General features: G+C 36.8%; 6 protein-coding genes across 8 annotated transcripts; 3 read left to right on the top strand and 3 right to left on the bottom strand.

The window, feature by feature from the left end:
• Positions 1-12,647: 12,647 nt before the first annotated feature.
• On the top strand, positions 12,648-13,079 carry LOC108327271 (uncharacterized mitochondrial protein AtMg00240-like). Its single transcript, XM_017560995.1, has one exon. It carries the CDS (start codon positions 12,648-12,650, stop codon positions 13,077-13,079), a length of 432 nt encoding a protein of 143 aa, XP_017416484.1.
• A 1,976-nt stretch (positions 13,080-15,055) lies between these two features.
• Positions 15,056-19,117, top strand: LOC108343312 (glutamate receptor 2.7). The gene is made up of 5 exons (XM_017581513.2): positions 15,056-15,645; positions 15,880-17,153; positions 17,418-17,724; positions 17,826-18,223; positions 18,434-19,117. The coding sequence occupies exons 1-5, from the start codon at positions 15,360-15,362 to the stop codon at positions 18,857-18,859; spliced, it is 2,691 nt and encodes an 896-aa protein (XP_017437002.1). The 5' UTR covers positions 15,056-15,359; the 3' UTR covers positions 18,860-19,117.
• A 75-nt stretch (positions 19,118-19,192) lies between these two features.
• On the bottom strand, positions 19,193-40,714 carry LOC108343317 (apoptosis inhibitor 5-like protein API5). Of its 2 annotated transcripts, none has more exons than XM_052873332.1 (17): positions 40,537-40,714; positions 40,281-40,376; positions 40,015-40,176; positions 39,446-39,545; positions 39,295-39,360; positions 38,294-38,391; positions 38,140-38,214; positions 37,892-38,041; positions 37,641-37,706; positions 37,491-37,556; positions 36,408-36,518; positions 35,823-35,912; positions 35,637-35,743; positions 20,465-20,579; positions 20,317-20,382; positions 20,131-20,231; positions 19,193-19,719 (listed from the first exon to the last, which is right to left on the bottom strand). In XM_052873332.1, exons 2-17 carry the CDS (start codon positions 40,365-40,367, stop codon positions 19,506-19,508), a joined length of 1,674 nt encoding a protein of 557 aa, XP_052729292.1. In that variant the 5' UTR covers positions 40,368-40,376; positions 40,537-40,714; the 3' UTR covers positions 19,193-19,505. The 2 variants fall into 2 exon arrangements, with proteins under 2 accessions (XP_052729292.1, XP_017437015.1); XM_017581526.2 differs by having other exon boundaries at positions 19,193-19,704.
• A 2,648-nt stretch (positions 40,715-43,362) lies between these two features.
• LOC128194631 (uncharacterized) lies at positions 43,363-44,993 on the bottom strand. The gene is made up of 2 exons (XM_052870175.1): positions 44,440-44,993; positions 43,363-43,634 (listed from the first exon to the last, which is right to left on the bottom strand). The coding sequence occupies exons 1-2, from the start codon at positions 44,822-44,824 to the stop codon at positions 43,459-43,461; spliced, it is 561 nt and encodes a 186-aa protein (XP_052726135.1). The 5' UTR covers positions 44,825-44,993; the 3' UTR covers positions 43,363-43,458.
• Positions 44,994-52,031: 7,038 nt separating this feature from the next.
• Positions 52,032-56,366, top strand: LOC108323889 (peroxidase 19). Its single transcript, XM_017556702.2, has 3 exons — positions 52,032-52,467; positions 52,741-52,941; positions 55,650-56,366. The coding sequence occupies exons 1-3, from the start codon at positions 52,204-52,206 to the stop codon at positions 56,226-56,228; spliced, it is 1,044 nt and encodes a 347-aa protein (XP_017412191.1). The 5' UTR covers positions 52,032-52,203; the 3' UTR covers positions 56,229-56,366.
• A 255-nt stretch (positions 56,367-56,621) lies between these two features.
• Positions 56,622-69,588, bottom strand: LOC108323888 (negative regulator of systemic acquired resistance SNI1). Of its 2 annotated transcripts, XM_017556701.2 has the most exons (15): positions 69,406-69,588; positions 69,073-69,139; positions 68,841-68,934; positions 68,671-68,739; positions 68,491-68,574; positions 64,807-64,878; positions 64,141-64,210; positions 64,015-64,064; positions 58,957-59,172; positions 58,799-58,869; positions 58,607-58,676; positions 58,283-58,348; positions 58,006-58,158; positions 57,265-57,398; positions 56,622-56,980 (listed from the first exon to the last, which is right to left on the bottom strand). In XM_017556701.2, exons 1-15 carry the CDS (start codon positions 69,518-69,520, stop codon positions 56,908-56,910), a joined length of 1,404 nt encoding a protein of 467 aa, XP_017412190.1. In that variant the 5' UTR covers positions 69,521-69,588; the 3' UTR covers positions 56,622-56,907. The 2 variants fall into 2 exon arrangements, with proteins under 2 accessions (XP_017412190.1, XP_052725818.1); XM_052869858.1 differs by lacking the exon at positions 58,006-58,158.
• Positions 69,589-71,358: the final 1,770 nt, after the last annotated feature.

The following is a 71,358-nucleotide window of genomic DNA, read 5'->3' as shown; positions in this document are numbered from 1 at the left end:
GCTGATTTACATCGAATGTGACTATTCCTCCCTTCTTGCTCTTGAGGTCTTGAAACATAGACTTTTGACTCGTCATGTGTCGCGAGCATTCACTATCCAGGTACCATGACTGGATTTTTTTGTGATCATCAAGAAAATCTGCAAGAGAGATGATTTTGGTTTTAGGTACCGATATTGCTTTGGGTCCTGCTTTGTTAGTTTGATTCATTTTTCTTCTTCCAGAAGCTAGATGATGGAAGCAACTCCACACTTCATGTTAGAGCAGCAACGCATAACATAATCAAGCAACGAAATGGAGAAATGAGTGATGTTTATGGTGCACGCCAAGTGTTTGATGAAAGGTTCAATGGAGGTTTGGTGAATGTGTTAGGTTTCTTGTTAAGACTCCGACAAGTGTACTGAATCGTATCAAGTAATATAAAATGGTAAGACCAAGAATCGTATCCCAAAGGACTCACGACCTAAACAGTTATGTGATTTCTTTATTAAATAAGACTTGAAAACAAACTCTTTTAGGTTTAGAATGCAAATACTGAAAAGTAGATATGCATGCAATTTCATCAATTGAACAAAAATGCAAAGACGAACGGGTTTGATATTATGGAATGAATATGTTGTTGGGGTTAGATTTCACCTAGTTTACTCTCATGCATATATGAATTCTACTTCTTCATTAATGTTAATGCCACTATCTAAAATACTTAAAACCTGATTCCTCAATGAAGAAAGCCTATCCTTAACTATTAGTTCATATGATTCATAGTATTCCTAATAATTAATTCTGAAGAACAAAAACTTAAGACAACCAGAACTCATACCCCCATTCCTGAGAAATACTGCTTCTAGGAATAATTCTCCAGATCATGAATTGTAAGATACCTTCCGGTACTCATGCAAATCATACATCATGCTAAAGAATGAGTTAAACGAAGCAAGTATTACGCAAAGAAAAATTACCCTAACAATTAATGAAGTAAAGCATATATAATCAAGAATCAATTCAATACATGAGAGTTTAAGAGGTTACATCTTTCCCAACAACAAATGAGGTTTAGTTTCCCATTATCATGGAGAAACTAGATGAACAATGAAAGAATGAGAGAATGAAAGAGATAGAAAAACCCTAGAAAGAGAAGAGGAGACTCCCGCATCCCCAAATCTGTCCCTAAGGAGTGAAAAGTGTGTTTCTGTGCTCAAGCCATCAAAAGATACAATCCCTAGGATGTGCAAGTCCTTAAATAGAACATAAAAATACCAGAAAATAAGTCCAAGCTCACGTCGTCGACGCTCAGCAGCACTTTTGGCGCTTAGCGGTAGTTGCGGCACTCAAATGACGCATGACCGTTCGCTAGTGTGGACACATTAAGAATGCCAAATTTTTATTTATTCGCATGAAACAACCTTTATGACTAGAAACTAGCTTGGAATCATGCTTTTGCTTATGTTTTTTGAAATAAGAGAATTAGACAGGTTTTATGCTTAATTTCCTTGTTTTTGCAGGTTTTTGAGATGAATTTGATGAAACAAGTGAAGTGGGACAGGGATGAAATCAGAAAAGAACACAAAAAGGGAAAAAGAAGAGAATCTGCAAGTACCGCTCAGCGCCAATTACCGCTGAGCAGCACTTTCAAGGACCCGTTGGCACCATTGAGGGGTAAAAATGCAACTGAGGGGCAGAATAGAAGACGCACTATTGCAGCTGAGCGCCACTTTTATGGGCTTGGACCTACTTTTCTGTAATTTTTAGAATAATATATAAGGTTTTAGTTAACCTAGGTCAGTCGTCTTTGGCTAGGACGAAGCAGAAACACACTTTTTCACCCCTTGGAGGAGGATTTTGGATACTACAACTCCTTTCTCACCTTTCTAGGGTTCTACCTTTTCACTCTTTTATTGTATTGTATCTAGTTTTACCATGAATATGGTGAACTAAACTTTTATTGTTGTTGGGGAATCAATGTAGTCCTTTTGAAACTCTCACGTATGGAATTTGTTCTTCAAAATCTTCTTTAAGATACATGCTTTCTTTCATTAATTGTTAGGGTTTTTCCTCTTTGCTCAAACCATGCATTGTTTAACTCATTCGATGTCATGATCATTGATTTTGTCGATATGGACACATACTGGGAAATCTAGATCTGGGGAATCTCTCCCAATAGTAGTATAAACCTAGACATAGGAGTATGATGGTTGGTTGCCGTTAAGCTTTTGTTCACTATAATGCATGATTAATTGCTAGGGAGACAAGACATTGTAAACTAGTGATTATGATTAGGCTTTCTTCGCCGAGACATCGGGTTTAAGGTAATTTAGAAAGTGACATTAACAATTAATGAAGAAAGAAGAATTCCTGAATACATGAGAGTGGATAAGGATGAAATTGATAAACCCCAACAACATAATCATCCCCATATTTCAATTCACGTGTTTTGTTTCTTCTTGCCATTGATCAATCCATGCATACATATTTACTTTTGAGTATTTGCATTTAAATCTTAATCAATCAGTTTTACAAGTCTTAGCTAATCAATAAACCACACATTGTTTAGGCCGTGAGTCCTTTGGGAGAACGATACTTGGTCTTACCAGGTTTATTACTTGATACGATTCGGTTACACTTGCCGAGGGTCTAACAAGTTCTTGACTCCGTTTTCGGGGATTAAAGATTTGTTCATCAATAACTCAACACTAGCCCTCCCGCCATCCACTCCTAAACGCTCCACAATTGCGCATCTACTTTCTTTAAAATCTACTTCCTCTAGATAACATAGTTGGTCTAAAAGTGGGAGTTGCAACAAGGATGACACATCATCTAAAGTAAGGGACATCTCACCCACGGGAGATGGAAACTGCTGGTCTCGAAATGAAATCTCTCTACAAATGCCAACAGTAGACCCCTATCAATGTAGTCATATGAGATGCCCACCAGAGACATCAGACCAGAACCATTAACGATGTCTCTAAGGCCCTCGTGGCAGGATCCTAATCTGTTTAATTTCTTCCCACGGGAGAACAACTTCATCTCTTCCCGCTCCTAAACAATAATATTTAATATAAAAATTATTTCAAGAAACAATAATCATTAAAGTTAAAGTTTTGCACTTAACCGACCTTACCATAATGCATAAGCAACATGGTGAATGTAATGTGTCAATACTGAAGCGTCTATTGGACCTCCAGGAAATCCACCTTTAGCAACATCCTCACGCTCCTCCTCCTACTGAATATTGTGCTCCTCAAATGCAAGATCCTCAACTACATCCTCCTGAAACCTCACATCTCCATGGTCCTCAACATGAACATCAGACTCATCTGCTCCACATCTTCTGCGAGAAGAAGCAATAGGTCTCCTCCTCTCACGCTGTGAGGAACTCTCTCCGTGATGTGAAGATGAACCTCCTCCAATACGAGCCATATCTATTTTTATTAACAAGATTACCAAAAAAAATAACCAATTCAGTTAATTATATAATTAAAAAAAATAATTACAATATTTATATAAATAACACCCTTTGTTATGCAACATCGTCGCTCCTATATTGGTGTTGTATTTTGATTTCTAACACCATGGCTCCCTCACTTAACTCTTTGTTTTGATTTCTAACACCACCCAATGCCAAGTTGCATAATCTTCCTTATCTTTCTTTGTTTTCTTCTCCCATAATCCAACTTACGTACACCACTTCCCAAAATACATGTTAACCCTCCACAACATCAAATGACTTTAACCAATACATGCCTCATATCATCTTCCTAGGTTTGAAAATGCTCCACCACCCTCACTCTTCTTTATATCAATGACCCATGCATCAATTCCACTTCTCTTCTCATTTCATGAAACCACTCCCTTCCTTTTAGGTACATTCCAAATACTCTTTTCTTCCTCCTAACTTCCTTCTCTTTTCCTTACCGTAAAACCAATTACTTATACCTTTTTCATATATCTATTCTACTTTAATGCCTTCAGTCATCAAAAACCAACCCTCAATCACTTTTCTTAAATCACAAGCCCTCACTCGTCCACCATAAGTTCTAAAAAACCATTCTAAATCACACGCATTCACCAAAAAAAACTCCTCCCTTTTCTCTGCTTAACTCAACCACAAAACACTCACTTTTTCCTCTCATGCATCACCAACATTAGAGTTAGAGTGTTATTTATATAAATAAGATGTTATTATGCTACTAAACAACTGAACAACAGATTCAAATATACCACAACATACTAATATGGAGTATAGGTCATGTACAATTTAGGTTGGAAAGAGACAGAGGAAAACATACGGGAAAGGTCGAAGAAGAAAATAGATAGCATACACAGAGGACAAACAGAGGAGGTCAAAGACAAATCTTCCTTTGGTCGGATATGCAAATCTGATTCAGCCTAAACCAAAAAAGGAAGACCGATGTAGTCTGAATTGGATATGCAAATCCGATTCATCCCCCTCCGCCTTTGCATATCCCACCAAACGCAGATCATACCACTGTAACAACTTCTAATCATCTACACTACTATATCTACAACACAGTATCAAAATAAATATGGCACAATCCACCAACCTTTGGCCACCAGCGAGAAGAAGCGAGAAGTTGTGTTGTCTGTGTGCCCTGGAAGCAATGGAAGAACACGAACTTGTGGAAGTAGTGGTGGCGTGGTATGTGTGTGTGCCGCCTGGAGTGTGTGTCCAACCAGTGAAAGAAGACGAAGAAGAGGAATTATGTTGTGTGTGTGCTCGACTGAAATGAGATGCGAAAATTGTGCTTGAAAAATGAAATGCGAGGATTTTTTCGAAAATGAGAAAGAGTGAAAGTGAGATAGGGAGCTTTGAAAGCACCATGAAGAATAAAAATTGACCAGTGCAGAGAATCTTTGACCATTTAAATAATTTAAATATTAATAACGTTTTAAGTAGGGATAAAGCTGACATTTTAAAAATATTTGGAGGTGCAGTATGAAATGTTTAAAGGTGCAGGGTGAAACCTTCAACAATATATTTTTAAAAAATAAAACATTAGGGAGGGCCTAGCCCATTCAAGTAACAAAATATTCTAAACAAGAAAACTTTAGCAAGGCTTAGCCCACTATGCTACTAATATTCTTTTAAAAATAAAATGTTAATGTGTCCACACTAGCTAATGTAGGGTGAGTTTGATAGTTGTTTCGTGCAAATAAATAAAAATTTGGCATTCTTGGTGAAAGTTGTCATATTGGGCCTGTAAAAGGAAGCTCGACCCACTTCTTTAGTTTTATTATTTTCTCGGTTTTACTTTCTCTATTTTACTTTCTCTACACATTTTATTCATTCTTTTTGCTTCTTCTATGTAATTCTCGAGACTCAAAAAGAGGTTTTCCCTACATCTATACACTGTTCAGTTTTACTTTTTCTGCGAGTAAGTTTTTTACCCTCTCCTCCTTTCTTCTTCTTCATCAATGATTTGCATCTTCTTCATCATGAATCTCTTTGCTTTTACCTTCATTATGAATCACTTTAACAACTGCATATATCATTCTTTTTTATCCTATTCCGGACATCACCAAGGTCTTCTCCTTTGTGGCTCAGTAAGAAAGACATTTATCTTCTGAAAATCTGGTTGTTGTGACCAAGATTCAAGATAACAATAATTCTAATAATGCTACCGCTTGCACCGCTTCAGCATCTTCCATCGCTTGCAGTTATTGTGGCATATATGTGCATAGTGAATCCATTTGTTATCGAAAAAATGGTTTCCCTAATCAAGACAAAATTTCCAGAAACATTGAGACTAGCAGAAGACATTGCATTCATTGCAACAAAAGTGGTCATACCGTGGAAGTTTGCTATAAAAAGCATGGGTACCCTCCAGGACATAAACTCTACAACAAGAACACTAAAATTCATCATACCTTTGTTCAAGAAGACAATGGAAATACCAAAGATAGCAATTTTGACAATATTGAACTCATTCGTCTTACACCACAACAGTTTCAAGTTCCGGCTAATCTCTTAAAAACCGACAATCTTTATGACTCCTCTACTTCGGCCCAAGTTTAATACATCGGTTCTCTTTCAGCAAACCAATCCTTTTTATGTAATATCAGTCCTACTCTTACCTCTAAGTCTTTTCAAAACAAATGGATTCTCGATTCTAGAGCTACAGACCATATAAGTGTTTCTTTACAAAAATTTTCTTCTTATAAAAGAATTATACCTGTTTCAGTAGGAATTTTGTGGGACCGAGAAACTAACCTGTTCCGACGTGTCTTCCTCCCAAAAGCTGGGATTGCCTGAGCTGCTTGTCTTTCTTCTGTTTGAGTCATTCGGTTGACTTCCGTCTTGGCCGATCGGTTCCCTTCGTGCTCCAGGGGGGAGGTACCTGCAAAAGATACTTCGACGCTCAAGTTAGGCATGAATTTGAAGAACCTTGGTTCTTAGTTGAGTATTTAGTGAAGGGTTATCACTATTGAATGTTTGGGTCTCATGAAGTGTGAGTTGAACGTACCTGGCTTGTGGCCTGGCTCTCTATTTATAAGTTGTCTTATGGATCTTAAGCTGACATAAGCCCAATAAAATATAAATAGAATAAGATATAAACGGATTACCTAAAAATCTAGTTGGTTGTTTATAATCTGCTTATCAATATCTTTAATTAGATATTCATGATTATTTTATCATCTACTAGACTATTGGCCCAATAACTTAAACGCTGGCCCAATTGCGGCTCAATCTATGACCTGGTTTACTGTAACGGATGAACCGAACGGTCCTGAGTGGATGGACCGAACGGTCCCAAATGTTAACCATTCGGTCTCCACTATGTACGATACATTATGCCCCCCAAGTCTGAGTTAAGCGTTCGGCTTTAGCCGTGGTTAACTATAGGACTTATGAGTTTGAGGGAGATTGTTTTTAGTCATTGCTCGTTGCTGCCAAAATGGTGGACTTTATAACTTATCTTTTGAACTTTTCAATAGGCCAAGCGGCTTATGATGAGAGTTTTTTTAGAACTTGTTTTTCTTTTCTGAAGAAAAATAACGATCGAATTTGAAGTGTCAAAAGAATGTAAATAATTAGACTAACCCATTTTATAAGGTTGAATGGCCAAGCGTGCGAGAATGCTTTATTGAAGACGCTCAGTTGAGAATGATTGTTCCTCAGCTCTTGGTGTTCGACCTAGGAGTTCCTGAAGAACTTCCTAATGAAAGGAATTTACCTCTCGGCTTTGTGACTTTGACCTAGGAGTTCTTCTTAGGGAATGGGCTTTACCGTTTGGCTTTGCACTAGGAGTTCCTAGATAACTTCCTAGGGAGAGGCTTTACCTCTCAGCCAAGAGGGATTTACAGCTCGGTCTTTGACTTCAACTTTCTAGCGAGAGGGATTTACCTCTTGCTCTTTGGCATCAACTTTTTAGTTCACGGAGAACGTTCTTCACCACTCGGTTTTTCAGTGTAGGAGTTCGTTTTGGAACTTCCTAGTGGACGAGAGTGTCAATCCTTGGGAAAGTTCAACACCGCTTGGTTTAAGACGAGAGTGAGAGTTCACGGAGAACACTCCTCACCGCTCGATTTTTCAGCATAGGAGTTTGTTTTGGAACTTCCTAGTGGACGAGAGTGTCAGTCCTTGGGGACGTCCATCACCGCTCGGTTTAGGACGAGAGTGAGAGTTCACAGAGAATGTTCCTCACCGCTCAGTTTTTCAATGTAGGAGTTCGTTTCGGAACTTCCTAGTGGACGAAAGTGTCAGTCCTCGGGGACGTCCAACATCGCTCGGTTTAGGACGAGAGTGAGCGTTCATGGAGAGCGTTCCTCACCGCTCGATTTAGGACCAGAGGTTCTCGGAGAGCGTTTCGTAGGTTTTGTTGACGCCAGTGATGGCTTACTTCTGAGAGGGATTTACCTCTTCGGTCTTATGGTTGACGAAAGGGATTTACCTCTCGGCCAAGAGGGATTTGTCTCTCGGTCTTTTCTTCAACGAGAGGGATTTACCTCTCGACTGAGAGGGATTTACCTCTCGGTCTTTTCTTCAACGAGAGGGATTTACCTCTCGGTCTTCGACCTAGGAATTCCTGGAGAATTTCCTAATGGACATGAGGGATTTACCCCTCGGTTCTTGCACTCCTCTTTGCCGAGTGGTCTGCATGGTCCTATCACCTACACTGTGAAGTCGAACGGCTGAATACCAGTGAGGCTAAATGGCCAAACTGTTGCACGATTGAACACTTGATGCCAAATTTGGCTAAGTGGTGAGTGCATTATTGGATCCTTAATAAATCTTGAACAATATTAAAATATTGAATTAAGATATTTAAATTAAATTAAATAATAAAATGAATCTATATCAAAACAATTATCTGTAAAGCCGTAGAAGCTTGTTGACGTTGATGGTGAGACAACATCCTTGTCAAGTTCCTTGTGGTTCTAAGGGATGCCCCTCGGCCCCAAGTGGGCGCCAAAATGTTATTTCTAGACTTAATTTTGATCTTAAAGACAATCTTTATGACTTAGAAACTAGCTTGTAATCATGTTTTTGCTTATGTTTTGAAAATAAGAGAGTTGGATGGGTTTTATGCTTCATTTTCCTTGTTTTTGCAGGTTTTAAGATGAATTGAATGGAAGAAGTGAAGTAGCCATAAGTTGGAGTCAGAAAAGGAAGAATAAATGCATAAAAGAAGAGTCGTAAGTACCGCTCAGCGAAAATTACCGCTGAGCAGCACTTTGAAGTCTCATTGTCACCGTTGAGGGGCAAAACTGTAGTTGAGCGTCAAATGGAAGAATCGCATTTACCGCTAAGCGGCAATTACCACTGAGTGCCATTTTAATGGGCCTTGGGCCACTTTTTTGTAATCTTTAGGAGTCTATATAAGGTTTTAGTCGACCTAGGGTTGGTATCTTTTGCCAGAACGAAGCAAAATCACACTTTCTTCACCCCTTGGAGGAGGATTTTGGATGCTCAAGCTCCGCTCTTCAAATTTTAGGGTTCAATCTTTCATTCTTTCATTATTGTTCATCTAGTTTCACCATGATTATGGTGAACTAAACCTTCATTATTGTTGGGGAATCAATGTAATCCTTTGAAACTCTCATGTATTGAATTGGTTCTTTAATTCATATGTTTTCTTTCATTGATTGTTAGGGTTTTTCTTCTATACTCTATGCATGCTTTGTTTAACTCATTCAATTGCATGATCATTGATTTTATTTGTATGGACACATATAGATAAATCTAGATATGAAGAAATTCTCCCAATAGTAATATTGCCTAGACATAGGGATAAGAGGATTAGTTGCCTTTAAGTTTCTGTGCGAATGTAATGCATGAATATTTGCTAGGGAGACAAGACATTGTAAACTAGTGATTAGGAGTAGGCTTTTCTTCACTAAGACATTGGGTTTAAGGTAAATTAGAAAGTGGCATTAACATTAATGAAGAAGATGAATTCTTGAATACATGAGAGTGGATAGGATGAATTGAAAACCCCTAACAACATCATCATTCCATATATTTCAATCACGCTTTGCTTCTTTTGTTCAATTGATCAATACATGCATTCATATTTACTTTCTAGTATTTGCATTTAAATCTATGAGAATTCGTTCACAAGTCTAATTTAATCAACAAATCACATAACTGTTTAGGTCGTGAGTCCTTTGGGAAACGATACTTGGTCTTACCATTTATTATTAATTGATACGATTCGGTTACACTTGTCAAGGGTTAACACCCCCGGCCCCACGGTGGGCGCCAAAATGTTTCAGTAGGAATTTTGTGGGACCGAGAAACTAACCTGTTATGGCGCGTCTTCCTTCCTTCCAAAAGTTGGGATCGCCTGAGCTGCTTGCCTTTCTTCTATCTGAGTCGTTCGGTTAACTTTCGTCTTGGCCAATCGGTTGCCTTCGTGCTCTAGGGGGGAGGTACGTGCAAAAGATACTCTGACGCTCAAGTTAAGCGTGAATTTGAATCACTATTGAATGTTTAGGTATCATGAAGTGTGAGTTGAACGTACCTGACTTGTGGCCCTGGCTCTCTATTTATAAGTTGTCTTATGGACCTTAAGCTGACATAAGCCCAATAAAATATAAACAGAATAAGATATAAACAGATTATCTAAAAATCTGGTTGGTTGTTTATAACCTGCTTATCAATATCTTTAATTAGATATTCTTGATTATTTTATCATCTGTTGGACCATTGGCCCAATAACTTAAACATTGGTCCAATTGCGGCCCAATCTTTGACCTGGTTGACTGTAGCGGATGAACCGAACGGTCCTGAGTGGATGGACCGAACGGTGCCAAATATTAACCGTTCGGTCTCCCCTAGGTACGATACAAAACCTATTCAAATTGCTTTACCCAATGGTACTATTGTCTATTCTGAGTATTCTGGAACTATTAACCTTAACTATAACATCCAACTATTTGATGTTCTTTATGTCCCACAATTCTCTTTTAACCTTATCTCAATATCAAAATTGACCTATCCTAATAATTGTGAACTAACGTTTTCTTTACTTGGCTATATTATATAGGACATTTAGACCAAAAAGAGGATTTCTATAGTTAAACTCACTAGTGGTCTATATGTTTCAGATTTTTCTTCAAATATGCCTAGTGTCAGTTTTGCTAACAATATTGTAAATGATATTGGCCTATGGCATCTAAGATTAGGACATCCTTCTGATATCAGATTGCATAGTCTCAAACTTAAATATCCTTTCATTGTTCATCATCCTACATACATATGTGACACTTGCCATCGTGTTAAAAAAATTACCTTTTCATGATACCAACTCAAACACTGAACATTTTTTATCTAATTCATGTTGATATATGGGGCCCTTGTAATGTTCTTTCCATGTGTGGTTTTATGTATATTTTGACTATTGTGGATGATTTCTCTCTATACACTTGGTTGATACCCATGCCTAATAAATTTGTTGTTAGAAAAACCATCATTGATTTTATTACAAATATAGAAAACCAGTTTTCAACCACCATAAAAACCATTCGTACTGATAATGGAATTGAGTTTTCCATGCATAATTTCTTTTCTCTTAAAGGTATTAACCATCAAACCACTTGTAATGAAACCCCTCAACAAAATGGTATTGTTGAGTGAAAACACCAACATTTGTTAAATTTCACTCATTCACTCCTATTTCAACCTAATTTACCTACTATTTTCTGGTGCTTTGCTACTGAATATGCTACCTTACTGATAAACTGCATGCCTACTCCTTTACTTAACAATGCTACTCCTTATGAAAAATTAAATGGAAAACTTTATGATATATCTACTTTATGTGTGTTTGGTTATCTTTGTTATGTCTCCACCTTAACTACTAAAAGGAAGAAACTTGATGCAAGGGTTGTCCCTGGTGTATTTCTTGGCTTCAAACAACATACAAAAGGTTATCAGTTTCTTAATTTACAAAATCATAAGATAGATATTTCTTGTAATGTGTTGTTTCATGAAGATTGCTTTCCATATACTTCCTCTCACAATAATATTCATGACTCTAACTCTCTTTCTCTACCTATTCCTCACAATTATAATCATGATTATGATAATGTTAACTTTCCTAATAATCGTATTCTTATGCCAATTCCCAATGATCTTGTCACCAACACTAATGAGGACAACATGGACGTCCAACATACTGATCCTGATCTGCCTATTGTCTCTAGTGATGATGTCACCAATGTTCATGAACATAATGATATTATCAGACGTTCAACCCGATCCAAACGTCCTCTTGCATACCTCACGAATTTCCAAACTCACAACATCACTAAATATCCTATTACTAATTTTATTTCTTAGAACAAGCTTTCTTCTTATTTCAGGCACACCATTCTATCTATTTCCTCTACAACTTAACCTCGCACTTACAAGGAAGTGTCTAAAATACCTCGGTGGACCCAAGTCATGCATGATGAACTCAAAGCTTCAGAAGACAATAAAACTTAGATCATTGTTGACCTTCCTCTAGGAAAAACTAATATTGGATGTTGTTGGATATACAAAATAAAACACAAGTCTGATGGGTCCATTGACAAATTCAAAGTTTGCCTTGTTGTTGAGGGCTACACTCAGCTTGAAGGCCTTGACTACCTTGAAACTTTTGCACCTGTTGCCAAATTAACTATTTTGCGTCTTCTCCTTACCATTGTTGCCTCTAACAAATGGATCTTAAAGCAACTTGATGTCAACAATGCATTTTTGCATGGTGACTTACATGAAGAAGTCTATATGCAACCTCCTCCTAGCTTTCCTATTCACAAGCCAAATCAAGTGTGCAACCTTCAAAGATCTCTATACGGGTTGAAACAAGTTGGCCGACAATGATAGGACAAACTTTCTACTTTTCTTTTGTCAAATAATTACATACGTTCAAATGTTGATCACTCTCTTTTTTTGAAACATGATACTTGTCATACTACCGCCATCTTAATCTACATGGATGACATTGTTCTTAATCTACATTGTCATACTTGTCATACTTCTCTTGAAAATCTCTTCCACATCAAAAATTTGGGTGATCTCACTTACTTTCTTGGTTTGGAAGTCACTCGGAATAGTTCTAGCATTCACCTCAGTCAATGAAAATACACCCATGATCTCCTTACAGAAGTTGGAATGCTTAATTGTGCCCTTATACCCACACCTATGGCACATTCCTCTTGGTTAACCAGTCAAGGAGACCTCCTCAATGATGAAGATGCCTCATCCTATCGTAGACTCATCAGACGCCTTATATATCTCACCAACACCAGACCCGACATCAGTTTTTCTATCAACAATCTCAGCCAATTTGTCTCTACTCCTTCCACCCTACACCAACAAGTTGCCAATCGCATCCTTCGTTATCTAAAAGGTAGTCTTGGTAATGGCATCTTCCTCCAAAACAATAGCATCAATAAACTCAAAGCTTATAGTGATTCTGACTCGACTATCAGTCCTGAATCCCGCAAATCTATTACTGGTTATTCCATCTACTTCAGTAATTTCGTCATCTCTTGGAAATCCAAAAGGCAACAAACAATCTCTAGAAGTTCTTCTAAAGCTCAATATTGGGCTCTTGTGAACTACAATGGTTGACTTACATCCTTCAAGACCTTTGCATATATTGTTCAACCTGCTATTGTCTATTGTGACAATCGCTCAACTATTCAGATTGCCACCAATCAGGTGTTCCATGAACGCACCAAACATATAGAGATATACTGCCACATTATAAGGGACAAGATCAACAAGGGTCTCTTAAAGTTGCTTCCTACTCAACAAATGAGCAAGTTGTTGACCTCTTCACCAAATCTCTCGCTCTGGATATGACTAATATCTATTCGCAGCTTCAAGGGGTGAAAGTTGTCATATTGGGCTTGTAAAAGGAAGCCCAACCCACTTCTTTAGTTTTATTATTTTCTCTATTTTACTTTCTCTCCACATTTTATTCACTTTTTGCTTCTTCTTTGTAACTCTCGAGACTCAAAAAGGGGTTTTCCTGCATCTCTACACTGTTCATTTATACCTTTTTTTCGAGTTTCTGACCATCTCCTTCCTTTCTTCTTCTCCATCAATGATTTGCATATTTTTCATGAATCTCTTTGCTTTTACCTTGATTATGCATCACTTTAACAAGTGCATGTACCATTCTAATACATGGACTGCATATATCATTTTAATACATGGTTGTGAATATGTATTATATATATTTAAATCTTAAATAGATATAAATTAAAATCTCAGTAATATCACCCAGGTTCGTTTGAATTTGATAATCCTATTTAGCGTTGTTTAACTCCACACATTCACCAATAGCGTCATCTTAATCCTTATTAAGATATTTTTTAAACTACTTCTAATTTTAGTATCACCCATAAATATCTAAATATGTTCATAAAGATTGCTGAATGTTCAAACATCTATTGCATTGGGTATTTGGAGCAGCATTTGATAGGTTCTAATTGACGGGCAACACTACCTGCACTCTTCCACTGTCAAGGATCTTTTTCTAGCATTCTTTTTTTCAACAAAACTTAAATTCAAAATCTTAGTAATCTAGTTTAGTACTCCAACAAATTAATGTTGAAATATCTTGTTTTTATATAAACCACAAATATTTGTTCAGCTCCGATAAAATCTGTCAATTGATACATATTCTCATTCTTTTTTCTATTTTTCAATTTTTATAAATGAATTTTGAACTTTTTTATTTGAATTTTGAACGGGTCTATGCGTAAATTAGAACAGGTAATCAATAATATGTAAGAGTCTAGACCCTATAAAAGTCTGAAATTTACGAAAGTGCAGAGCAATTTGCAAAATATTTTCCATCGTCCTGTTCAATTTTTTTGTTTCGTATCGTCAAGAATATATTATTGGTTTCCACGCCCTTGTTTCCACCTTGTAAACACAAGTTGGTCCGAAGTAACGTGGACCTAAAGCAAATTTTAAAACTGAGTACTTCTTAAAATATGCATATTAAAACTAATATAAAATTTATGTTTTGAACTTCTAGAAAACAAAAATACATATTGCATCATAATTTAAGTTTTCTGTAGCCAGATAATTAATTTAACTTAACAATTAAATCAATCTATTTTATTCATATAATATTTTATTGTATGAAGTTTTGAATTATTCACTTTTAAAACAGTAACTACTGCCTTTAATTGCTAACAACATTTTATTAGTAATCCATCCATTGTTTTAAAAAGCGTAGTCTTCTTTTTTATATAATTATGTTAGCAAGTATTTTCCATTATTCAAATGGCCACTGTTGCTATGTTTTTTCACTTATTATCATAGTTGTGCTATTAAAAAGACATATAGAGGATTGAAAAGAAGAAGAATGAAATTAGACAAGACCGCTTCAATACTATTTTATCACAATCTGAGAATATTTGCAAGGCTCATGATAGATTCTTCAAGTTTACCATTAAAAATGCTTAACAATAAAAAGATTTTGTATATTTCAATCAAGATATGAACCTTTAAGATTATTTTTAATATTAAAAATTCAATTAAATAAATAAATAGAAGAATTACTAATTATAAAGGGAAAAAATCTTCACTTTAAATATTATTTTTAGCTGATGAATAATATTTATTTATTACAAAATACTAAGGCATGGAATCGACGCGTGTATACTTTCGCTCTTCTTCACACCCAATTTTGTCTGTAAGTGTGTCTAGTCAAAACTGCATAATTGACCAAATCAAATTCAATGGAAGAATCTTGGGGCCTTGTCCAGAGCTATATATTTTCCCTTTACATTGCAACTTTTTTCACAAGTCTACTCTTATATTGCATTGCATGAAACTGAGATTGCACACAAAAATTGGCAACAAATGATTGATATTACTAATTGAAGCAAAATGAATTTCCCATCAAAAAATTCTCTAGCACTCCCATCAATTTGGCTCTCCTATTTTTTACTCCTTTCCTTTGTTCTCATTACATGTTGCCAAGTTGAGGCTACAGATGGAGACAGTAAAGTCATATCTGTAGGTGCAGTAATTGATGTTAACTCCCGCATTGGGAAAGAACAGCTTGTAGCTATGGAACTTGCAGCTCAAAGTTATAATACCACTTCTAATACCTACAAGCTTCTTCTTCAATTTCAGCTACCCACCAAGGATCCCTTCATACCCACTTCCCTTGGTTAGTAATTTTTAGTCATTTGCTAGATCAAAGTTTCAAGCTGTTTTTGGTTTGGATATGAATTCTTATGTGTTTTTAATGTTCTTGTCAACTTAGGATTAGAGTTTCATCTAATTAATCCGTATACCATTCACATTAAAAGGTTACATGAGAGTTATCTGAGTTCTATTTAATCCTTTTGGTTTTAACCATGCCTAGTATGTGAAGTATTGAATGTGAACTTGTTTGTTGCAGCTAGAAGAATGATTAAAACGCAGAAGATGCAAGTGATTATAGGGATGCAGACGTGGACAGAAGCAGCTTCAGTGGCTGAATTAGGACGCAAATCTCAAGTTCCTGTCCTATCCTTTGCAGCTCCTTCCATAAGCCCATCATTGATGCCAATTCGCTGGCCTTCCTTGGTAAGAATGGCTCACAATGGCACTGCATATGCAAAATGTGTTGCAGATATGGTGCATGCTTTTAGTTGGCAGAGAGTAGTAGTGATTTATGAAGATGGAGACTATGAGATGCTAACACTGCTATCAGAGACCCTCCAAGACGTTGGTTCACTGATCGAGTATCGTTTGGCTCTTCCATCTCCTTCTTATCTTTCTAATCCTAGAGAATTCATTCGCCGAGAGTTAATCAAGGTGATTGAAAATACACAGTCTAGGGTGTTCATTGTTCTGCAATCATCATTAGAAATGGTGATTCATTTGTTCAGAGAAGCTTCAGAAATGGGACTTGTGGATGGAGAATCAGCTTGGATAATACCAGAGAGCACAACTAATTTGCTTGATTCTGTCAACAAGTCTGCTATTTCCTACATGCAAGGAGCTTTAGGAATCAAGACCTACTACTCTGAACGTAGCAGTGAATATCAAAATTTTGAGGCTCGGTTCAGGAAATCTTTTCGTGCCAGGTATCCTGAGGAGGATAACAGCAACCCGGGATTCTACGCTCTGCAAGCACATGATAGCATTAAAATTGTTGCACAAGCAATAGATAAAATGGCGAGTGGCAGAAAGAGTCTGCTAAGAGAAATACTTTCTAGCAATTTCGTTGGCTTAAGTGGAGAAATTCGATTCGAAGAAGCGCAACTCTTGCAGAATCCCACTTTCAGGATTGTTAATGTAGATACAAAGAGTTACAGAGAGTTAGACTTTTGGACTCCAGAAGGTGGGTTCATGAGTAGCCTTCCTACAGAACAAGGTTCAGAGAGTGTTTCTAGGAACACAGAAAGTTTAAGTGGCATTGTAATATGGCCAGGGAAACTAACAAGAATTCCAAAGGGCTGGAATCTGCCTACTAAACAAAAACCAATGAGAATAGCGATTCCCGGAAGAACCTCCTTTTCCAAGTTTGTCAAGGTTGATCATGACAAGCTTACAAATTCATCTAAATACTCCGGATTCTGCATTGAAATTTTTGAGAAGGCGTTACCCCTATTGGGATATGACCTGCCATATGACTTCCATCCCGTGAATGTAACCTATCCTGATCTGGTTCAACTGGTCTATAACAAGGTAAAACCTTATTACTCATTCTACTCTTCCCCTTATTTCTTGTATATATGGTTAAATATGCTTGTGTTTTTACCACTTCACACACCTATACGAACATGTTCCTTTACAGTTAGAAAAATTAATAGATGAGTTAATAAAACCTTTACTTGTCCTAAATGCAACGTTGGTTCTTGTTAATTTTGAATTTTAGCTACTCCCTTTTCTTGCTTGACTAACCTAATACTTATATGTTTGTCATGTGATTGAAAAATGATGAAACTTAAGACTTATGATGCTGTTGTTGGAGACGTGACGATATTAGAAGAAAGATTGCGATATGTAGATTTTACGGTGCCATATGCAGAATCGGGGTTGTCGATGATAGTTACGGAGAAGTCGGAAGATTCGACATGGATGTTTATGAAGCCCTTCACCTGGCAAATGTGGGTGGCAACTGGTGCCTTGTTGCTGTACACAATGGTAGTTGTTTGGTGCCTGGAGCGGAAACCCAATCCAGAGTTTCATGGCAATTTGAAAAGCCAGATCAGCACTGCGCTTATGTTTACCTTCTCCTCTCTATTTTTCGCTCATAGTAAGTATCATCCTCATACTTCAATTAAAAACAATGATCAACTTTAGTTTGGGAAAGATGTGTAAAGGACGAGAAATACTGATCAATGGTTAATGTTGCAGGGGAGAAAATTTATAGTGACTTAACTCGAGTAGTTATGGTATCATGGCTGTTTCTAGTTTTGATTCTTAACTCAAGCTACACTGCTAGTCTTTCTTCCATGCTCACAGTTCAACGACTGCGACCAAATGTGACTGATATTGAGTTTCTGAAGAAGAACAATATGAAAATTGGTTGTGACGGTGACTCGTTTGTCAAGACATACCTAGAGGAAGTCGAAGGCTTCAAGCCAGAGAACATCGTACACATTAATAATGAATATAGTTATGATGGTGCATTCAAAAATAACTCAATAGCAGCTGCTTTTCTCGAACTACCCTATGAAAAAGTATATATGAGTAAATATTGCAAGGGATACTCTGCCTTTGTACCTACCACCAAATTCGGAGGTCTGGGATTTGTAAGTCACCCTAGATTTTCCTCTAATAACTACGATATATGTTAACTAACTGTTTTCTATATATAAAATATAAACATTCCTTCAGCCCTGGACACCATAGAAAAACTTAAAAAGAACTCGAACTTTGCGGATTAGTGTGCCTTGTAGCTTTAACAGAAGTGGTCAATATGTTTCGCTAATTCTTTAAAAATCTCTTCAATGTTGACGCAGATGTTCCCGAAAGCCTCCCCAGTGGCCAGAGACTTTTCCAGAGCTATACTGAGGCTCTTAGAGCAGGGAGACATAAAGAAGTTAGAAGACAAATGGTTGAACTCTGCAGATGAGTGCTCAAACAATTCGACCTCCAAGAGTTCAGAAAGTTTGACGCTTGGAAGTTTCTGGGTTCTGTACGTGATTTCTGGTGCCACTTCTACTATTTGTTTTCTACTCTACACCATCCAGTCGCGGAAATCCAGTCACACATCCCAAGATGAGGCAGAAGAACGTAACGGCAACCTTAGTGATGAAAGCCGATGGAAAAGGATATTTGTTATAGCCAGGCAGATCTACACCAGAAAGCATGCACCACTTACACACATGCACCACTTACACACGACCGTCAGCAGGCTATGGCTCCACAATTACCAGATATCATAATGGTGTCTTCCCCACCAACGGTTGCTATTCACAACTCTTGATCATCTACATATAAGCTGTTTTCACCTAATTATAGATTTAGGAAGGTAACTTAAGAATTAAGGTATACTCAGTATTTCAAAACTGACCGATTTTCATTATCCTGCTTCTGTACCTTAGTCATTGACCTTTTTAAGGATTCTAAGTATAACAATACCATTATTGAACTTCAGAATAACAGCTAAATGAACCTTGAAAATTGATTATTGTAATGGGTAGGAAAAGAATGCATTAAGATTAACTGGAACTGATAAGGACACCTGTACAAAGAATCTAGATCATTAAATTTCTGACTGCTTCAAAGGAGTAACATACGGTCTTCATATGATTGCACTCGTCATTAAATTACATGCATACATACCAAGGAACATATGTTCCGGCAGTTGGTCCTCATCTGATGCTTGCAACTAATCGATTCGAAAATGATCAATAACTCAGAATTCTACATAAACAACCTTTGTAAAAAGTACGACTACATTAAAATTTCACGTCCTCTATAATCAAAACTTCCTCTGAGAAAGAATTTTAGTACATTAACAACAGGTCCTATTCGTATTCTGGTACAGTCTCGAGAAATCTGATACTTTCTACATCACATGCAACGAAGTTACCGATATCCTCCTCTTCCTCTTCCTCGACCACCCCAGCCCCGGCCTCTGCCCCTCATACCCCCTCTCCCACCAGCAGATAATCCTTCCAGTGCTCTATTGACAAGTTGATTTTGCAAACCACCACCACCTCCTCCTCGACCTTTCTTTGATGCAATATTGTTGGATCCGTTAGCAGCATTAGCAGGCCGTTTTGCTCTGCGGAAGTTTAAACTAAACTATTAGTTTAGCAATTTCAATTACCACTGTTGTCCAAACGCCCAGTGCAAATTATATCTTTGAAAAAAAAATGATTTCATTCCATGAACAGTCAATTAGGCCAAAGATTAACACTTTCAAGAGAATAATGAAACAAATTATTCACTCTCAATGGAAAAAGAACAAAGTACTGTTTTTAGATTGGATAAATTTTGTTTAAATGCTTTATGATATAACTAATATAACTTTTCAGAGACTACTTTTTGTTGGCATCTTGAAAATATACTAAAGCAGTCCTTCTATTAGGTGTCGCTCTATTTCCACAGAAAATTTATATTTTAAAAATTAAGTACTTCAATTTTATTTAAAAAGAACAAATAAACAAGCTATAAATGATCTTTTAGAGAAAAAGAAATAATAACATACCCAGCAGCTGGCGCATTGGACGATGCAGTTTTTGTTGCTTCTTTCCAAGAAAGATTGATTCTCTTATCTCCAATAAAGGAAGGCACTTTGGTACGCAATGGCTGAACACACAAACCAAAGACAGTGAATCACAAATAATTTGATAACCTGTTTGGTCAAGTAAAAAAAGGGTAGCATCCCTCTAACCTTCGTCATTGTCAAAATGTTATTACAGGTCCGTAACCCAGTTGTGGCATTCTGCTTTTTAGTTTTCTACATAATCATGTAAAAATGTAAGCATGACATGTCAATAAGAGAAGTCAAGACAAAGAACCATCAAACAAGTAGAACGCACAATTTTTTCCTTTTCTTCATCAGTTTTAGCACCTGCCATAGATTTGTTGTTTTCATCCATTCCTTGAGTTAACTTCTTGATTGTAGCCCGGGTGAACTCCTCAACATTATTCAATCTAATTAAAGAAAATAAACAAAAAATGTGACTGAGGAAAACAAAACGAAAAATTTAATCCTACAGACAGGTAATACAAGAAGTCCACAGGAAAATGAAATAGTTGCAACCAGTCAAATCAAGTACTTCAGCCCTTACCAAACGGATTTGGGTTTTTATATGTTCACGATTAACTGGAGAAGTCATGTTAAAAAAAAATTAACCACTCATTGTCTTTATTACTTACCCACAGTTGAAATAAAGCTAACCAACTCATAATCCCACTAAAAGAGACACATGTTTTCCCATTTAGCTTTAATTGGTTTTATTTTAATGATTAGATTTAGTAACAAATGGTTAATAAATATTCAAATGGACGCTGCTGTTAATTTTAAACAGCGGAGAATCCAATCCTTCCCAAACTACTGTATTTCCAAGATTCAGGAGAAGTAAGATCCATATTACAATGACAGTGATAGGTTTCTGGGCATGAAACCTATCTAACTTCAAGCACACACAGACAAGAACTCAAACGGCAAAAAGAATGGGTTTCTGTATTGCTATTCAAACAAAAGTACACATATAGCAACTGCCAGGGAGCCTAATCCCCCCTCCACAGGACAAATGTTCCTGTCTTTACAAAAGAATTCAAAAGCTAACCCCAAACAAAAGTACGCTCTATTTATATGAGCTTATTCCCACCCGTCCTAACTGTTAACAGTTAGGCTTCTAACAAACTCCCCAGTTTCCCTCCTAACTCTCCTAACTCTTCCTTCTCTTTTCATAAACCTTCCATACTCTATCATTACCCGCCACCCTATCATCAACCTTGTCCACAAGGTTGAAGGATGGAAATTGGTCTTGAATGGTGCCTACGTCTTCCCATGTAGCCCCCTCTCTTCCCCTTGCTGCCATTCAATTAGCACATGCTCTCCAGTTTCTTGTCCTTGTACTTCCTGTCACCGGTCCAGGATTCTAAGAGGCTAAAATGTCGGCCCCTCAGCTTGCAAATCATCTAGTAATTCCTTCTGTTGTAATTTGAGATAATATCTTTAGAATCTTCCTAATTAGAGGAAATAGATACATAATCTTTTATTTTATTTTATTTTCCTAGTTTTCCTAGTTTTCCTATTTCTCTTTTTAGGAGAATTAGATTATTCCAAATAGAGGGTATGAGAATGTATTTTCATGATTGAGAATAATAAAATAAGTCTTATTTTCAACTTGGTACCAGAGCTCCTAATCTTGGGGCTCCATTCCGCTGCAACAGTCGCACCACCACCGTTGTCCGACCACCGCCGCTACCGCCGTCGTTGGTTGGGGTTGTTGATAGGGCAGAAAGGTGCGGCCAACATCGGCGATCACAACGCCGAAAGTCGCTCCGTGAGAGGAGCCGCCACGCGCCGCCACCATCTTCGGCGCGTGTAGCCCACGCGCCCACCTCCGGCGAGACCCACTCGCTGCCGCCGCCACAGACAGGGTCGTCGGAGCCTCCTGCGTCTATTCCTAGGGTCGATGACGACTTGTTTGGGCTATATTTGAGTAGATCTAAGTTTTAAGTTCTGACCCTTTTTCTTTTTCTCGGTGTGACCCACTCGCCACCGCCGCCACAGAGAAGTCGCCAGAGCCTCTTTAGTTTGTTCCTAGGGTTGGTGACAACCCGTTTGACCTATATTTGAGTAGATCTGAGTTTGAAGGTTTTGTTCCTTTTCTAGGGTACGGGATGTCTGAAGTAAAAAGTATTCCTTTGGGAGTACCTAATGACCTACCAAATATAGGAAGTACCTATTGGTTGGATGGTCAGAATTACTTACAATGGAGCCAATTTATTCGAAGGGTTCTCAAGGGTCGTTCAAAACTTGATCACATAGATGGAGGAGGACCAGGACCAGATGCACTCATTTTTCAATTTGGGACAATGAAGATTCATTAATTATGAATTGGATGTGGCAATCCATGATTCCTGAGATAAAGAGAAAGTATATGTTTCATTCTTCTGCAAAAGAAATATGGGATGATTTACAGAGTCGTCGCATTTTTATCACCATGGATGTCACCTTTCATGAAACTCAATCCTATTATGTCAGTCCACCAATTCAGGGGGAGAAAACACTTGAAGTGGATGAACTCTCCTTGTCATTACCATGTTTGTCTTTGCAGGATGCCCAAGACCTGAGCAATAAAGCTACCATTGTCCACAATGAGGAAGAAGAGGAAGAAGATAGAGATTTTTTGGCAAAAAATATGAAAGAGGAAAACAACCCACTTCAACTCTCGAGCAAGAAAAATTGCTCATGTGCTACAGCCTCCACTGTCGTTTATAGCTCATGTGCTACAACCTCCACTGTCGTCTCCCCCGGTATAAACCGAGTGAGTGTAGGGGGTGCTCTCCCATACACTATCTCAAACGGGCTACACTTCGACGCCCCCTGGTAACTGGTATTATACCAGTATTTTGCCCAGGGAAGAACTGCGCTCCAACTCCAGGATGATAAGCAGTGCTCATTTGCAACTGCGTTCCTTGCAACCTGAAAAGCTCCTCCCAAAATAAACTCAAGAATAATGGATCACGGTCGCTCACTATCGAAACTGGCACCCCATGCAGCCTCACCACCTCCTTAGCAAACATTTCTGCCATTGTTCAAGCGGTATACGATGTTTTAAGGGAATGAAATGTCCGTATTTACTCAAACGATCAACCACTACTAGCACAGCATCCTCGCGATTTGGGAAGCTTGACTATAAAATCCATGCTCACCTCTTCCTAAACAGCTTGTGGTATGGGCAAAGGTTGTAGCAATCCTTGTGGGGAGGATGCCAAATACTTGTGTTGTTGACAAACCAAACAGCGAGCCACAAAATCCGGGACAGACTTCTTCATCCCTACCCAGTACAGGGACTGCACTACCTTGTGATACGTTCTGTAGACACCCGAGTGTCCTCCCGTATTCGTCGTGTGGAACTCGACTATGAGCTTGGGAATCCAAGTTGAGGTAGCAGACAGCACCAGTCTGCCCTTGTAGTGCAGTCGATCGTTTTCCATAATGAGAGCAGGGTGTGAGTCAGAATCAGTTTTCCTCTCTTTCTTACTGAACCCACACTCTCTAAACCTCCCTGTCATCCTTGAGTATTTCGATTGGGTTCGGATCTCCTCTTTTGTTATGCCCCCAAGATGGTTGATTCTTGGCCACATTCCAGCTTCCAGTCTTGGTACTGCGATGCGCCTCCTCCACATCTCTTGCAATCCGCATAGCAGCCATCAATTCTTGAGGATCATGAGGTCGAACTTGGGTCCTGATGTCCTCTTGTAAACCGGCGAGGAAATACCCTAATAATTGTTCCTCCGAAACCCCCTTCGTTTGACCCACCAACACTTTGAAATCCTGGACGTACTCGTCCACCGTCCTTGCCTGCTTAATGGTGCCCTTGTTCCTGCCTCCAAACCTTATTACCATTGCTTCCTTCAAGCCTTCCCAAGAAAGGTTCTTGGCTTTTGCCTTCCAAAACCGAAACCAATATTCAGCGCTACAATCCATACTAATGTAGGCTAAACGCACCTTCTCTTGCTTCGTCACTCCTTGTATCTCAAAGAATTTTTCGGCTCAATTAATCCAATTCAACGAGTCGAGCCCTTCAAAGATGGGTAAATCCACACTCTCTTCCTCTAACTGGGTTGCCCTTCGCCGCGTTCGACTTCTCTCCCTTTGTCAGCTCCTTCTCTCCTGCCCCTATGATTCTCGTTGACGGACATTTGGCTCCCCTCCAAATTTCCCTCTTGATTTCTGGTTCGTCGTCCCAGGATTCACATTAGTTCTTGTAAATCTTCACACATCGCTGCCGTCTCCGCCTTTAACCTGCCTATCGCAATCTGCATGGCCTCCATCTTCCCCTCAACAACATTCAACCGCCCTTCTACTCTGCCTTCCAACGCGCTCAATTTTCCCTCCATAATGTCTCTCTTCCAAACGATCTGACAGGTCCAACCAATTGATAGGTTTCTGAGCATGAAAACTATCTAACTTCAAGCACACACACAAACAAGAACTCAATCAGCAAAAAGAATGGGTTTTTGTATTGCTATTCAAACAAAAGTACACATATAGCAACTGTCGAGGAGCCTAATCCCCCTCCATAGGACAAATGTTCCTGTCTTTACAAAAGAATTCAAAAGCAAACCCCAAATAAAAGTACATAAGCTCTATTTATATAAGCTTACTTGAGAATTAAACTGTAAAATAATTCTAGAGGTCTTGATTGATCCCTCTCACAATCTTCTATTTATAAGAATCAATTGATACAAAAGTACATGATAAATAGTGTAACCCTAGACACAATATAATCATGATAAATAGGATAACCCTAGACACAATATAATCATGATAAATAGGGTAACCCTTAACACAATATAAGGATGATAAAATAGGATAAATATCCTAACACTCTCCCTCAAGCTGAAGCATACAAATTGTATGTACCAAGCTTGGAACAAATAAACTCAATCCGAGGACCCCTTAATGACTTGGTCAATACATCTGCGAGTTGATCGTTTGACCCAATAAACTCAGTACATATTTCTTCAGTCAACACCTTTTCACGAACAAAATGACAATCAATTTCTATATGTTTAGTCCTCGTGAAACACTGGATTTGATGCAATGTGGAGAGCAGCTTGATTGTCGCAATACATCTTCATAGTATGGATGTCACAAAATTTAACCTCTTGAAGGAATTGTTTCACCCATATAAGTTCACATGTTAGTGATGCCATTGCCCTATACTCGGCTTTCGCGGTTCATCTAGCTACTACATTTTGTTTCTTACTTTTCCATGAAATAATGTTTCCTTCCAGAAAAACACAATATCCTGTAGTAGACTGTCTATCAATAGGTGAACCTGCCCAATCTGCATCAAAATACCCAGAGACCTGAATGCTTTTTTTATCTTCATATAACAATCCTTGCCCGAGAGCCTTCTTTACATACCTTAGAATGCAAATGGGAGCATTCCAATGGTCAACACATGGAGCCTGCATGAACTGACTAACCACTCCAACTGCAAAGGATAGATTTGGCCTTGTAATAGTGAGATAAATCAGTTTTCCAACCAGCCTCCTATACCTCTCTGGATCGGAGAATAATTCACCTTCTTTTGTCCTTAATTTCTGGTTTGGGTCCATGAGATTGTCTACCGATCTATAATCAATCATGCTTGTTTCTTGTAATATATCAAGAGCATACTTCCTCTGGGAGATTACAACTCCATCTCTTGATTGTGTTACTTCAATGCCTAAGAAGTATTTGAGACTTCCAAAATCCTTGGTTTGAAAATGTCTACACAAGTACTCTTTTAGTTGAGATATTCCAACAACATCATTTCCTGTAATGACAATATCATCAACATATACTATTAAGTAAACACATTTCCTGAGAGAAGAATGACAGGAAAAAACTGAATGGTCTACTTCACTACGTTTTAGCCCAAATTTTTGAACAATGGAGCTAAACTTTCCAAACCAAGCACGTGGGGATTGCTTGAGGCCATATAGAGATCGATGCAATTTGCATACCATACCAGACTCCCCCTGAGCAACAAACCCAGGAGGTTGCTCCATATAAACTTCTTCCTCAAGATCACCATGTAGGAAGGCATCCTTGATATCCAATTGATGAAGTGGCCAATGACGAATGGCTACCATGGCAAAGAAGAGGCGAATAGTAGTCATCTTGGCTACAGGAGAGAAAGTGTCACAATAATCAAGACCATAAACCTGAGTGTAACCTTTTGAAACAAGCCGAGCTTTGAGCCGATCAAATTCACCATCAGAGCCGACTTTAACTGCATACATCCATCGACAACCAACCGCCTTTTTGCCTGAGGGAAGAGGCACCAGCTCCCAAGTATTACTGTGGTCAAGAGCCTACATTTCTGCAATCATAGTTTGTCGCCATCCAGGATGATCAAGTGTTTCTTTCACATTCTTGGGTATAACAACATAGGACACTGAGGATAAAAGAGAAAAATAAGAGGGTGACAATCGATGATAGCTTAGAAAATTATAAATGGGATGAGGGTTTCGAGTGGAACGAGTACCTTTTCTGAGGGCAATAGGCCATGCTGAATCATTTTCACCAGGAGGCGCGGGAGGATGTGACGAGGGAGAACAATATGAAGAAGGAGATTCACCATTGTCTTGGGGAGGTGGACTATCCATTGGGGCCCTATGTGGGATGATCTGATCTCAGTATGTGGAGAAACGGGTATAGAAGGATTGTGATCAAGACTTGGAATGACAGAGACAGTGGAGCTATTTGACTCAGCCATTGGAATAGAAAGGACCTGCTGGAGGATAGAAACATCCTGAACAGATGGAGAGAAGTAAAGAGTCTGTTCAAAGAATGTGACATTGGCCGACATGTAATACTTTTGAGTTTCAGGAGAGTAACACCGATATCCTTTTTGAAGTCGAGAATAGCCTAAGAAGACACATTTGAGAGCGCGAGCGGAGAGTTTGTCTAGACCTGGAGACATGTCATGAACAAAACATACACAGCTAAACACTTGGGGAGATTTATGAAAGAGAGGAACATTAGGAAACAAAATGGAGAAAGGGACTTTATTATCAAGAGAGGAGGAGGGCATCCTATTAATAAGATAACATGCAGTTAAGATGGCATCCCCCAGTGATGGACAAGAATATGGGCACCAAGCAAAAGGGTACGAGCAGTTTCAACCAAGTGTCTATTTTTGCGTTCTGTTATACCATTTTGCTGCGGTGTATGAGGACAAGAAGACTGATGTAAGATACCATGGGAACTCAAGATGGCAGAAAAGGAGGATGAGAAATACTCATTTGCATTATCACTTCTTAATATTTTGATTACTTCACCAAATTGATTCTTGATTTCATTCAAAAAAGATGTAAAGATAGCTAACAATTCAGAACGATTTTTCATAAGATAAACCCAAGTACATCTTGAATATTCATCAATAAAGGTAACAAAATATCTAAAACCAAATGAGGAGATACAACTAGGTCCCCATATATCAGAATGGATGATGGAAAAACTAGAATTACATATTGATTGAGACCTTTTAGGAAATGAAGATCTAACATGTTTTCCTAATTGACATGACTCACATTCTAAGGTTTGGAGACCACTAAGTTCAGGACACATCTTTTTTAATTTGGACAAATGAGGATGGCCAAGTCGATCATGTAGCACTTTAGGATTAGGAGCAGCAACACAGGACACCCTTGGACGAGATCCAAAATGGTATAATCCGCCAGCTTCATATCCTTCTCCAATCTGTCTCCTCGAACCACGCTCCTGTATAACAAAAGATTTATGATCAAAGGTTATTGAACAATTTAACATTTTGGTCAACTGGCTTAGGGAAATTAAATTAAAAGGACAATTAGGGACAAAAAGGACTGAGTTGAGATTGAGGGAGGGAGACAAAGAAACATGGCCGACTCCTTTGGAGAAAGTTTTAGAACCATTTGCAAGGGTTATGAAATGAGGTTTTTCTCGAAAGGAAATAGATGAGAACAAAGAGGTATTACCAGAAATGTGATCAGAAGCACCTGAGTCAATTACCCATGAATTTTGACCATCCATAGATTGAGAAACGCAGGCTGTTGATGTACTGGGAGATTGAGATGGTTGTGCCAAGCTGTTAGACTTTAACCTTAAATACTCTTGATATTCATCCTCAGAAAACATAGAAGTGGAAGTTTCCGTCTTCGAAGTGGAAGTTTCAGTCTACGAAATATTGGCAGTTTTGGAAGGGAAACCATGTAAGGAGTAGCAATTCTATTGAGTATGACCCATCCTTTTACAGTATGTGCATTGAGGATGTCCCCGACCTCCTCGTCCTCCTCCTCTAGCGCCACGTCCTCCTTTTCCTCGTGTGGCAACCATGACAGATGGTTCCACTAGTTCATGTGCTTCTTGAGTTTGAGGTATCGGGACATGCAGAAGGCAAGTGGTCAATGTTTCCATAAAGGGGACCTAATGACTAGTTAGAAGTTGATCTCTAAGATTATCAAAATCGGGATGTAGGGCACGAAGGATCAACACCATGTAAAATTTGTCTAGTTTCTTTTCTATATCCTCTAATGGATCCACTTCCAAAAACATCCTAAGTTCTTCGACAGCAGATTGGGCTTCAGCCATGAAAGACACCATATCATGGTCTGCCATTTTAAGAGATGCAAGCTTGTTCGTAGTGTCATAGAGACGTTGAATATCGTTGGCATAAATGCTTTGGGCTTTCTTCCAAAAGGAGTGACAAGTTTTGAAAGCCCTCAAAGATACAAGAAGTTTGGGTTCCACTAATTGCCATAACAGGGCACACAACTGGAAATCTGCTTGTTTCCACTGATCAACTTTTTCAGTAGGCACATGGCTTCCATCTCGCTCAAGGTGGTCATAATGCCCTTGGCCAAGGAACCACATTTCAACGGCAGACCATGATAGATAATTTTTTCCATTTAGCTTCTCGGAGGTAATTGATGGACTTTCGGAGAAAGAAAGAGTACTGCCAGACGCCATTTCTGAAGAAGACGAATAGTACCAGCGAGGAACAAGAAAACCCTAAGGGTTTAGACAAACGGAACTGTGACAGCGATGGACGACGGTGGCCGACGACGGCGGACGGTGGCCAGACGATGGCCGACGACAACGGACGGTGGCCAGACGGTGGCCGGCGACGGGCAGCGGCGGACGGTGGCGAGCGACGACGGACTGTGGCGTCAGATAGATATTACGAGACAGAAACCAAAGCGGGATCGACCCGCTCTGATACTAACTTGAGAATTAAACTGTAAAATAATTCTAGAGGGCTTGATTGATCCCTCTCACAATCTTCTATTTATAAGAATAAATTGATACAAAAGTACATGATAAATAGGGTAACCCTAGACACAATATAATCATGATAAATAGGGTAACCCTTAACACAATATAATGATGATAAAATAGGATAAATATCCTAACAAGCTTATTCCCGCCCCTCCTAACTATTAAAACAGTTACGCTTCTAACAAACTCCCAAGTTTCCCACCTAACTCTACTAACTCTTCCTTCTCCTTCCAGACGGGTTTTCATTTCTTGATCAAGCGAGATTTTGCAACAAACATACACATCAGAAATTTGTTTATAGTTTATACTGAAGATCGGCATATAGCCTCATAATGATAAAAAACAGAAATTATAATGAATTTGAGAGTGTATTCTCAGCATATAGCCTCATAATGATAAAAAACAAAGAAATTATAATGAATTTGAGAGTGTATTCCCCACTTAGGTTTTCATATTTATAGTAGTTTGAGATACATCATATACAATGAATGAGACAGAAAATAAGAGAATTCTAGAAGATGCTCCTAGGAACTAGGTCTGGCAAAAAGCATGCTCTTAGGAACTAGGTCCAACACAAAGCACCTTACAATAAATCCTATTGAAGACTATTTGTTCTAACTCTTCCTCAAATTGGAGCATACAAATTGTATGTACAAGCTAGAAATAAATAAATTCAACCCAAGAACCTCTCAAAAATTTTGTTAATACATCTAAGTTGATTATTTGAGCTAACAAACTCCATTCAGATTTCCTTGGACAACAACTTTTCTCAAATAAAACGACAATCACAACTTTTCTCACAAAATAACAATCAATTTCAATATGTATAGTTATGTATAGTCTTCTCAAGTGTTATCGAAAGTCAGCAACAACAATGCCATGGTGGAAATTGGTGGTGATTCTGGTGCTTGTCACCACAACATGGTGATGCAGGTTTTTCATGGTGGCCCATGGCGGTTGCCTTTTAGATAACAAGTAGTGGATGTGAAATGGCCATGGCAGAAAAGGCAGAGAAGGAAACCCTATTGAGGCAGCAGCAGCAGCATGATGGAGAAGAAGACTCTTCAGCTGGGCAACAACGCTTGTGAAAAAACCCTAGTTTAAGCACAAGAGATTTGTTCTCTTTATAGTATGTTCTATTTGGTTTAAAGCCCAAATAACAACTTATATAGAAATTGGGCCGTTTATGCATAATAAAATTTATATTTAACCTAATATTCAAATAACACCTAAACTTCTCCTTCAGCCTACTGCTCCTTGCACCACTCACCACCACACACCGCCATCAACCGTCGCAGTTGTTGTTACATGTCTGTTTTTATTTTTTGTCAAGTGGCACCTACATTCTTTAATTCTTTTCTTTTCTTCTTCTTCACTTCCATTTTTTATTTTCTAGACACAATATCATTACTTTTGTATAAAAATTTTATTTTTGTATTTTTTTTAATGCATATATTATATTTCCGTTGTCTGAATGTTTCCACTATAACCCGTTATGATTTCCATTAGGACTTTTGTGGTCTCCAATATTTTGTTATCCAACATCAATAACATCAGTCCTTTCATGGAACATTGGATTGGAAGCAATGTGGAAGATATCACAATGCATCTTTATAGGTTGAATGATCAGGCAACAACACTTTGCTTCTTGCTTTTTCAAGAAACAACATTTCCTCCAAGCAACACACAATATCTCTAAGAGCATCTATCCATAAGAGAACTAACCCAATCAACATCACAATAGCCAACAACGAGAATATTCATCAATAAAAGTGACATAATAACAAAACCCAAAGGAAGTAACTCAACTAGAACCCCAAACATCAAAATGAATTATAGAAAAGACAGAATTGCAACTTGTTTCAGTTCTTTTCAAAAAAGACCAAACATGTTTTCCTAATTGACATGACTCACATTTAGAGGTAGTTCCTTCGAAAAAGACCGAACATGTTCAAAAACTGCAGTTTACACAAAATTACTGTGCATCCAAATGAAACCCCCAACAGCTTTTACCCCTTATACTTAGCACCATAGTGCATGTTTGAAAGATCTCCCAGCTACCAAACAGGTAAAATACAATCAGTTTTCAGAAGCTGAAATGCGAATAGGTTCACTTTCCATATCTACATAACAACATTGTTCCCTAAACTTAGAATTACTAGGACTTTATTTTAGTTGGGGGCTTTCATTGGTCTATCACTAGTAAGTGCTACCGTAAGCCTTCATCAAGACCTGTAGCATGTGCTATCTTTGGAATTAGAAACTGATAGCTTTGATAAAGTTTAAAAAAGAAGGAAAAAAGAAGGTAGTTAGTACATAATTACATAACTGTAACAGACTATTATAAATAGTCTTATTAGGAGGTGAGCAGGCAGTTTTAGAGTATTTTGTAAAGGGAAAAGTTAGGAGAGACAGATTCTCTCGAAAGACCTTGAAAATTTTACATGGTTGTTCCCCTGTTCTTACCACATTGGTAGAACAATGTTGTTTGATTTCTTAAACATCCTGTGTTGCAGCTCTTCTCTTCCCCCTAAAGTATTACATGACCGATTTGGCCATCCTCACTTGTCAAAGTTAAAAAAGATGTGTCCTGAACTTAGTGGTCTTCAGACTTTAGAATGTGAGTCTTGTCAACTAGGAAAACATGTTAGATCTATCTTTCCTAAAAGGTCTCAACCAATGTGTAATTCTAGTTTTTCTATTATTCATTCTGATGTCTGGGACCTAGTCGCGTCGCTTCTTTTGGTTTTAGGTATTTTGTTACATTTACTAATGAGTATTCTAGATGTACTTGGGTTTATCTAATGAAAGATCGCTCTGAATTGTTACCCATCTTCACATTTTTTCTGAATGAAATCAAGAACCAATTTGGTCAAGTAATTAAAATCTTAAGAAGTGATAATGCTAAAGAGTATTTCTCCTCCACTTTTTCTGCAATCCTTAGCTCCCATGGTATTTTGCATCAGTCCACTTGTCCTCATACACCCCAACAAAATGGTATAGCCGAAAGAAAAAATAGAAACTTGGTTGAAACTACTCGTACCCTTTTGCTTGGTGCCCATATTCCTGTTCATCATTGGGAGATGTCATCTTAACTGCATGTTTTCTTATTAATAGGATGCCCTCCTCCTCTATCAATAATAAAGTCCCTTTCTCCATTCTCTTTCCCAATGATCCTCTCTTTCACACCCCTCCTCGAGTTTTAGGTTGTGTATGTTTTGTTCACAACATGTCTCCGGGGCTAGACAAGCTCTCCACTCGTGCGATCAAATGCGTCTTTTTAGGCTATTCTCGGCTTCAAAAAGGGTATCGGTGTTACTCTCCTAAAACCAAGAAGTACTACATGTCTGCCAATGTTACATTCTTTGAACAAACACCTTTCTTCTCTCCATTTGTTCAAGATGTCATATCCTCCAACAGGTCCTTCCTCTTCTAGTGGTTGAGTCCAATATTTCCAATGTCTCAGTCAATCCAAGTCATGCTCAAGGTCATCCCGAACCTTCCCCTCCACATATTGATATCTTCCGACACAGTACCCCGATGGGTAGTCCTCTTCCAAAAAACGGTCGATCTCCTCCTTTAGATTCTTCTCCCTCACTGCCTCCTGTCACGCCTCCTAGTGAAGATGATTCTAGTTGGCCCATTGCTCTCAGAAAAGGTACTCGTTCCACTCGAAACCCTCACCCCATTTATAATTTTCTTAGCTATCACAGATTGTCGCCCTCCTTTTATTCCCTTTTATCCTCAGTGTCTTCTATGGTTATACCCAAAAATGTGAAAGAAGCACTCGATCATCCTGGATGGCGACAAGCCATGATTGCAGAAATGCAGGCTCTTGACCACAATAATACTTGGGAGCTTGTGCCACTTCCCCCGGGCAAAAAGGTTGTTGGTTGTCAATGGGTATATGCAGTTAAAGTCAGCCCTAATGGTGACATTGATAGGCTAAAAGCCCGGCTAGTTGCAAAAGGATACACTCAGGTTTATGGCCTTGATTATTGTTACAACTTTTCTCCCGTGGCCAAGATGACTATCATTCGTCTTTTCTTCGCAATGGCAGTCATTCGTCATTGGCCACTTCATCAATTGGATATCAAAAATGCCTTTCTCCATGGTGATCTTGAGGAAGAAGTTTATATGGAGCAACCTCCTGGGTTTGTTGCTCAGGGGGAGTCTGGTATGGTTTGCAAATTGCACTGATCTCTATATGGGCTCAAGCAATCACCACGTGCTTGGTTTGAAAAATTCAGCTCCATTGTTCAAAAATTTGGGCTAAAACGTAGTGAAGCAGATCATTCAGTCTTTTATTATCATTCGTCTCTCGGGAAATGTGTTTACTTAATAGTATATGTTGATGATATAGTCATTACAGGAAATGATACTACTGGAATATCTCAATTGAAGGAGTACTTGTGTAGACATTTCCAAACCAAGGATCTTGGAAGCCTCAAATACTTCTTAGGCATTGAAGTAGCTCAGTCAAAAGATGGAGTTGTAATTTCCCAAAGGAAGTATGCTCTGGATATTTTGCAAGAAACAGGCATGATTGATTGTAGACCGGTTGACAGTCCTATGGACCCAAATCAAAAATTAACAGCAGAAGGTGCGTTATTCTCCGACCCGGAGAGATATAGGAGGCTAGTTGGAAAACTAATCTATCTCACTATTACAAGGCCGGATCTATCTTTTGCAGTTGAAGTGGTTAGTCAGTTCATGCAAGCTCCATGTGTTGGCCAATGGAATGCTATCATTCGCATTCTAAGGTATGTGAAAAAAGCTCCCGGGCAAGGGCTGTTATATGAAGAAAAAGGAAGCCTTAGGTATCAGGATATTATGATGCCGATTGGGCAGGTTCTCCTATTGATAGACGATCTACTACTGGATATTGTGTTTTCCTTGGAGGAAACATTATCTCATGGAAAAGTAAGAAACATAATGTAGTGGCTCGATCAACCGTTGAAGCTGAATATAGGGCAATGGCGTCACTAACATGTGAACTTATATGGGTGAAGCAGTTCCTTCAAGAGCTTAGCTTCTGTGACATCCAGAGTATGAAGATGTATTGTGATAACCAAGCTGCTCTTCACATTGCATCAAATCCAATGTTTCACGAGAGAACTAAACATATAGAAATTGATTGTCATTTTGTTCGGGAAAAGTTATTGTCAAAAGAAATATGTACCGAGTTTGTTGGATCAAATGACCAACTCGCATATGTGTTGACTAAGTCATTAAGGGGACCTCGGATTGAGTTTATTTGTTCCAAGCTTGGTACATACAATCTGTATGCTCCAACTTGAGGGGGAGGGTTAGAATAATTACTGTTACATATCATCATTAAGGCTAGTCTGCTAGACCAGTAATGATTTGTACCTAGTTCTGTACCTAGAGGTCTAGTGCAGACTCTTGGTGTTCCATGTACTCTTGTGTTTTCCTTATATATAGAAGATAACAAGAGGGATCTGTTAAGCCCTCAAGAATATATTTTATCAGTTTTAATCTCAAGTGGAAACATGTTTCAGATATTGAGAATAGTTGGGAATATGTTGCCTGCATTCATAAAGAATTTCCAGACTTTCACCTTGAGAACAAGTTGAATCTTCATGAAGGGGGTATTGAAAGGTTTGATACAGTTTACAAAATAAGGAAAAAAGAAGGTAGTTAGTACAGTTGTAATTACATAACTGTGTTAGGATATTTACCCTATTTATCATGATTATATTGTGTCTAGAGTTACCCTTAAATTATTATATTGTGTCTAGGGTTAGACTAATTATCATGTACTCTTGTATCAATTTATTCTTATAAATAGAAAATTATGAAAAGGATCAATCAAGCCCTCTAGAATTATTTTACAGTTTAATTCTCAAGTCAGACTATTATAAATAGTCTTATTAGGAGGTGAGGAGGCAGTTTTGGAGTACTTTGTAAAGGGAAAAGTTAGGAGAGATAGGTCCTCTCGAAAGCCCTTGAAAATTGTATATGGTTGTTCCTGTTCTTACCACATTGGTAGAACAGTGTTGTTTGGTTTCTTAATAAACATCCAAGAATCTGTCTTGGAGTTCTCTTGTAAAGTCTGGGTACCAGCCAGAAACCCCCTCATAAATTCTTTTGTAATACTTGCATATATGACTTGACCAAATTATATTAAAATTATAAAACCAAAGAATAGGTGAATAGTTGACAACATAATTTTACCAAAAGAAAGCTGATACCTTTCAGTAAAATCATTATAATGCTCAGAAAAGTCCTCTCCGAGCCTATCAGATGGCTGGCCAGTAACAATTTTGTATCCGCATAAACTATTTGTTGCATTAGGAACCTGCATCACCAACTTCAATTTAGCAACATATATAACTAACTATTCACAGCATTAGCTTGGACAAGGCAAGGTAAACCACCTTATGAGCTAGGTGATGAAATGTGTACAATAAGCACTCAACATAGGTAAAGTTCATCTCCTCTCCAGTTTTCTTCCAAGTCATATATTTCTGAAAAAATACAAACCAAGAAGCTTAATGGAAACAGTGACAGTAGAAGATATTGGTCATTTTAATTTAAATAGAATATTAAATATATTGATATAGTAATCCTTGACAGATTGCATTTAATTTGATCTAATTTCCAAAGATCATACGCAGCAGTAACTACATCACACTTTCAATTTAAATTTGCGTCAATCAACATATTGCTCAAAATATACTGAACAGAGCTGAAATTATATGAATAACATTATAAATTTATAACAACAAATATAAAAGATAGATGAAGTCTTAATAATAGTTACTCAAGACAAAAAATGGATTTAAAACAAAAAACATGTTAGCCACATCAAAAGCACACTTTTGTTAATCTACAATGAGCTTGGAAATAAATGCATAAACTAAAACCAAAAAAAGAAATCAATATTGACATGTCAGAAAACATACTTCTATATACAACAAATTAAAAGTGCTAACTTGGACAATTTTCAACAACAGGTGTACCTTTAACAACTGAACAATAGAAGGAAGCATTTGGCGTGAATCTTGTGGAGTTGTATAAGGGGAAAATTCTGCAAGGCTTCTGAGTAAATCTACTTTCCGTTCTCCGGGAAGCTGACAAGGAATAAATTAATTCACGCAAATAAGTTTCTTAAAAATCAAAAGAAAACTTCAATTGAAGAAAACTATTAACATGATACCAAAAGGATTTCGCTAATCAAAAACATTCACCAGCTAATACAAGATCTAGAAAGGTAACCAGTAAGACTACCAAAGATAAGATTCCTTAATTATATTTTATCTGAGAAAGTCAAACAAATTAATATTCCACAGGTGACCAGTTAAGATTTTTCTTTGTAATCTAGAAACCTGCACTGTCACTAGTCCAACAAAATAGAATTTAGATATTTGTAAGGTATGAAACCATGGTATATACTTTCAGAATTGATTCCAATACAGAGAGAGTAGAAAGGGCACTCACTATCTTGTTGAAAATCTCAATACATCTAACCTTTATCAAGGCTCTTTAAGGACACTTTTTTTTCAACTTTTTAGATGACCATCCTTAATCCCACACCCACAAACATAGGAAAGGGACCCACTTATTTCACAAGTCTCGATTTAATAACGTGCTCAAAGGAATTAAACTAGCTGCTTGTTTAAAAAGTTTCATTAAATAGATTAAGTAAACAAAATTTCATATACTTAAAAATTATTTGATATTATCAATTTATTGTAACATACAATATAATTCAAAATAAAACTATGGCATGGCTATAAGATTCGATTCTCGTGCATGTTCAACTACCTAAAAGACATCCTTAACAACAAAATTATATAACGTATTTTAACAGTTACATCAGTACATTTGTATAAAAAGTTATAGAATAAACTATCAATTTATGGCTACAACCAACGGCATAAAGTATTAAGGCAAGAGGCAGAATTATTAAACATTCTTATTAAAAATAATAAAACATTCTTATTAAACAAGTCTAACAAAGCAAAAGGAAAAATATTAATCGAGTTGAATAAATAATATGAATACATTCTTATTCTTCCAAACTAAATTATCTGAAGTAATACCTGGTCAAAAACAGGTATTATATATTTGTTTATGTAGTTCAGAAATTTGCTGCTTGATGCACCCCTCTACAAGAAAAAGAAAATAATACTGTTGAATAAAAGACTGACAAAACAATATGAGGAACATTAATCAGTATAAATAGTCCTTACCACAACAAACGGAAGTGCCATATGAAGGCATGATATCAACCTGTCAATATGATCTGCATCTGAAACCTGAAAATTTCCATTTTAATAAACCGTTATATGAGACCTTAAAAACGAAATACATTACCTTAACTTCTACCAGCAGTAAAGCCTAAAATCAAGAGATCATTTTACTAAAACATAACAGATTCTTTTAACATATAAAATGACTGTATTTGTGCATTCAACTGGGTAAAAAGAAGAGTAATAATCACATTGAATTGTGCATCTAAGTCAGCTTGCCCTTCAATGATTCCAATAAGCTCTTTCATCCGTTCTGCTGGAGCCTTTTCACCAAATAGGCTCAAACTCTTCAGGAAATCCATAAACATTCGAAATTCTATGCCAGTGACATCTTCTAAACTCTGCAATTAAATTAACCTCAACTTATATCAACACTGCTTAAGTTACACAAATTAAACACTAATAGATCATCAACTGAAATCATAAAAACAATGAATACTTTTTTTATGAGATCAGTTATGTGTCTTTCCATTTCCTCCTGGGGCTTCAACAATTCAGCTTTGATAGGGAAAACCTATAATTGACATATTTAGCGCTCAGTATTCCCTTCCATGTTAAAAAAGGTCTCATTAATCAAACATTTGTCTGCTTACCTTGTCTCTGACAAAGTTTATAACTTTCTCACGGATAACATCATCAGTACTTGGCTCTTCAACACTGCCAATGTGCTTGAACAAAGCCGTCAAAGAAGCTGCATTGAAAACTAAACTATAAGGAGACAACAGAAAGGCAGCACTAATTATAAATGTCAAATGTCAACAATCAGGAAAGCATATATGTCATAACTGTCAAAAGATTGAGCTCTCACAAGCAAAAAGTTTGTGCAAGTACGTCATTCAAAGAAATTAGCCCAATTCTGCACCATCAGTTTGGAATACAACAGTTATACAGAATCGTTGGACTTCCACAATTAACCTTTCAATTACAAACTTCTAAAGTTCTATTACCAACAATATGCCAGTAAAAAAGAAACATTAACCATAATTTCAAATTCAGCAAATTATTCAGGGCATGCTAACATCAATAGGATACCACCCATGCGTAAACCAAATGTTCAGAAAAAGTATTTCTTAATGCACATCTTATGCCCACTGAATATGTATTATAGATAAGACGGGTGTCAGAATTGTATGTATTTTTTCTGCTTATATGGATGATATTGATCGGTAATATTCAGATTACAACGAAAAGAATAAAGATCAAACTGCATATACCATTAATCTAAAATAAGGTTACAATATAAGGAGATTGAGATATAAAGTTCTTGAGTTGAAGTTCATTCAGTTTACAATCATTCTGAAGATAGGTAACATACTCTGATACATGACAAAATACAACAAGCAATTAAGCACACGTCAATCATCATACTAATGCAACACCCAAAATTATAAATTGTTTTACTTTAGCATTTATAGACTCAGGTTCCTTAGCAAAATTTAAACTATTAAGAGTGTGTTTGGAACTCAGTGGAGCTCATCGAAATGCCAATCAATCAAGTCCCATTCTCTCTATATTTGCTGCTCTGGAAAGTGGTATTTTCTAGTACCAAGGCTGCAAATGTGTTTCCTAACAAGGTAAAGATATATCACGGTACCTTTGACATCCTGCCTCAACAATGACATCAGAGCCTTATGCACAGCATCACGCTCCACAAATTCTTCTACAAGAATGAAATAAGAGAAAACATGCTACAGTAAATCATGGCTATGTTCTCAACCGCAAAACCTACAAAGAGCCCAACTTACCAGAGCCAAGAATTTGCACAAGTATATCAACCATCTTCCCTATATTCTCAGGTGTATCCTTACAGAAAAGAGGCAGTCCTCTAATTGCTTGTACACGAACCTGTGAAGCAACAGAAAAACACCAAACAGTGGAAAGAAACCTCAGCACATACATAGTTCACTAGTAGAAATCCAGAGAGAAAACAGAACCACCAAGATACAGTAAAGCAGAAGACTTCTTTTCTCCATTACCAATGTTTGGTTTAAATCTAATAAATATCATTGTTTCCCTTTAGATGTATCCTCCACTAACTATCTTCGCTCCAACTAACCTTAATTAATTTAGCCCGTTGAACCAACACAATCATGACTCAGAAGCCTTGGCAGTTCAACCGCTAGTCTAGTTTTAAAACCATCGCTAGACTTGGAGAGAAGTAGCATAGCAACATAATATTAATGACAGTGGGGACAAAACCTCCCTTGATTTTCTTCCATTTTGAACAGGACGCCATTTCTTAGTCACCACCACACACTCACTGATGTAGAATAACAAATTCTATGATATATAACGAAAGGAGAAAAATACGTACCCCGAGTTCTTCAGCCTCGACCAAATCAAGATGGGCATCAAGAGCGGGGCCAGAAAGGTCAGGAAAGAACTTGTAGAACTTGGGAATGAGCTGCGCAGCCAGCTGTTTCGCCTTCACACTCGTCTTCGCCGCATCAATGATCCCTTGGTAATCCTGCACATTCTGCGAACACCACAAAACAATCCAAAACCCTAATTGTAAGCTCGAACATCGGAATCCAAAACCCTAAACCGAGAAAAGTAAGAATCGAAAAGCAAATTCCGAACCTGAGACTTATCCTTGGCATTGTTGAGCTGCTCCCCGTATTCGTATAGCTTCTCGATGTAAGCAGCCTCTTCGGCAGGATCAGTCATCGGAAGGCTCTGCAAATTGCGGCAGCGATTTGGAGATTGCGATTGCAACGGCAATTGGGATTAAAAAAACAAAATCAAGAATAACATGAAACAAAAAAGGGAAAAACAAAAGAGGGTTTTGTGCAGTGTTATGTTAAGGGTTGAAATACCGAGAAAGACAGTAACTAACCCGAAGAGTGAAGTGAAGAGTGTTGCTGAGTAGGAATGGTTCAGTGGGTAAGGTCAAGTAGCTCTTCGATGGGACGAGTGACCCTTAACCGTCCTGCACACACAAACACAACGCAGTTTCTTTCCACTATAAAACTGCAGTGTCTCTTCTCTTCTCTTATCTCTGCCATCGAAAAACTCTACCTCTGTATATACTGCACAAGACGACACGTCGTTTCGCAAAGGTACCTTCATCAAACGTTGAGAATTTGCTAAATATGTAAATTACGAATTTAATTTTATTTTATATTTACTTAAGTGGGATAAATTTTTTGAAAAAAGAGTGTCTCACGTCACACGACTATTACTTTATAAAGACTAAATAAAAGGCCTAATTGAATTAGGACTTTAGTTATTTTTCTTAAAAGAAAAGTAATGTCATAACAAAATATTCAATTTATTTTTCTTTGTGAAATGCTTTTAATTTTAAAATTTTGTACAATATTGCTATTTATCTTACTACTTGTTCAACTCGTGAATCCTATCACAATTGGGCCGTAGTTGAGTCAGCGATTGCGTGACTTATACTAAGAGTAATGTGTTGATGAGCAAATAAGTAATTAGGTCAGCGCTTAAGTTATTATTGGACTAATAGTCCAACAGAGGATAAAGTAATCAAAGATATATGATTAAATATATTGATCAAATATTGATAAAGCTTGTTTATAAGCAAGCGACCGGATTTTAAGGTTAAGTTGTTTAAGGTAAGTTCGTTTATATTTTATTGGGCTTATGAAAACCTATAAGTACAGAGTCAGGGCAAAAAGCTAGGTACGTTATACTCATGCTATACTGAGTTTACAATACTCGATTACGATAATACTTGTTAGTGAGCAAAAGCTCCTTCAACAGACGCCTAGCTTGAGCGTCGGAGTGCCTTTGCAAGTACATTCCCCTTTTTTTCTGTCAAGGAGGTGGTCAAACGGTCCAGAGTGAAAGAAAACGAGCGGCTCAAGCAATCAGACGATCGGAAACAAGGAAAGCACGTTAAACAGGTCAATATCTCGGTCCCACAACATCCATACTTAAACATTTTGACGCCCACCGTGGAGCCCGAGGCTTGAAGACACCCAATGGTGACCACAAGAAACATGGAAGAGTAGAACACCAAAGATCTAATCAGAGAGTTACAGGCCCAGATCAAAGCACAGGCACAGACCATACAGGAACAACAGGAGTTACAACGGAAACATGTAGAAGAAATTGCCACCTTAAGCGCACAACGACCCCACCTGAATTATCCGCCTCAAACAAAAATAGGGATAATGAGGGTAGTCATAACGGGGACCGATTTGCCCATACTGAACCTGGCGGTCGGGGGAGAAGGGAACCCACACCAACACCTCCTTGACAAAAAGGGGGAGGTACCTGCAAAGGCACTCCGACTCTCAAGTTAGGCGTCTGTTGAAGGAGCTTTTGCTCACTAACAAGTATTATCGTAATCGAGTATTGTAAACTCAGTATAGCATGAGTAAAACATACTTGACTTTTTGCCTTGACTCTGTACTTATAGGTTTCCATAAGCCCAATAAAATATAAACGAACTTACCTTAAACAGATTTACCTTAAAATCCGGTCGGTTGCTTATAAACAGCTTTATCAATATCTGATCAATATCTTTAATCTGATATCTTTGATTACTTTATCCTCTGTTGGACTATTAGCCCAATAATAATTTAAGCGCTGACCCAATTACTTATTAGCTCATCAACACATTACTCTTAGTATAAGTCACGCTGACCTAACTACGGCCCAATCCAACTAACTGATCGGCCAACTCTCTTAACCGCTCGATCTGGATATCCTATTATTAAGTTTTCCTTTGTTTCTTGTAGTGGGGAAAATTGCTTTAATTAGATGTTATCATTTTTAATTTTTAATACACAAGGTAAAGCATATTTTATTTTATTTTATCCATCTTTGAAATAAAAATAATGCATTTTGTATAAAATGACATAAAAAAATTTATTGAAAAGATTTACGCTTATAAATAAATATTATTTATATATGATATAAAATAATAAACTCTTAATCGCGTAATTAAAAGATGCAACTGTTTTACTATTTATTAATATTGATAAGTTTATCCGCGAAAACTCGTTAAAGCAGTGAAAGATGAAAAAAAATAGTATATACCAATCCCCGAGCATCTGAATCAAATAGCGGCAGATGCAACACCACACTAATTTCCCATCTTAGCAAGCAGATCAGAAAAAGAGTTTCACTCCCAAAAATGAATAAAGAAAAGTGGTATTCCTTCCTCTTTTTAACAACTCTTTCATATTGGTTTCATTGACTGCCCAATCAGACATAAACAAGGTATTTCAAGCCTGGGTGTTGCTCCCTCCACCACTCCAGGTGCTTCCTACACCTCCTCACTATTTTCTTTATTCCAAAATTATCTTATATCAATTTAACTTTATTTACTTTCTTTTTAAAACTCTAAATATTTCTACACTCCTACACCTCCACCCTTCAACACCTGCACATACTGCGGAAGGGGAGTTTCGTTCTGCCCAAACTCTCGTCAGCCATATCAACTTCTACTGCCGTGACCGTGCAAAGATCATGAGCGAACTTTGTGTTAAAAGAATCACTAATTCGATCAGGATTTGTCAAACCCTCATGATTTTAGCATGATATGATGCAACCTTTTATAGGGCAACATGGTTTTTCAGCAAAAACTTTCCTCTCATCTGTCCATGATGCTGCAGTTTATTTCAAATTCGTCCAAATCTCACTTTCACTTTTTTTTTCTGATATGAAAAATAGTATTCACATAGTTCGATGGTAAATATTAACTATTTCAAGTATTGCAGTGAGAACAAAGTTGCTCAACATATAAATTTTATTATAAAACTGCATCTGAAAAAAATAAAATAAACTATATCTTTATTTTCTTGCCGAAGCTCCTCTGATTTCTCTTGCTCCTATATCTCTCAATCCTCACTTTCTTCTCCTCTGGGCTATAAGGACTGGTTCTGCTCATTTCTTCTATGATCAAGCTACTTTCACTCGACAATGGATTATCTGAATGATGATAATATTGCATCGAAATCTCTGTATATACAAAAGATCACCAAAAAATCAATTTACATTACAACAAAATCATTTACAAATGTATTAAGATTTCACTTCCACTTTTCTCCAATTCCATAATCTCCAACAAAAGCAAAGTTTAATTTATACTTTATGTTTTAAACCAGCCGATATCTTTTGTGTGCATCACTACAAATAAAGTATATTAAAAAAAACTAACCAAAAAGGGAACACATCAAAAGGTTCTGACAGTACACGAAAAAACTCCATGGACTGCTAAGTAGGTATATACAGTGAACCAAACAGCAAAAATAACTTCAAGTTTTCTGTCATGAAGTTGATCATTATTGTTTAAGTGGTGTACTAAATGAAATTATGAGCACTTTAATATTATATTATATTATATATATATATATATATATATATATATATATATATATAAAATCTCAAAAAGCTCATAGATCCAGGACAATTACAGTGCTTCAAATGAAATTGGTCTCTTTCTCATTAGATTAACGTGCGACCTGGACAAGATAAATAAATAATATATATACTTATTGATAGATATACATCTTGAATGTTTAAAATTAAAATTTCAAAATACTAACATTCAAATATATAAAAATGAGTTAAAAGTCATAATTTGAGATGTGTTTACAATTACAGGTTTATTTTTTATGTTGTTTCTGAATTGCCAATGTACGATTTGAAAGTGCAATTTGAAGTATAATTAAAAGTGCATAATATACATATAAGTGTGTATTAGTGTAGTTAATAAGATGTGTGTTTGTAATTAGCGAGCCAAAAAAAGGGACATGAAGGTCACCGGTACTGCAAGCTCTCCGTACGGAACCGTTTTGGGAGTCAAGCAACCGAGCGAAGAGAGGAGAAAAAGGGTGGTGGGGTCCAGCACTATTCTTCTGGAGCGAGTGGCTGCTTACGCTCCTTTGCACTCGCCGACTCTCGTAACTCGCTAGTGAACTCGGCGACCCCATGTAGCTGGTGCACCCGCTCTTGCAGCTATTGTACGTGTTATTGGAACTCGCCTTTGAATCAAACTCGCCCAGGGCAACTTGGTGGTGCTGCGGCTGCTGAGCGGCGGCAAACTGCATTGGCGACAACGTGGATGCGTCTTGCAGGGAGAGAAAATGATCAACGGATGTTGACATCCGTTTGTCCTTCCACGGACGTTGACATCCGTTCATTGACATCCAATATTACTAAAGGATAAAAGAGTAACGTGGAGGTATAGGTAGTCGTGTGTGGTGGTGGGTTTGTCCTTCCACGGACGTTGACATCCGTTCATTGACATCCAATATTACTAAAGGATAAAAGAGTAATGTGGAGGTATAGGTAGTCGTGTGTGGTGGTGGAGGGAGTAACTCCCTTCAAGCCTTTATCCCAAACAACTCATTACCCAAATATAATAGTTAGATTTTAGTTATTGCTTCTGCACTCCATGATTATTAACTGCACCCCACAATAATAGAAAAATAGAACATTGTAGAAGAGAAAGTGTGAAAAAAAAAACAAAAAAAAAACTCGTTTTGAAACATATTTTATAAATTTCGGTCTTTCTAGAACACATTTAATGTAAGGGCCGGAAAACCTATTGGGGAAGACATTATATGTGTTCTGAAAAGTTTTTTCTTAAATTCATATTCCAAAATTATTTTTTTCGAAAATCTAATTCTGAAAATTTTGTTTCATAAAATTGATTATAAAATGAAATTTCCAAAAAATTATTGTTTGAAATTCCATTTCAGAAATTTTATTTCGAAAATTTTGAAAAGCCTGTTTTGAAAAGTTTTGGAAATATATATTCTGAAAGTCACTTTTTCAAAAAATAAAATGGTCATTTTAAACATTTGTGTGGGTGTACAAAAAAATCGGGTGTGCGGAGAAATTAGGCATGTAGGATGTAAAAGCCTTATAGTTGGGTGTTGCTCCCTCCACCACCACACCTTTCTCCCTCCACCTCTCCTTTACTATTTTGTCCCTCAGTAAAAAAAATTTTTTAGAGTTGTTCCCTCCACCATCCCAAATACTCCCTACACCTCTTCATTATTATTTTCATTCCAAAAATACCTTACCTTAATTTAACTTTTACCATTTAATTTTATTTATCTTTTTTAAAATCCTAAATCTTTCTAAACATCTGCACCTCCACGCTAGAAAGGAGTTTCGTTCCACCTAAGCTCTCACAGCCAATGAACGTCTACCATCACGACCGTGCATGTCTCATCCAACTCCATCCTTCCTCCACCGCCACCTTTAATGATAGAGAAGGAAGATTAAATAATAGATTAATTAAAAAATTAATTAAGATTGAGGAAATAATAGTATAGAAAGAATGACTGGTAGGGGTGTTAAAATGGCAACCCTTGACACTGGCTTAACACTGCCACTTTCCCATTAAATAATGTTGTTGTTGATATTGGCAGTGGCTGTGTCCATTGATGGGCACACCCAAGTCCACGCCTCTCATCATGCATGCCAACTATTTGATCTTTCGAACAAGTCATCAACGCCTTCTAATGCACCACCACTACTTCTATTTTCTTCCAAACTCTTTTTTTTTCTTTTCCGTTTACAACATCAGACCAACTATTGAAGTTCAATTAATTCAAAGAGCTTCCATAAAAGCATCGACTTCCTTGATTCCATATTCTTCTACCTAGTCTGCACTAACTAGGTTTTACACCCACATTGTTCCCTACTTTTCCATCATCTTAAGCTACTTTCATCGAATGGATACGTAGGTTTTGATGCAAGGAGAGATTCAAGGGAAGATCCTTAGTCATGGCGAATGCAAGAGAAAAGTCGATACATTGGTTCTTTTTTGTAATGTTAGGGTTTGAGTTTGAATAACTCTAATTTTTTTGTTTCGTTTCTTCGTTAGCAAACAAAAGAATTGAGTACTGGTTGGACGGATATCAACATCCGTGACCCTCTCTGTAACATCCGTTTCTTCATCATCTATCCACGGAAGTTGAACTCCGTTTAAGAAAAATCAACGCACATTCATTTAAATTTTACTGAAGGACGAAGGACAAAAAAGGAACGACGAGGTGCAAAGAGTTGTGTGTGGTGATGGAGGGAGTAACATCCGTTTAAGGAAAAACGGATGTCGACATCCGTTTTACCTTAAACGGATGTCAACATCCGTTTTACCTTAAACGGATGTTGACATCCGTTGAAGATATCAACGTTTTTTATTTTAGGGTTTGTTTTATTAGGGGACATCGGTTGAAAGATGTCACCTCCGTTGATGTATACTTCCTCACGCTGGTTGATGCTCTGGACGCTCCTCGATGTTCCTCCACACCACGGCGGTGGCGCTCATTCACACCACGGCGGCAATGGAAGCTTTCAAACCAAAAAAAAAACTGGGAAGAAAAAGGAATGGAAGTGCGGGAGGTGGGGGAGGTGAAACAGAAATGGGAAAAGAGGAAGAGAGTTTCGTGGGTGGGTGCTGGGAAAGTAAAATTAGGGTTTCAAATTATTTAAAATAGGGTAAAAGTACAAATCTTTTTAACTTAAGGATATAATTGTATTTAAAATAATGTGGGGAGGTGGAAGAAGTATAGGGTGGTGGTGGAGGGAGCAACACCCCTTATAGTTTAGGCTTAAGATTATCAACCCACCGTTAGCAAAATACCCACCTGCTGCTGATGAAATGGAGAGTCTTTCTTCCTACCACTGTTTCACTTTTCTCCATTTCCCCTCACATTCCAAAAATATCTTTTTTTAACAAATTTTAAAATTTCATTGAATCTTTCAAAACATCTTTCAATAGATTTCGAGATTCGTTGAAGGATTTTTCAAAAACTTCAACTAATTTCGAAATTCGTTGAAGGCTTAAAAAATCGTTCAACTAATTTTGAAATTCGTAGAAGGAATTTTTCTTCAATAGATTTCGAATCCGTTGAAGAAAAGAGATGAAGTGTAGGATTTTTTTGAAATGCAAGGATAGTTTTGAAATCTTTTAAAAATGTGGTGGTGCAGGAAGAAACATAGAGTGGTGTAGGAAGAAACACTATAAAATGGAGCAAGAGACTTGCTTCACCTTATTCAACTTCTCCTTGCATTCCATAATTTTAGGGGTGTTGCTCCCTCCACCTCCCCAACTCTCTATAAAAAAATTTTAATTACAAAACTAGTCTTTTTTACTTTTTAACCTTATTTATTTACTCTTCTGAAACCCTACATTTCTATTCATATTCACTCACCCATTTTCACTGCACACCCCCACCCCCCCTTGCAAGTCTCACTTTTTCTTTTCTCTCTTTCCAGAGCCCCCTCCAACTCTCACTCTCAGATCTGTTCCCATCCCCTCCAAGATCCGTTACCACCCCTCTCCAACTCTCAGATCTGTTATTTCTCTTCATATCCGTTCATTTGTTTCCTGTCTCCATCTTCGTTTGGGGTTCGTGGTGCGGCGGTGCGGGTGTTAAGACCTCAACAAGTGTACCGAATCGTATCAAGTAATAAATATGGTAATATCAAGTATCGTTTCCCAAGAGACTCACAACCTAAACAGTTATGTGATTTCTTGATTAAATATGACTTGAGAGCAAAATCTTTTGGTTTAAAATGCAGAAAATAAACATGAATGCAAGTGTTGATCAATTAACAATAAGAATGCACAAGTGATTGATTTGTAAAATATGGAATGATTATGTTGTTGGGGGTTCGACTTATCCTATTCACTCTCATGTATTTATGAATTCGTCTTCTTCATTAATGTTAATGTCACTTTCTAATTTACTTTAGACCCGATGTCTCAGCGAAGAAAGCTTATCCTTAATTACTACTTTACCTTGCCTTGTCTCCCTAACAATTAATTTTGCATTATAAACTCAAAGAAGCTTAAAGGCAACCAACCCTTATATCACTATGTCTAAGCAATATTTAAATAATCTAATAAACTTAAAAAAGACACATTTTTTTTATTTTTCTACATCATACAAAAAAAACGAAAAAAAAAACTAATACAATAAATTCAACATTTATAATTAAATTATAAACTAATACAATAAATTAAACATTTATAAATAATCTAATAAACTTAAAAACAAACAACAAAATAATAATACCTAAAACTACCTAAAAAAATAATTTCAAATTTTGATATCAGTTTTACATACAACTTTGTTTTTAATAAATTAAAAAAGTCATACAATTTATTTCATAACAAAATTTTAAGAAATTGAAAAACTAATAGAATAAATAAATATTTATAATTAAATTATAAAATCATAAACTAATATAATAACTTAAACATTTATAAATAATCTAATAAACTTAAAAAATAAAACACCAAAATAATAATACTTAAAGTACCTAATAATTTTTTTATATTTTTCATATGAATTTTAAATAAATTTAATTTTTTAATAAATTTTAAAAAATTCATACAAATTATTTTATACAAATTATCAAATTAAACATTTAGAAATAATATAATTAAACATTTACTAATAATATAATTAAACATTAAAAAAAATTCAAAAACCATGTATCGGATATAGAAATCCGAAAGGGACATAATCTCGAAATCTCATTCTCCCTTTATTAGATTTCGACATTCGATAAAGGGAGAATCAGATTTCGAAATCCGATTTTGTCCGTTTTAGAGATTTCCATATCCGATACATGTTTTTCATATAAATTTTAATTTTTCGTAAATGTTTTATATGAATTTAAAATAAATTTATTTTTATTAAATTAAATAAATTCATACAAATTAGTTTATACAAAAATTTAAAGAAAATAAAAAACTAATACAACAAATTTAACACTTAAAATTGAATTATAAAATAAAAAAAATAATTCAATAAATTAAACAATTACAAATAATCTAATAAACTTAGTAAAACTAAATTAAATAGGTACAAATTATCTAATTAAACATTTTAAAATAATCTAATAGAGAGATAATATAATTAAACATTAAAAAAAACTTCAAAAACAATGTACCGGATATGAAAATCTAAAAATCACAACATCGGATGTTGAAATCCGATTTATTATTCATCAGATTTTGATATCTAACTACGTGATGAGAGTTTTATCATAAATTCTTACACCTGTTTGACCTAAGAAGCTTAAAAAGAAACAGTGCCCCTTGCTCGAATGTCAACCACCGTCATAACACCACCACCACCTCTAGATGTCTCAAAGACTTCTCAAAGAATAACTTCTCAAAAAATCTTTCCCAAATCTCTTTTAATTTATCTAAGAAGGACCACTAAAAGAAGAAAATAAAGAAATGAAATGAGGCAAGGATGAGAGTAGGGATGACAAAAAAATTTGTATCCGTGAATAAAATTTGTAACAAATAGTTGATACCCGCAGATAAAATTTGTGACGGATAGTTAGTACTCACAGATTTTTACTATCTGCGAGTTACGGGTAACGAGTATCCTGCTTATAAACGGATCGGATATGGATATTACACTGTCCGACTTGCCGATACTCATTACCCGCTAAAAATATTAAAATTACGTTTTTATCCTTAAAATTAAATTAGGTTTTATTTTTTTGCCTTTGTGCCTCTTTCTACATATGCAACAACCTCCTCATGGTAACACGTGCCACCATTGTCGGATATTAGATTTAATTGTCTTTTCCAATTATAGTATATTTCGTTATCTCAAAAATGGATTGATCTCTAATTTAAATATAAATTATATTATTATTATAAATTAATATTAAAAAAAATAAGGGGATGGAAAATATAAATATTATAATAATTATATATTTACTATATTTTGCAGTAAATATCAACGTAGTTGTTGTTTGGTGATTATCATACATAAAATATTGAAATAAAAAGTTGATTTTAGTCGTTTACTCAAAATTTGTTTTTATATTTTTAAATTGATGTATTCAATCCTCTTTTTTTTAATATATTATTTTAGTTATATATTTAAATTTAATATCTAATGAAATTTTTTGACTGTAAACAAGATTTACATAACGATAAGGATTATTGAATGAAGTGAGAGTTTTATCCCTTATAAGTCAAAAGATAAATTTTTGCTATTTAATTTAGAGATTTCATTTAAAAATTTATAAAATATTTTTTTTAAATATTGGCGGGTTCATCCTTAAGCATTCCGTTAAAAAATTTTAATGGATAACAATCTGATTAATTACCAGGACGTTTTTGAAATTGGAAATGCAGGGGTTTCAACCTTGGAGGCGGAGGGTGAGACGCCCTTGAGGTAAATCAGAATGTGAAATTGGATTGAAAGTTATATAGTGATATATTTGGTTAACTCCATTTTTAATTGGCCGCATGAGATCACAAACATCACATCACACTCCAACGATTGAAACAAACGGTTGAGCCCAAAAGAAAGTGGAGGGTAGGAGGCCCCACTGAAAAAGCCGAATCACGTTCACTTCACTCACTCAATGGCCACAATTAATTCTTAGTTTGCTTTGTAAGGCTTCTAATTCCTAAGCTTACAGAATGAATGAATGAATGAATTAATTAATTAATAAATTAATTAATTAATAAATTAATTTGGTGAAAAAGCAAAAGCAAGTCAGTATTTGGCCCTCTACTTCCACTCAAAGGATGGAGAAATCACTAAACATAGATTAACTACTATGCCTCTTTTGGCTTCACATGCTTTGCATTAAATAACTCATGCAATGGCTGCACCAATCACACTCTCTGTCTGTCGTCTCCAATTACTGCTCCACCCTGCTTTCTACATTCAAAAATGGTACTTTTATATTATTGTTTACTCGATTACGTTTTACCGTGCAACTGGCGCTGAAACTAATAATAAATGTGGTATTCCAAAAAAGTAGAGTTAGAGAGCATAACTTGCACATATTTTGTTATCCTTTGCAAGTCCACAGTATGATTCTATCACAGATGAGTCTGGTACTGTTTTAAATTTCAATTTTTAACTTTCTGCAACTGTTACATTACAATTGTAATTCTGTTAACTGGAAACAGCATGTGTTAATAAAAAGTTCAAATTTATGGGTTAGAAAATGAATAAAGGTTTGATAATTTAGGCTAGGTAGGAGTCAACCTCCACAGTAATGAACGATCAAGATCAAATGCATATACACACATGTGAATGAATCTCATGACCACGTTTCTTTTACCAAAAATTGAGGCACTCATAAGGGTAGTTTATATTGTTATTCTTTAATCTTTTCCTGTGATTATTTCCACGTATAGAAAGTTGAAGCATAATAAAAAGTGACATAATGAATCTAGGTAGAGCTATTATGAATGTTTGAAGCAAAAATGTGGTGTTTTCAGGTGGGTGGACTTGAAGTAAGTATACTTGAAAGATGTTCAAAGTGATGTCTTGTTGATTTTACTAATATCTTTTATTGAGGTGTCAGAAGCTTTATGCAGTAGATAGCAGCAATTAATTCAGCTTCGTTTTTGTGTTGTACGAGACTCACGGGAATTGATTCCCTTTAATATTTAAACCCCCATGTTTGGATTTGACAAAGCATCCCATTTTCCCATACAGAAAAACATTCAAGCTTACCTTCACTCTTGATCTTCTAAATTACTCTCCTTTTCTTTGTCCGAAACTGCCCCATCATGTCTGTACCTTCTTTTGCTTCCACTTCTTTTTCACTACAATTCACTTCTCTCTTTGTGTTCTTCATTTTGGGTGGAACTTTTTGCTTAGCCACACATGCCAACACCACACGCCCCCCTCGCCAACTCTCACTAAATTACTATGCCAAATCATGCCCCCAGCTAGAACAGCTTGTTGGTTCAGTCACTTCTCAACAGTTCAAACAATCACCTGTCTCTGCCCCTGCCACCATTCGCCTCCTCTTCCATGATTGCTTTGTAGGGGTAAGATCAATTCCAACCCCTCTAAAAAAGGATTTAGCTTTCACTTCCATGCATGCAGCAGATCTTACTTCGTGCCGTATGAATCCCAGTAATGATTTTCTAGTTTCTAATAAATTTTAACCAAGAACGCAAAATGTGTTGAGTTCTATTTCTGCTGTGAATGTGTTAATACCAAAAAGAAAATCTTATTTTCCATGTTTGGCAGTGAATTTTGTGGTGTTGTGGTCTCTTTTGTTTGGTGAAGTATCATGATTCCTTAATGGGTGAGTGCAGGGGTGTGATGCGTCAATTTTAATAGTATCAAAGGGTGGAAGGAAGGAGTTGGCAGAGAAGGATGCAGAGGATAACAGAGACTTGAAGGTGGAAGGTTTTGAGACAGTGAGAAAAGCTAAGGAACTAGTGGAGAAAAAGTGCCCTGGTGTGGTGTCTTGTGCAGATATTCTTGTAATTGCAGCCAGAGATTATGTTCACCTGGTAAGTTCTTCCTGTTTTGTTTGTTGCTATTCATTCCCATCATTCTTATCATATACTCTCCCCATCACTTTAATTCTATGCATTTTTAACACTGAATTAATCAAAATCTATACTTTAATAATGAATTAATCATTGGTTTCAGTTCACATGCAATACAATTTCAAAGCATGTGTAGTTTCATCAGCTTTTAGTTGTCGTGCTGACCACAGTTTTTGCACTGAAATAAAGGACTTTTAAGAAAGAAATCCACATTATGCTTATCTCCTTTTGTTTTCTGAGTGGTTCTTCGGATTTTCTTCCCTTTTACTAATATGCATATTCTGTGTTTCTTACATGTTTTGCTTCCAATGCCAAAAATGTTACAAATTATAGGCGTATAGCCTTATGGTACTAGTGAAAAGGTGTCCTAGTTTTTTTTCTTCCTAAACAAACACCAAAAAGCTAATGACAATGTTTAAGAATAAATATGGCTATAGAAAAAAGAAAAAAGAGATGCAATGCAAAGGGTGTTTGGTTACGTATCTCTCTAATTGCAATTTTGTAGCAATTAGCAGAGTGTTTTTTTTTCATGCAGTATGGATTCTGAATAAAGTGAATTTAAATTTGTTTCCATATAATCATGAATTGCTCAGTATTATTGGGCATGATATGCTAGAGTCCAAAACAGCCTAACTTTTGTACTTATATGTGTGTCTTAATCTTAGGTCTAAGTTTTTGTGTTGTCCTTTTCTGGGGCATAAAATATTGATATATGAACAAATTTCGCACCATCGATGGTAAAGTTAATTATATATTTGCTCTATGATTTACATGTTTATAGATAATTATATTTTAACTTGGTATTGTTTTTAACGAGTTTTAAAAGTTGATTTATTATTTGGAGGAGAGAGTAAACTCAAAATTGTGTTTATTTAAGAAAAAAGAAGAGTTGTCTAAAACGAGCTGGCCAGACGAAACTGAATTATTTAAGATTGGTTTTGGTTTTATGTGGTTATGTAATTAGAATTTTTTTTTATTAGTTGTTTTGATGAATTTTCAATTTCAACCAAACCAAACTGTATCTAAAGAATAGTTAAGAAAGTTGAGTTTAAATTTAATTAAAGGGAATGTAACGGATAGCACTCAGTTATTTTTATTTTAAAAATGCGTAGGAAAAGTAAACTCATTTCCACAATTCTTCACCTAAATTTGTTGCACCAAGAACTTTGTTTGATGGTGTGCGAGCTAATTATGAAAGGCTTCGGCGTTTCTTTTTTACCAAACTAAATAAGTTTGTCATATTCAAATCAAGGGAGTTGCTCCCTCCACCCCCACACGTCTCTTCCTCCACCTCCTCAATTTTCTAAAATGCCAATTATATCCTTCTAAAATGACAATTATATCCTCAAAAATTAAAAGGAACACTGCCTCTGGACGGATGACATCCTTCAACGGATGTCAACATCCGTTTAAGGCAAAACGGATGTCGACATCCGTTTCGCCTTAAACGGATGTTGACATCCGTTTCGCCTTAAACGGATGTTGACATCCGTTTCGCCTTAAACGGATGTTGACATCCGTTGAAGGATGTCATCTGTCCAGAGGCAGTGTTCCTTTTAACTTTTGAGGTTTCGTTTTTATTTTACTACGTTTTGCGGCTCATGCAAGGATTATAGGCTTGGATATTCAAAGGATTATTGGAAGTATGGGAAGGGTTTAGGGTTTAGAATTATAGGAAGGATTATGACTACGTACCTGGAGAGGAACCACGACAAGGACACTACACCATAAACGCACTGCACCACGTATTGCACCGAGAAAAAGAGGAAGATTGCTTGATAATTCTTTTCACGATCACCAAACTTTGCAGAAAAATATTTTACTCATACAAGGAACTACGTAGGTTATCAGTGAAATATGTTATAAATGAATAAAATTAAAAAACAATAATTTTAAAAATAAAATTTTACTGAGGGGCAAAATAGTAAAGGAAAGGTGGAGGAAGGGACAAAAAAGTAAAGGGGAGGTGGAGGAAGAGATGTGTGGGGGTGGAGGGAGCAACTCCCTCAAATCAAATGCAATTATTGATTATCTTTTTTAAGTATGATTATGAAGTACGATAAAAATATTTGGCTAACCATGTGATTCCTTTATATTTTAATGCACATTTCTTCCCAATAGATACTGTTTCTTTTAAAGATTTCAATCATGTCAAGGCGACATTTGTTATTATGAATATTATCCGTTCATAAACCCAGCATTATTATATAATGAAATACTTAATGTGAAAATGCTTGCTAGTGCTAGGAACTTTTTGTTTTTATCTAATTGCCACCGTAAGTGACAAGATTGTCACATGAAAAACAGAGTTAGTACCTATTTAGGTTTATGGTCAAACACTCAAAGGCACTTTAGGTTTTTTTAAGTTTAGAATGGTCAGATTAAAATTGGACAATATGATCTCACACTCATGCATTTTCCAACTTTTGGTTATTAATTAAATTGATCTTAGACGAAATTTATTTGGCAACAAAGTTTCTTTCTAGGAGAACGTAACCCATAAATGTTGGTGAAAATGTATGATAAAAAAAGTTTTAGTTTTAAGAGGAGTATTAAAGATATTTTGTAATACACTCTTTCTCATGCATTACAATAAAATTTAGACGCATTACATAAAGGTGTTATTATGCGATTTTTTTTTTCTAATAGTTAAATTTGTCCGATGATAGGCAGGAGGGCCATATTACCCTGTGAAGAAGGGAAGATGGGACGGAAAGATATCAACGGCATCAAGAGTGGCATCAAACATCCCTCGTGCAAACTCGACCGTCGATCAACTCATCAAACTGTTCAATTCGAAGGGCTTAACCACACGGGACCTGGTAGCCCTATCGGGGGCCCACACAATTGGGTTTGCGCATTGCAAGAACTTCGTGGCTCGTCTCTACAGTTTCCGAGGCAAGGGCCAACCGGACCCAGACATGGACCCCAAACTCCTACACGCACTTAGAATGTACTGTCCAAACTTCGGTGGAAACTCCGACATCGTTGCCCCTTTTGATGCCACTACGCCTTTCTTGTTTGACCATGCCTATTATGGCAACTTGCAACAAAAGATGGGCTTGTTGGCCTCTGACCAGGCTCTGGCCATCGACCCACGAACCAAGCCTATTGTCTTAGAATTTGCCAAGGATAACCACAACTTTTTCCAAGCTTTTGTCGCAGCCATGGACAAATTGAGTTTAATCAAAGTCGTACGAGGGGCAAGGCACGGGGAGAAACGTAGAGATTGTAGCATGCACATGTGACCAACTCTCATGAATACAACTTTACACAATTCTTGCATTTATAACTCATACCAGGCAACATCAATGCAACTCTACCTAAGTTTCAGTGTTTTGTACAGTTATAAATGCAATAGTTGTTCGGATATTATTATTTGTCAAGATTAATCTTTTATTTTTTCTTTTTTTTTTTCATTTCAGTTTTTGCAATTGTACTTTCTCTAGTCAGTGTTGTAGTTAACTGGTTTTTTAGAAGTATTGCTTGTGTTGTTGCATTAGGAGAATAGGTTTGAAACATTTTTTGTTTTTATCTTCAAGAAAACCAATGCTATTTGTATATAGTGGAAAATGGTGGAAAGCCAACGATCTACTGTATCATCTGGAGGATAGCGTAGTGGGTAAATTGCAGAAGTTGCATGAAGGTTGAAATATTTACGAATTATATACGTATATAAAATTGTTGTATGCAAATAAAAATAAAAGGCATAAAAACCAGAATGACATTAACCTAGATGGAACCATGGTAGCCGCAAATGGCGTGGCAAAACCGAGGACTTTCGCTATGCAATAGAACTACAGCAGCTATTTAACAAAACTGGCTACAAGGGCATCAATTTCATGAAGTAAAAGCAGTTATTATTGGGCAGAATGAGTTTATTCTGTATTCACCAAGCGGAACTGCTCAATTAAATTGCTTGCACTCCTATGATTTCTCGGCGATAATAGTTGCTGCAGTAAATAGTGCCTCTTTTCCAATCGACAATATCACCATATGCCTACACCATGACAAACAACAAATTAGAAAATTGTCACCATCGTGAACAGAAAGACATCACGGGTCTCCTCCACCCACCAAAAATAAGAGAATCATAGGTTCAGTTGAAAGTTTTGGCAATATTCAAGCATGGAAAGAAATTAGTGTAGTTTTATGTACCAATAGTAAATGCAAATTTTAAACCTTTTGTAAGTGAATAAAATACGACCAATAGTGATAATATACCAAAACACAAATGAAAAGTACGCAAGCAATGAGAAATTAAAATCCTAATGGTTCCCTTACGCATCAGTGCTTATAAAATTATTAAAAGCAGAGATAAAAGCGTGACACAAATCCACAAGAGCACCGACTCCCCCTTCTTTGTCACCAGAAATGTTGGCATCAGCATTCCCATTTGACAATATTGACAATTGAGCCTGAAAGCAAGTAAAAACACATTCAAAAAGGACATAGATTTTCAATGAGTGTGAACTAATGCTTTAGCTTCTCAATTGCTTCATTGACTGGTTTCGTATTCAAAAAAATCAGATGACAAAACCTCTAGTTCGTCTCCCTATCCCATGAGATAAATAGCTATCAATGTGATACGTATCCCACCCTTAGGAATAAGGAAACTCTTTGTCTATTATGTCAAAGGTTTTGTTTGCCTTTAATTTTTTGGTCTTTGTTTCTTCTTTAGAAGGATTACCAGTTTGTTTGGAATAAGGACCACTAATTAAGCTAGTCATAAGAGGCTAGCCAGTTAAATATGATGGAGATTGAAAGAGGGGAAATACTGTTTATCTTGTATTATTTTGCAGATTTAGTATTCCTCTTCGTGAAGGGAGAAAATCATAGAGGAGACATCTTTCTAGTCTATACTATTTTCTGTAAATCTCATTCTGTCCATATGACCTTTCTTCCCGCCCTACTATTCTCGGTTTGTATCACAGTTCTCAATCTTTGTATTCCTTTTGTATATGACAGTCTTTCTACATGTCGAAATCAATATATATTCATTGATTTGCTGGATAAGACAAGTACCTGAAAACCATGGGCAAGAAGGAATTGAATTACATCTACACCAATTTTTTTCATTAAGCTCTTAATGCCAGTTTTATTTGAAAAGCACTTCAATGCCCCACCAAATGTTGCATATTCAATATAATCACTTGACTTACGAGTGCGAACAGAAGGCTGCAATTTTGTATAAAAAAAAGCTAGTTAAATCAAGAGATTATCAAAAGCTACTACCATACAAATAATAGAACCTCCCTTTAAGGAGGAAGAAAATATACCATTAAGTCCACCTTTTGATTACCTTGGTTATGTATTTCGCCAGATACTGCACAACTATTTCCAGCTTCAACTTCGGTTCACTGAAGGTCTGAAGCCATTCTCATGAAAAGCAGAAGTGTTATCCAATAGATAATTCCCCCCAAAAATGACTTGAAATGGGAACTTGTAAAGTAACTACACAAGTAGGACGTGTCAAGTCAACCAATATTACATACTATTATGTGGAAAACCCCGTATCCTATGTATGTAATTCATGTAGTCGCGTATACAGACAGTTATGAACAACGAAAGAGAGGTGGTGAGGGGAATAGAGAGGGAAAGGGCACAGACAGTAATTGGGACCAACCTTGAAAAAAAGAGGGACACTATCTTTGTTGTAAGCTAGTTCATCCAGAATTATCTCCATCAAAGGTGTTCTGCACCAATTGCACCAAAAAACAATATTATTAAATTTATGTTATCAAAAGCATTTGACTTATAAAGAAACAAGAAAATCAACTCACTTTCCACTTTGTAAAGAAACAAAATTACAAGTTACCTCGGACTGTCTGCTCTTGTAGTGTGACCTTCCGTATCTGCTTTCTTCCTTGCCATATCAAGGTTCATAATCTAAAATCACTCAGAATGTAAGAAAAAAACAGAGCACTTGTTTGATGTTTACGCAAATACAGCGAATAAAATTGTTCAGAAACTTACCATCACTAGAAGTTTCTCAATTGAAACACATGTGTCCTTTAATACTTCTAATAAAGAAAGAGACAATGCAACATGACAATTTCTGGACAACTTAGACTGAGAACTTTGTTGAAGCTCCAGATGATTACTGAATCCACCATGAAGAAGTTGAGATAGTTGACAAATAATTGCCAGGCAATCCTTCATCAAGCTTTTGTAATTTATTTTCCTAGATCCCTGCCAAGACAACATAAAACATATATTTTGGAAAAAAACCAAAAGGGAAAGGAAAGCTTTCAAGGTGGAGTCAAGATGCATACATATCCCATCAACAGGATACATGGAAAAAAGAGTATAAGAGTAATAATTTTTGTTAAATATAGTGAAAACTATGTATGAGATTAATCTCTTTTGTGTTGAATATACACAAGGTCTTCTATTTATAATAGAAGAAATATGGGCTAAGCCCAAAATACAAATAAGGAATAATATCAAACTAACTAAAGATAAAAAATAAAGATAAGATAAAGATAATATATTTAACACTTCCCCTCAAGTTAGTATATAGAATCATATGTACCAAGCTTATTACTAATATAATCAATAAAGACTTAGTGAAAATATATGCTTTTGCACTCAAGTGACACTAAATTATTAATTGTTTGTGAAGACGACATAGAAGACGAAATACCAATCCAGAAGACTTCCATGAGCAAAAAATCTGAGAGATTGCTCTATATAAATCTCTTCTTGCAAATCGTTGTTGAGAAATGCATTGCTGACATCTGGTTGATAAAAAGACCATTGTTGAAGAGCCACCATGACTATAAATAAACTAACAAATCTTTGCCACTGGAGAAAAAACATATATGGATGGGTCAAATGCATCATGACAGAAGAGAGGTCAAAAGAGACAACAGAGAAAGAAGCCATGGACGAATAGGAGAATGAAATCCTAAAAACTATGAAGAATAGTATTGGACAGCGATGGACAACCGCGAAACTTCAACTTAGATGACTTTGACAAAGGAGATTACCATCAATAGTGGACAACACAACCAGTAGTGGCTGAAAGCGACAAACTATGGAAAACTAGGTTGCCATCAACAACAAATGGTGGCCGACAGTGGTGGGCAACGATAGACTATAGGGACTAGATTGCCATCAATAACAGATGAGGCTTGTACTGGTGGACAACGATAAACTGCAGGGATTAGATTGGACCACATAAAAATAGACTCCCCTTCACGATGAATAGAGGAAATGACGATGCATCGATGACAAATAGTGAAGGTGGAAGATCTGGCTCTTCAAAAGAATGGTCTCCTTTATTCATCAAAGCACCTAGAAACAGACTCTCCCCCACGGGGAACGTTGGTGGACAGAGACTGCGAATAGTGGACAATAGTGAGAAAGACACGGCAGAGAACTGAAATTAGGAGAGCAGGACTTAAATCAGACACAGGTGTTGAAAGACAAAATTCTTAGGGTGACTAATCGAGACAATCAAAACCGTATATTAAGAAGTGGATTTTAGGCCTAACTCAACCCCACAAAACTGGCTTGTAAGGTGAGGTTTGCACCTCACTTATGTATTATAATTTGTTAGATATATTATATCTTTTATCTTTTAGTTAGTTTGTTATTATTTCTCATTTGTATTTTGGGCTTAGCCCATATTTCTTCTATTATAAATAGAGAACCCTATGTGTGTATTTTACACAAGGGAGATTAATCTAAATATAGTTTTTCACTATATTCAACATGGTATCAGAGCAGGTTCTCTGATCTTCTTCTGGTGTCTCTGCTGTCTGCCGGCGGCTGGCCGCCATGGCCGCCGGCAGCCCCTAAAATTTCAGTGGGCAACCCTTCTCTCTTTCTTTTTCTCTTAAATCTGTGCCACAGTCAGCACCGTGCAGTCAGATCTCTCCACCGTCGCCGCCGCTTCTTTCCGGCCAGACCGTCGCCGCCTCCGGCCACCGCTGCCGCCGCCGCCGCCGCCGGAGTTCCAGAATCGACCGGCGACCACACCATCGGAATCGTCTCGGCCGGGCGACCACCGTCGCACAAAGATCGCGGCGATCGGAGCACCCACGCGCCGCCGCAAGATTCGCCGCTGCCGCCGCACGTGCCGGCGCGTCGCCGGAGCTTTCCGCCGCCGATCAGCACTGCCGTGATCGCCTCTTCGCCCTCTTTCTGGATCTGTGGTCGTTGCATCAATCGGAGTACTTTGAATTTTTAGGGTTTCTCCCTCGCCATGGCTGCCCAACTTGATGATCGGAGTAGGTCTCGCCAACCAGACCATCGCCGCTGGCCATGCCGTTTGCCGCTGTCCCGCGACGTTTGCTGCTGTCCACGTGCCGTTTCCGCTGTCCGGCGCCGTTTAGTTTGCCGCTGTTCGGCACTGTTTGCCACTTTTCGGTGCTAGAGTTAGCCCGATGTTTGGCCCTGTTTGCCGCTGTTCAGTGCTAGAGTTAGCACTGTTTGCTGCTGTTTGGTGCTAGAGTTAGCACTGTTTGCCGTTGTTCGATGCTAGAGTTTAGCCCGATCTTCTTGTGATACACGGCTGAGTATCACCACTTGGGAGTTGTCCAGCAAAGAATCTTGGACCTCCAACATATCTTGATGTCTTTGTTTTAGCATTGTAGCTTAATATTTTGTTTTGTTTTAGTGGTTCAGCAACTGTGATCTTTCACATTTCCACCTTCACACTAAGGGGGAGTACGTTTCCAAGACACTGCAAGTCACATAAATATGGGTGTAGTCCCTGCAGTTTTGTAGATTTCAGCTACTACTGTTGATCCCGTCACCCATCCATCATTGATGAGGATTTAGTGTAGTCCCTGCAGTTTTGTAGCTCTTAGCTTTCAGCTACTACTGTTGATCCCGTCACTCATCCATCATTGATTGGGAATCAGTCCTTGCAGTTTATCATTGTCCACACGGCTCTCCTTCATCCACTTTTGAAGTTGAAGTTTCACAAGCTGATGTTAGTCCATCTATGTTTGCCTCACACTCTTGAAGACAAATCATCTAGTTCAACACTGAGTTCATCTATTTCAAGCTTAGTTCATACAATTTGTATGCTCCAGCTTGAGGGGGAGTGTTAGATATATTATATCTTTTATCTTTTAGTTAGTTTGTTATTATTTCTCATTTGTATTTTGGGCTTAGCCCATATTTCTTCTATTATAAATAGAGAACCCTATGTGTGTATTTTACACAAGGGAGATTAATCTAAATATAGTTTTTCACTATATTCAACATAATTTGACCTTATCTCTAGTCGATGTGAGACTTTCAACACCCCCCCTTCACGCTGAGGTATAGACATCTCGAGCGTGATAGTAGAAATGGGTGGTCCGTTAACGGCCCGATAGCGAGTGGAATAGAAGAATAGAATGCTCACATAGAACTCGCTAGGATAGGCTTCAACCATGGTTCTGATATTGATAGGTTTCCGAACAAGAAACCTGATCAAGAACTCTCTCTCAACCTCTCACAACAAAGAAACAGAGAAGAATGAAAAGAATATGGTATTGTTCACAAAGGAATAGTCTGTGACACAGGGGCATAATCCCCTTCACAGGTCTAAGGCCTGTCAACAATCAAAGTCTCAAAGAGTCCCTCCTAACAATACAATCAATCTATTTATACAACTGCTTTTCCCGCCCTTCCCTAACTGATATAACAGTTAGGTCATCAAAGCTAATTAGTCTTCTTTCTTCTCTCGTAAACTATCCACCTCCTCTCATTCCTATCAGATATCATATTAGAAAATGGGTTTAAAGTCTAACTCATTCCCACAAAACCGACTTGTATGGTGAGGTTTGCACCCCACTTATATATTATAATTTTACCTTATCTCTAGTAGATGTGAGACTTCCAACACCCCCCCTTCACGCTGAGGTATAGACATCTCAAGTGTGATAGTAGAAATTGGGTGGTCCAATAATGGCCCGATAGCGGGTGGAATAGAAATGCCCAAGAAACAAGAAATATCGCTAAGATAGGCTCCAACCATGGCTCTAATACCACTGTTGGGAAGGTTCGATATACACACATATCTCCACACTTGTAAGATATTGTCCGCTTTGGGCCAAGCCCTCACAGATTTACTTTTGGTACCACTTCAAAAAGCCTCTTACCAATGGAGGTATCTTATGTGTATATAAACCCATGTCCATCTCTTATTTTATCCGATGTGCGACTTTGTTTTACCCAACACCCTCCCTCAAACAAAGGACTATGGTTTTCCTTCCTCCCCTACTACGATAGTCTTTTGTTATCCTCGAGTACACCATGGTCAACACTGAGCATCTCTTTGCCCTCTTCACGATCCATGGTCACAACACTGAGCATCTCTTGCTCTCCACCTCTCATGAGTCATCTGGCTATCTACCACTAGCCACCTGCCAGGCTTCACCTGATCATGGAGGGACGTACTCGTCTGAGTTCGGTCACCAAACCTAAACCATGGGCTCTGATACCATATTAAGACACTAGTCAAAACTGAAACTCCAATGATGGCAGCAATAGGTGTAATGGCAGAGGCGACAATTTTTTTTCTAAAAAGAACCTTAGGCTTTAGATACCATGTTAAGAAGTGGATTTTAAGCCTAATTCAATCCCACAAAATCGGTTTGTAAAGTGAGGTTTGCACTTACATAACATACCCCTTCACATCGAGGTATATACATCTCGTGCGTGGAACTAGACATTAATAAGTGATCCGATAGTGGGAGGAACTATCTGTCCAACAAACAACAAATCTCACTAAGATAGGCTCTAACCTAGCTCTAATACCATGTTGAATATAATGAAAACTATGTGTGAAAATAATTTCCCTTATGTTGAATATACACATAAGGTATTTTATTTATAACAGAAATATAGACTAAGTCCAAAATACAAATAAAGAATAATACCAAACTAACTAAAGATAAAAAAAATAAAAATAAGATAAAGATAATATATCTAACAATTTTCATAATCAATATGCTGAATTACTAATTGGTTACACAAAAAGTCTTCTTTTACACAGTATGATCAATATAATTTTGGTTTAAAAACAAATACCAATAGCAGACTAAGCAAAGACTCCCTCTGCATGTTCCATGTCGAGGAAGCTGCAACGAAATAAATAGAATAAGTATTTTGTTAAGGCATGGTGATAGCATATATGAGTTTAACTTCATACATTACCCTTGCGAGGTAAAAAATCATCCTCAAAAACAATCACAAGGTACTGGAAGAGTAACATGTTCCTCAAGGGCTGCAGCAAGATTATGCAAAGATATTAAACGCCCATCCACCTTAAACAAAATTAACCACAAAAAGAGCAATGTCCTTTTCACTCTGGAAAATCCCAATACATCAATGTAAAAAGCATAGGCTGAAAATAGAAACAATACAAGAGAGGACCTGTTTATTAGGCTGAATAGCACACTAAGTACCAGTTAAAACTAATTACAACAATTGAACCGCTTTTTACTTCTTTTATAATAGACCTTGTAAAGGTCTGTTCCTTGCTTCTTTTTGTCCTATCACCATCTCTAACACACCGACACAGGCAATATCAAATGAGGACTCTTTCGGAGAGTAGAAGAGAAAATATTGATCGTCAGATTTCACTGATCAAGATTAAAATATAAATATCGTGTGACTATCCATGATGGTTTTACAACTAAGTTTGTTCTTCAAACAAACAAAAGTGACAATAACTTTCTCATAATAACGTCCTACAACACATACACATAATAAACACAGTAGGAAATGGAAATTTACTAGATTGTATCTAGTCTCAAGAGATAAATGTATAACAAATATACACAAAATTCTAGATAGGAATTACAACATTGGTGAACTAACCTCCACATTGGCTGCTTGCAATTTGGTCCCAGATATTATTTCAGCAACGTCTTCAATCAGGAGCTGAAAGCTCTAAGTAGGTGGAAAACAAAAAGAACAAAAATGGGTAAGAATTCAATATCAAAATGCAATTTAACATAAATACATATGGGAGAACCTAGTTAATGCTAAATTTTATAAACAAAATTATATAAACTTAAAAATATATATTAGTTCAGTGAACTGCAGTGCCTTTTTTATCAATCATAAAACTCCTGTTGAAAATGTGAGTGTGATAGGATCTAAGGTAAGAGGATAGAAGGAAGAGGAAATGAGAGAGCAGTTAAGAAAGGTGGGAAAATGAGAGAGCAGTTAAGAAAGGCGGGAAAATGAGAGAGCAGTTAAGAAAGGCGGGATGGGAGATCTTACATAAATAGAGTTCTATTCATTGTTAGAGGGAAGTTTTTGAGTATTATTTTATAAATCTGGCCGGGATTATGCCTCCGCTAGGGCTAAGAGGGGGATTAGGCCTCCATTAGCGCTATTAGTGTACTTTGTTCACAATATCAATCCAGAAACTCATTCTTTCATTGTTCTTTTGATTACTTTGAGCGTTGATAGTTAGGTTTCCAACCCAGGAACCTAACAGAGTGTGTCCATTCTTATATTATGCAACAAAATAAAAGTTAGTACTGATTACCTAAAGTGAATTCGCAGAATTAGATAACTTTAGAATAGAATGAATTTCTAAAAAATATGTAAAAGGTGAACATCAGTGATCTCCTATATTACTGGTACATTTCACCATGTGCACGGAAATTTCAGAGAAATGTTTTGAGAAACTGTTTGGAAATTAGAATTTTGTAGACTGTCAGACCTCGTAAATGCGCACCCAAAACCCCTCCTGTCAGGATCATTTAAAACGCACCTTAAACCCCTCTGAACGGACACCAGGTGTCAAGAAACGAGGATCCAAAATCAGATAGTGAAATGCAGGTGTCAGCAGGAGAGCGGACGTTCGTTTGAAACAAAGTTGATTTTCTGAAATCCGCGTCACTCTCCCTCTGCATGCACCCTTCTTCCCAAACTCTGATCTTTTCATTTTTCTCCTCCTTCTCACTAGAAACCCTATCTTCTCTCTAAGGAAACTCACCCTTTCTCTCCTCCGATCATCATTCAGGCACCGTAGAAGCACCACCGGCGTCCTGAGCTTCATTCTGAACCGAACAGTTTCGAGTTATGAACTGGTCAGTTTCCTCGCCTCTTACCCGTTCGTTCTCTAATACATGCAACTCAAGTTCTGGTTGCATGCTGTCTTCTTGCCTGAACCAATTCTGGTTTTCTGTTATATGTTTTAGTTTGAAGAGTTGGTTGAGCTTTGAGGGTAGAAGGATTTATAGTCAGACAAACCGCATTCCTATATTTTAGCACGCTCGTTCACGTTAGAGGTAAGGGAAACTTATTTAATTTGATTTGTATGATTATATGATGTATGCGCGTTCGTTGAAATGACTGAATGGATATATTGTATGATGATTGCTATGTTTGAAATATATGAAGTATGAAAATTTGATGATACCATGAATGTGTAAAGTTATGAATTTACCTGTTAAGAAATGAATTTAAATTCTGAATATGAGTTTCCCTTAAGATAGTGTACGTTCGTTTCTGAACAGTCTTTGACCGTTCGGTTTTCTGAGTGAGTTTGATTAGAATTGGATTCTTTCATTTGGGAAGAATCCTAGTGGAGGACGAGCGCCTACACTTCGAACTTCGTTGCTTGCGCGTTCGGCCAAGCACCGTTCGGTCTTTATATTCTGCCATGAAATATTTTAGTAGTTTTAAATAATACTTCAATAGTGTCTGGGTATAATTATCCATCTTCTTTTATATCCGTTAGTAGCACCTGGTCTTATACCAAGTGTTCGTTCTAAGCAAATGGTTGGTCTCACACCTGACACTCGTTCTATCTCTTAAAGCTAAATTATTTACATGAGCGTTCATTTAAGCCCTCTACGGTTCGATCACTATAGTGTCTAGTCTTTGACTGTCACTTAGATTCTTGATACTAAACTTGACTAAACTAAGTATTCACAAGCGTTCGGTTTCTTCCGATGAGATAATTCCAAGTAATACTCTCCGTGCCTGGAAATATTGTGATCCATTGGCTTCACTCTGGAGTCCTCGGTCTTGGTCTGGTCTTTTAGTGTTCAAATAGAGTTCTCAAGAGTCGGTTCCTCTAATTGGCTCAACGTTGAAATCGACGTTCGTCTCATTCGTTTCTTGGAATATATTATTGCGCTCGCTATCTTTCTTAAAATCCGATGTCAACCCTTGGTCTAAATCCATTCTCAAAGTTGAAGGTCTCTCGGTCTCGCCCTATGCGTTCGACCCAGTTTAAGTTCGGTTGAACGTTCGTTATTTGAAATCCTCATGAATCTTTGTACAAGGTGATTAAATGAGATTGGTATTATTAAAAGATAAAGAAAATGTGATATGGAAAGGTTGTGGTTTATGGACGAGCGTTCCAGGGAGGAACGACTCATGGATGAATACTTGAATTCGTAAAGTATGACTGTGAGTATGCTAAGCTGGCTGTTCATCCTGATGTTCCGTGAGTACTCGTGTTCACGTAGAGGAGGGTAGGTCACGTGTGGAAATGGCAGGAGGTCCTAGTCCTTAGGGGTACTTTGGACAGATAGGGCTAACCTCGGGTGACAGCTGTTGAGGGCATCCCAATTACTACATCACCCGAGTGCGCGAACGCCTGTAGCTACACAGATTTCATACAGTCCGGACAATCAGTCTAGTGATAGGCCTTATATGATTCGTATGTTGAAATTCTCTTGTGTGTTAGATTGTTTGAAATATATGTTTATTCATGAAAATTAAATTATATAAGCTTACCCTGTATTTTCTATCGTGTCTTGTTTTGTACGTCCGTGTTGTCGTTGCAATGATCATCCGTGTGGATGTGAGTAGAAGCGGATGCGCTGTTGGAGGATGCGCTGGAAGAAGAAAATTTGGAGGATGCGAACCTCGTAGAAGTTGAAGTCAAGGCTGAACCGTAGTGAGTTCGGTTAGTAGTATAGTTTAGTTAGTGTAAGGTGGTCGTTCGATCGCCTTCCTTTTTGTTTAGTAATGACCGTTCGGTAATCTCTTTTCTTAAACCGTTCGGTCAGTTTTGTATTGTTGTATGGTAAATTCTGAGTTCTTTCTATAAAGGCCGTTCGGTCAGAACCGTACGCTCTTCTTAGTGTAAGACTGAATTAATAGCTTATTAAATGTAATTATTCTATTATATAGTTTATTGCTGTATTTTTGGGATGTTACATAGAGAAATAGTGGAATTGTTATAGAATAAATTAAAGCTATATAGTTCAACTATAGCAATCACACAGGCAGGCCCTTCATAGATTAAGACAAATTTTGTAACAATAAAAAAGGAACGACATAAAAATACTATAAACAATACGAGATAAAGAGAAAATGTTTGGAAAAATAAGTAATTCTATATTGCACTTTTAAATTTTTTAAATGCATTGGAGCAATAAATTTGCCAAGAGAAGTTAATAAATACTTTTATTATTTTAGTTTAGCTCACATAAGGATACAAAAAAAATCCAATAATGACAGAAGAAATTGTTTCAATTAAATGAAAGAACTAAAAAACTGCAGGGGAAAATACAGAAGAAATAAGCTCACAGAGGGGTCAAGGGGTCCACTAGACAGTTTGTCACCTGCTTCAGCAGTGCCATTATCCAGGCAATCAATAAATGGAGACCATGCCTGACAAATAATATTTCATATTTGCAAATAAGTTCAACTAACTAACCCAGAATAGAGAAAAAATAACATACTGAGATGGCTTATATTTATGTGTACCTCTTTAACCACAACCAATTTCGATGGAGAGTTAGACGACGATTGGGATAAATACACACGAGGGAAGTGCTAAACCCAAAAAGAAGCCACAGATGTAAAGGGGTATCAGTTACAATCAGGGCCTATGAATACCAAGATAGAATGTCATGTCTCAAGTTGCATTCAAATACCTTGTCTAAATCTACCAGAAGCTTATAACTTCCGACAATAATTTCTAGAGAATTCCCTGTCCTCAGCATGTGGAAGACTGCCCCAAAAACTTTTCTGGAGATTAAACCTCAGTGAACAATATTAGACACAATGCAATTTACTCTCCCAAAACAAAACCTACCCACGGAAAAACCCATGATCGTGGAAAAGAACTGAGTTTAGGAGTTCACACATTGATATAAAAACACTTACGAAGTGGGTGGTTTTCCATACTCAGGCCCAATTGAAGATGCGCGAACAACATCAAGAAAAGCAATTCCTGCACATATGAACCATAGAACAAAGCAAAAAATAACTCTTTTTGGTCATTTAAAATTCGAATATATTTTTTGTATTTCGAAAGAAACCCAAGCCAAATTGTACTAAAGTTCGAATTTTCCGGTCACCCCAAAGTCCAATTAGCTAAAGCACGTCGATTTTCCTTGTGGGCACGAACGTGGTGGAAAGGCCAAGTGAAAATGGGGAGAAAAACCAAACCTAACAATATTTAATAAAAAAAGACAAAGAAGAAAAGGTTTTTCGTACGGTCATCGAGGGCATCTTGGTGAGGATCCTTAGTTTCGGAGCCATCAAACATGGCCAACATGTTATCATCGATCACTGTTCTGTTCCATCTTTCACCATTACTAGGGTTCACCATCTCCGCTCCTACTTTTGCCAATTTCTCCTTCCCCACCAAAAAAAAACCTCCCAGAATTTAGTGAGACTGTCCTTTGAAAATCTATATATATATATATATATATATATATATATATATATATATATATATTCCCGCCAAAAAAATTGACAAAGAATTACTGGACCGGTTAAGAGATGGGACATTTCTTCTCCACTCTTATAATTGTACATCCCCTGGGTGATTAAAGGACCAAATTTATTTTTATTTCAAATTCCTTAATAGAGTTCTATTTTATAACATGGTTTTACCTTCACTAAGATATAAATTTGTATCTTAAAATATACAATTTAAAATACGGCTTTGTATTTAGATTATATTCTGAAGTATACATCTCAAAATATAAAAGTTGATACAAATAATGTAAATTTGTATTTAATATTATATAATTTAAAAGGCATTTTTATTTTATATTTTAGAATGTATAATTTAAAATACAAATTCTAAAATATAAAATTGCATGAAAATATTCTAAAACATAATATTGTATTCTAGAATATCCAATCTAAAATACTGTTTGTAATACAAATTTGTATTTTGAATTATGTTATAGAATACAAAAAATATATATTTAATGTTCCAGGTTATATAATACATTAGACAATCAAAAACTGAAATTAAAAATTCTAAATCATAGGATAAAATTGAAACTTTAACATAAAAGTCCAGGTTGACGTTATTTACTTACATACTAGTTTATTCAAAATTATTCTGAAGATTTGATAAATTTCTTGACGATCTTTCATATTCAAATTGTGTTGTTGGCTCCCTCGCCTCTTTGTTCAAGCCATGTGGAAGTATTTGTGAAATGCACTCAAACGTTCAAGTTAGTGATTCTGCGTAATAGTATTATAATAAAAATTAGTAATTAGAGTTGGTTATTTCACCCGTTAAACATATATTTATAAAAATGAGCTTACCCTTTGGTCAGGACCGGGCCCATTACTAATAAATGGTTATTATTTTCATTCACTACCAATTAGTGGTTGTTATTATCTGGTCAGGACTGGGCCCATTATTAATAAATGGTTATTATTTTCATTCACTGCCAATTAGTGGTTGTTATTATCTTAACCGATTAGTTATCGAGTTGTTAATTGTTTGTCTGCCCAGTCCATTGGCATGACAGGTATCCATACAGTACATAAATAAATTAAAATAATGATGATGATAATGCATGTTAAAATTATAAAATAAATAAGAGTTAAATATATTTTTAGTTTTAAATTTTAACGTGAAATTGAATTTTATTTGTCTCAAACTGTAAATTAATTTTATCTACAAATTTTATTAATTAATAGATGAAGTCTTTGTAACCAAATGAGGTTAAAGATTTGTTGATGTGATATTTGGGGTCACCACATGTGCATCCATGTGTTGAGCTAGTGTCCACTTTCATTCTCTTTCGTGGTCTTTTCTCTACCTCTTCCTCCTTAACCCTTCTTTTGTTGTCCCTATATGATGGATGATGCTCTTGGTGAATTCTAGATACATAGTTGGATTGGATGCTTTCAAAGTCATTTTCCAATGCTTACGACGCAGCGAAACGATTTATTAAAACATATATGTGAAGCGATGTTCGGTTGGGAAAAGGAACTAGAAAATATCAGAAGGTTAGAGATAAAGAGATTGATTAGTGTGAGTGAAAGAAAGTTGCAAAAAGGGACTTGGATGCTTGGAAGAAGAGGTAGATCGGTGATTGATAGGAAACTATGAGGCAAATGAAGATAAGAAGGGAAAGGAGTGGTCAATGTGAATGGAAGGTGGCTAGAAGAGGATCTCTAGTCGTGACTCTTAAGGAG

Source organism: Vigna angularis, chromosome 1 (genome assembly GCF_016808095.1).
Source record: "Vigna angularis cultivar LongXiaoDou No.4 chromosome 1, ASM1680809v1, whole genome shotgun sequence".
Classification (NCBI taxonomy): domain Eukaryota; kingdom Viridiplantae; phylum Streptophyta; class Magnoliopsida; order Fabales; family Fabaceae; genus Vigna; species Vigna angularis.
Note: the sequence above shows the minus strand (reverse complement) of the source record. Positions and strands in the feature narration are given on the sequence as shown.

Excerpts from the sequence above, each read along its gene's own strand:
- LOC108343317 (XM_052873332.1), bottom strand. The coding sequence starts at position 40,367 with ATGACTGATCCTGCCGAAGAGGCTGCTTACATCGAGAAGCTATACGAA. Across the intron at positions 39,546-40,014 it reads TCGAGGCTGAAGAACTCGGG|GTTCGTGTACAAGCAATTAG; the intron begins GTACGTATTTTT and ends GTTGCTTCACAG. Across the intron at positions 38,042-38,139 it reads TAACTGATCTCATAAAAAAA|AGTTTAGAAGATGTCACTGG; the intron begins GTATTCATTGTT and ends ATTTAATTGCAG.
- LOC108323888 (XM_017556701.2), bottom strand. The coding sequence starts at position 69,520 with ATGGTGAACCCTAGTAATGGTGAAAGATGGAACAGAACAGTGATCGAT. Across the intron at positions 64,879-68,490 it reads GTGGACCCCTTGACCCCTCT|AGCTTTCAGCTCCTGATTGA; the intron begins GTGAGCTTATTT and ends CCACCTACTTAG. Across the intron at positions 59,173-64,014 it reads CTTTGCTTAGTCTGCTATTG|GGATCTAGGAAAATAAATTA; the intron begins GTATTTGTTTTT and ends TTGTCTTGGCAG.
- LOC108327271 (XM_017560995.1), top strand. The coding sequence starts at position 12,648 with ATGGCACATTCCTCTTGGTTAACCAGTCAAGGAGACCTCCTCAATGAT.
- LOC108343312 (XM_017581513.2), top strand. The coding sequence starts at position 15,360 with ATGAATTTCCCATCAAAAAATTCTCTAGCACTCCCATCAATTTGGCTC. Across the intron at positions 15,646-15,879 it reads CTTCATACCCACTTCCCTTG|CTAGAAGAATGATTAAAACG; the intron begins GTTAGTAATTTT and ends TGTTTGTTGCAG. Across the intron at positions 17,154-17,417 it reads TTCAACTGGTCTATAACAAG|ACTTATGATGCTGTTGTTGG; the intron begins GTAAAACCTTAT and ends ATGAAACTTAAG.
- LOC108323889 (XM_017556702.2), top strand. The coding sequence starts at position 52,204 with ATGTCTGTACCTTCTTTTGCTTCCACTTCTTTTTCACTACAATTCACT. Across the intron at positions 52,468-52,740 it reads TCCATGATTGCTTTGTAGGG|GGGTGTGATGCGTCAATTTT; the intron begins GTAAGATCAATT and ends GGGTGAGTGCAG. Across the intron at positions 52,942-55,649 it reads CCAGAGATTATGTTCACCTG|GCAGGAGGGCCATATTACCC; the intron begins GTAAGTTCTTCC and ends GTCCGATGATAG.
- LOC128194631 (XM_052870175.1), bottom strand. The coding sequence starts at position 44,824 with ATGTCAATGAACGGATGTCAACGTCCGTGGAAGGACAAACGGATGTCA. Across the intron at positions 43,635-44,439 it reads ACGGAGAGCTTGCAGTACCG|AGATTTCGATGCAATATTAT; the intron begins GTGACCTTCATG and ends TTGTATATACAG.